The sequence below is a fragment of the Metopolophium dirhodum genome, chromosome 7, assembly GCF_019925205.1.
Source record: "Metopolophium dirhodum isolate CAU chromosome 7, ASM1992520v1, whole genome shotgun sequence".
Classification (NCBI taxonomy): Eukaryota; Metazoa; Arthropoda; class Insecta; order Hemiptera; family Aphididae; genus Metopolophium; species Metopolophium dirhodum.
This window is the reverse complement of record NC_083566.1, coordinates 35,429,895-35,501,983: the sequence shown is the minus strand read 5'-3', so window position 1 is coordinate 35,501,983 and position 72,089 is coordinate 35,429,895. Positions and strand designations below refer to the sequence as shown.

The window sequence follows — 72,089 nt, the reverse complement described above, 5'->3', positions numbered from 1 at the left end:
AAAAAATGTTTTTAAGGCATTATAGTATATTGTGTGGCAAGGGCGGAAAAGTGAGCCATTTCAGTCGCGGGCCGCATTTCGCCCAACACTGAAATTGCCTTCCCGCACGAGCCACACATACTATTTTTTTGTCACGCCATCACGGCAAAGATAATTCAGGCTAGGATCCATGCAACAACCAGACTGTTCTACGGAAACAATATTATTTCATGAAAGAAACGGTATGGTCTTATTTATTTTAAGCGTCATGCATGGAGGTTGTAATATGAATATAAGATGTAACCAACAGTTTATGTTTTGCAAGGACCGTGGTATAGATTTCAGTATAAATAATAATTATTACATTATACGCATGAAACAATTTCATGAAAGAAAAATGTTTACGCGTCATGCAAGGAGGTTATAATATGAATATAAGATGTAACCAAAAGTGTATGTCTTATGAGGACCGTAGTACAGATTTTAGTGTCTGTTTGTTCAGAGAATACCCGTGATATCTGAGCTCAGTACTCTTGGGGATTTCCATTTTACCGCCCGGTACTCTTGGGGATTTCCACTTTACCGCCCGCCGGACGGGAAAACATCGTTTTCCAACGCTTCAACCGTCATCGAAAACTAAACTTTCGGCGCAGGCGTGACAAAATAGTATATACACACAGGCAGGGGCGGGAAATGGCCTTCCCGCGCGAGCCACACATACTATTTTTTGTCACGCCCCTGCGTTCATGGAAAAGGTTATGCAGGGATCTATGCAACAATTATAGACCATTCTACAAAAACAATTTCATGGAAGACATTTTATTTTATTTCAAAATTACAATTTTCACTTTGTATATTTTATTATTGTAACTGATAAGATTATTATACAAATTGCGTGAAATAAACTTACTAACGCATCGTTCGACGCACTTATCTAGGAACAGTGCAAATTAAATATGTTTAAATGTTTATGCGTCATGCAAGGAGGTTATACTATACATTTAAGATGTAACCAAAAGTTTATGTTTTGTAAGAACCGTGGTAGGTACACATTTTAGTTTCTGGTTGTGCAGGGGATACGCGCCCGGCGGCCGGCACTTTTGGGGATTTCCTCTTTTCCGCACGGCACTTTGAGGATTTTCACTTTACCGCCCGCTGGACGGAAAAAGGACGCTTTCGAACGTTTCAACCGTGGTCGAAAACCAAACTTTCGGCGCAGGCGTGACAAAAAATATATTCACAGTGTCGGTAGAATAAGGCCACAACTCGAAATTTATGATTTTTGTGTTTATGGTGTCTATGAATTCGTAATATTTTTATTATTATAATAACAACTGTAATGACTTCTCGTGGTTGTGTGATGCAAAAATATCTATAGGAACCCCAAAAAGAGCTAATACATAAAGGAAAACCAAGTAAGTAATTGATAGTTTATTATGCATAGTAAAAGTCGTATTTTTCTAACAAAAGTATCGATATTAGGTATATGTATTATCGAATTTATATTGATGTATCATAATATTGTATTTATTATTGAACCACTTACCCGCACTCGGTGTCTCTAAACAGTATGGGTAGGTACCTAGATGTGACATTAATAATAATAATGTTTCATAAAGTGGTACATACGTTAATTTGAGTCCGAAACGTTCTCCGTCTTCGATGGTCACCGGTAATTGCGCACCTCTCGTTTCCGGCAACAGCAGACACAGGAGAGCGCCAATCAGTGGCACCGTGCCGAAAATCATCGGAGGTAAGTACACGTTGAATACACCCTAAAAAAAGACAACACCGCGAGTTTCGCGTTAGATCATTTCGCCGCGTGTGATCCATATTATATCATAATAATAATAGCCGTATAGTAATATAATTGCCGATCCGCCGGGGCTCGATGACACTTGTTCGTGCTGGCCACGTCGAATCCGATTTCCGTTTTTTCGACCAATATGATATAATAGTGTTTCGTTTGATTTATACGAAACGCAGAGGTCCGCACTTATACGGAGGCGGTGGTTACGTTGAACAGTTCGTTTATTTATCTTAACAGTTTCATTGATCGTTTACCAAAGTGTACCTACATATGCAGAGTACCTGCCTATAGCTTAGTCTGTAATTATTAATTTTGTTTCAGAACGTCTTACTATTCACGGACATACCCTACGAATATTCGAAGATGAAATACGTCATGTTTTAAAACAATTGGTAGGTAGGTGCTTGAAGTGACTTGAACTGATATGCAATGCATCGCGCGTGCATATTCGAATAGAAACTACGAATTTTAGCACAGATATTAATTATACGCTATTATTTTGAGAGAAAAATTAAATGTTAATATCTGTCAAATTTCGTGTACCTATTAGTTTGGATTTGTCTTAAGAAAACTATTTATTTTTTTTTGTTTGGGACGACGTTTATGTTATTTTGAAATGTCATCCGTGTTGTTCATTTTAGAAAATAAAGTTTTTTTATTGGTTTTTGGAACGTAGCAGTCGAGCACTGGTCATTAGATCTGCGCGCAGTTAAGTACAAGTACCAGAGACGAGACGAATGGAGCAATTATGGAACCAATCCTTGCACACATGGACGCCGACCCAACACCGACGTTGCGCACCACAGTCGGAAACAGTTCTCCACTAAACAGATATATGGTTGGAAAAGCTATCGACGATCCGACTATGCCCAACGACGCTAATATGAACTTGAAATGTTCCACTTCGGAATCTGCATAACACACGCGACAGTATTATTTGTTAGTTGTTATTAATTATTACACGGGCACATATTGTATAATTAGTACTGTTACTAATTATACTATCAAAAAGCAATTCATTGTTAATTATATATTACACATATTACATAATAGTATGTCATGACTGACTGAAGAGTAAAATAATGTCTATAAATAAATGAATTAGATAGAATACATTCGTTTTACATTTTTTCAACTGTTATTAATCTTATCACTATGTCACTTTTTTAGTTTTTTATCAATATATCGACATTAAATTCGATTTGGGCACCCCTAATTGAAGCGCATCTGCAGTTGACTATATATAGTGACCATCAAGTTCGACCTTGTGGTGAGTTGAGCTTTAATGCCGTCAGGAAATCAGAATAAGCTTATAGTTTATTTTATGTAACAGTTCTATACAACATTAGAACACGATAAATACAAACCTAATAGGTAATTTTTTACCACTAGATTTAAATTTAAATATAACACTGTAACAAAAAAAAAATTGCTTCAAAGTTCAAATGGTTTTCCAACGTGAAAAATGATTGCTTCTTTTGACCACCACCCTTTACCCGTTACCCGATTAAAGGAGGACGGAGCTAAGCTATTTACAGAATAATAGGTACTATAAGGATTATTAATGAATAATGGCAGATTTCACTACTGCATCAGCAGTTTCTCTTTCGCGTACTTATGTAATTATGTAGGTACTTTAGTACACTTATTTTAGTACTTGGACGTTAAAATTCCGCATAATATTTATTGATACATTTACCAATTGAACCTATACTACACAAGTGTTTTGGGGTATTCGAGCGAGGCTTATAACGGAAAATACGTGCGTATAATATATACGAATAATAGTATACGTAATTGCATGAAAATTCTACTGTGTAGAATAAACTGTCTAGAGTAAATCGTTTCGCCTAACCTCGCATAATCAAATCATAATATATTATAATCATCGACGCATTTACCTCGTGGACAAAATAGTTGGGTGTTTGGTTAATTAAAGCTGTATAACAGGAATGGCAAATAGGATTTGGTCAACGTGCCAATATATGACACAATTAAAAAAAAATTCAGCCATGCCACTAATTGATTTTGTTAACACGGAGAATTTTTACAAAATATAAATGAAAAATGAATGATAATAAGTTAGAAAAAATGATTAAAAAAATCAATTTTTATTGATTGTTGGAAACATTTTACTTCATATTGCTTCAAAGACTTTTTATATATGCCGTTGCTTGCAAGGTTTATAAATATGATATAAATTGAAAATTTCTCCCGTGACAACCATGGCACGCGTGCCACTTATTTGCCATCCCTCCTGTATAATTATTTCTATATATGCATCATGCTGCATACTCGTTTAAATACCTACATAACATAAAAATATATCGTACCTACCATACATCTACAAAGCATTATAGATATAATAAGTGCAACATTAATTTTAGCTCTATAATATTATCTCAAAACACTGTTTTTTCCACGTTTATATTATATGTTACTAATAAATAAAAATACATGTTTTGATGGTACCTATATATGATATAAAATAGTCCGGGCCCAGTCGTTACACTGTTTTTATTATAGGTATAGGTAAGTAAGTAAGTACGCAAAGTACACCTAATTGACACGTTTAAGTAATACCATCGTCGGAAAACTCACTCTGAGGTAGGAACGTAATCAGTATGCAGGCCATGGCCGTCACCAGGTTGGCCGACAGCAGAGTGTTCCTCCGGCCGAACTTCTCCAACAAGTATATGCACAGGAACGCGCCCGGCAACTCGATGAGCCCGGACGACGCGACGTTGACGAATATGTTGCCGCCGATCTCGCCCATGTACTGCGCCAGACCGTAGAAGCACAGCCCGCACACCATCCAGTTGAAGAACACGGCCAGCGTCTTCTTCCGCAGGTTGGGCGTCCGGAAGAGGTCGAACAGATTGCCCTTGTTCTCTTCGGCGCCCTTTCCAGGCTGGCTGTTCATCAGCGACTTTTCGAACTCGCCGTCCAGCTTCCGGTTGTTCCTCGAGGCGCCCGCAGTCAGTATTTTCCGCGCCTGCTTTTCCTTGCCCATTGCCAACAGCCACCGCGGGCTTTCCGGTATTATCCTTCACAATATAAATTACGTTCTGTAGGCGGTTCTAACTTAAAGGTACACCTCCCGAAAATATCGCACGCTCGCGGGCTTCCGGTGTTTTGCGAAAAAGAATATTACACGTATGGGTACTCACCACCAATACGTGAAGAAAAACAACGAGGGCAGGGTAATAGCCAATTGAAATTGCCTCCAATTTCTAATGAAATACGAAATGAGAGCCATGCTCATGTGGCCCAAATTGAAAGGGATATGATGCAACGTGCTAACCACGGTTCGCCATTTCCCGCCCACAACTTCCATGGCTGCAATTCATTAAGACAAATAAAAATGATTTACTATTACTTTTAATAATATTTATTGAAAATGATTAGAATTGATATGTTAGAGCAACATTTTTAAACATTTAAAACTTTATTTCAACTTAGATTTAAATAATTGATTAAATATAAATAACACATGGTCTACAGTTTGACACCAGTGCCCACCAATACAACTATGGGTCATTATGGAGGTTGACCTAGACAATTGATTGACAAGACAATATTATGACAAAATAGGCCAGGTTAGGTTAGAATTAGCTAGTATGTAGCTGGTCTGCTTACTGCTATATAAGTATATAACTGCGGATAATGGCACAAACCCAATTATTTTTAATATAGGTTATTATAGGGACCTATGCATAATAACTTTAATGCTTGGACAGATCTATAATATATTAACAAGACGTGTATGTTTACATCAATCAGTTACGCCATTCAATAAAATTATTAAATGTTTTAAACCAATCATCGTTATTTTAATGATTCATTATTCTACATTAAAATTTAAAACCTTCAAATAATTTATTAAAACATTTTGAGATTAATAATAAATGTATATTATGTCTATTGACGGTTTACAGCATTTATAACCCCACTACTAAGTAGTTACTAAAAAGTAAAAACGAAATATTCTAAACACTATAAGTTAGAAGATTACAGTTTTCCGGAAGCTAAAAACAAATTATTATACTATGTGGTTTACCACAGTCTATGCAATTATTTGTAATTTTTCCGTATTCATGGTCAATTACCCAAACTAATATTTTTATTTTTTTTTTTTGCTATTACAAGGTTGGTTACATTACGTTTTAATGGTACAAGAGACGAATGCACTATATCATTTTGTATTCAAATTATTTAAAAATGATTTTTATTTATTTTACTTAATATTTTTAAAAAAATAATATATGTCATTAATATAGTTAATACCGGAAAATTGAATTGCGGTATTGAAACGGAATATTAAATGCCTAAGCCAATTTTCAGAACACGCTATATTCTAATTCCTTTAAATAAATTATAAGCTCGATACTCACTTAAAACGAAGCTACTAATCATTAGACCTCCAATGGCTAACGCAGTCGCAAATCTAAGTGGCAGGAATAGCTCGTACCAAGGAGCTAACGACGTGCCGACCCCGGCAACGAGTAATAAGACAATAGCGAACATCATTGGTAATTTTCTACCATATCTAAGAACATCAAAGCATTTTTTATTACACGCGTGTTGAACATCATTTTTTTTCGTACAGATACTAAATAGGCATTACTAAAATAATTATATATATATTTTTTTTAGCTTATTCGAGGCCATAGACCCTTCGAATCTTTTACTATGTCTGACCTTTTCTCCATCCCTGATTCCTAGGAGTTTAAGATATTCTCTGACTAGGTCACACCACCGTCGTCATCTTTGTCTTATTCCATCTGTGACCATAGAACTATCCTGTCCTCCGCTCTCCACACATGCCCTGCCCAGCTAAGTCTCCGACATATTTTTAGAACACCTATATCGGGTTCATTGAATATCGATATGTTTCCCTTAGTTCTACGTAAGTACTTTGTTTGTATTCGTTACTTTCAGTGTTCCTTAACCTTTTATGACCGAATATCCTCCATATTTATTATACTTTAGGTATAGGTATATTAATACGCATTATATGCGGTACATTTCCGACGTCAAGCTTAATATCTATACATAATATGTAGTCTTATTAATGCATTTCAGTGTTTTTAGCCAAACAAAATTTACGAGTAAGTGCTCAAACTAAAAAATAAATTATAATTTTTTTCTCTGAGTATAATATAAATTTGCTTAATTTTTTGATCAATATGTAGAAAATATTTATACTCATAGTTATAACTTATAAGCAAAGTTTGACTGTTTGAGTCATGTATTATTTTCAATTGAAACTAATTCACAATGTCACAAATCACAAGCAATGTACCTAAATCGGATGTTTATAATAAATAACTCGTTCTAATTTCTAAATTAAGACTGCATATTATATATGCAGACAAGTCGTGTACAGTATATTATAAATAGTAAGTATACAATAAAAAAGATAAGTACGTTTTAATATAGTCTATACAAATACGCTACAAGTGACATTAGCCGCGATTTGTGTCAAAAAAATAATATTATTTTTATACTTAAATACAAGAATATAATATAATATACGTACTTGTCAGAGAACATACCGAACAACACGTTTCCGATGAGTACGCCCAACATGAACACCGACTGGGCGATGTTGGACAGTTGGAACCGGCCGCACACCAAGTCCCACTGCGGAACAATAACGAAATCCAAAAATAATACATAATATTATAATAAATTTAAAAAACCTACCCAAATGGTCCGAGTACGATAATTGTGGCGACGAAATTATATGTGAAATATTGTGATACCGAAAAAAGTAAAACCACAGAAGTATTGGCGCAGATAACGATGACTTTCAGAGATTTTTACCCGTGGACCTTTTTAACCCCTCTGGGCTCTGACCCTAAGACGTTTGTTACTCCTATCGGCTCCCACATGCAGTAATTGAGTAATACAAATTAAGAATATCAAAAAACCTAAAAATTTCTGTTTTATATTTGGGTACCGCTATATCTGTGCAACTTATAAGGACGATTTTTGTTAAAGCCCCAGAGTTTAAATTTGGCATACCCAAAACAACACCCCATGTAATTTGCTTTATAAATGTATTAATCCGCAATCGGTTGTCAAACGTTTATTATGTCCATAGATTACTTTCTTGCTTTCACGTTATTTTTATTTGGTTTGGAAAATAGTGCGATGTATTACAGTACAACCTTGATGACTCGACATTTCGAATTTGAAGGAGACTAAAATCGTTTGATTTCACACATATTCTTTAAAACTTGGAGAGTATTTATAGCTTCGTCATTCAACTCCTATATCGGTTGCTAATTGCTATAGGGTTGCTCATACATGGATTTCGTTTTGTCTAACGGAAATTGAATATTTTTTAGTCGCATTTTATTTTTCATACTATGAGTATAAGCACTCAACTTTCTATAGTAATCTAATAATTACTATAACATTATTAATATTTAGGTACTAATGTCCATTTATGTCCTAATGTAATTTACACTACCTGTATATTGTGCACATATAATACAATAATGCATGACACAACTTAAAGGTATACAAATTAAGCGCTATTTAATTTTCTTAGGAAGCCATCCACCACTTTTGCACCCCATCCCTTCGGTTCATTTTCCCTAATAGTCACCGGGTCACCCCTACAGCTGGTTAGCGGACTGAGGTAATTGCCGCAACAGGTATTTTCGGTGTTTTACACTGTACCTCGGTGATTATGGTCTCCTGGAACACGGACCTGTCGTAGACGAATTGATGGCATGATGCCACTTCGTGCGTGACCGGATCGAGAGAACTGCATCTGTCGGTCACGTTGAACAATGTTGTCGACCCGTTGCCGATGTCGCACTTAAACGGCGTTCTGGCGGCCAAAAATATAATCGCCAACTGGTGCCAGGCGATCGGAAACTTCAACAGGGACAGGGCGAACGTGATCCAAAACTGCCACCAACCGAAGTCACCCAGTGCCGTTTGCACGGGATCACTGCCTGACTTGGCGACGGTCGACGACTGCTTGTTGAGGTCGCGCTCCTTGTCGCCACAGCTGACGTTTGACTGTGGTTGTTTCGCATCATCCGTCACTGAAAAATTATAACAAAACGATATTATAGCAATAGCTGAAAAAAGTGTATCTAAATATTTAAAAATATTATAAACACATTCAACAACAACGAACAGAACTTTCTTACTTACCCAATTCTCTTATATTGCTACTCCCTTCAATCATCGTTTACCGGTCTATACTAGTATACTACTATAATACTGTATTTACCTGCTCAACCGACAACCAAACTTTCTACACTATATGTCATATATTTCGTTGCATTTAAAATATTAAAATAGGTACTACATACTTTTTTTATAACTATAATACAACACTATTAAATTTTGTCTACATTTGTGTTAATCAAATATATTCCCCATTATTAATCATTTATTATTTCACAAATCGCGAAAGCAATTTTTTCTTAAAATGTTCGATATTATAAATCGATATTGTTAATTGAAAACTTATATGGCTATATCTACTAACCTGGACCTACCAGCCATATAGGCATAATTGTATTGATTTTTACTACACGCTGTATATAGTATATACACAATATTTTACTTTTTCCCTACCTTATTGTAAATAAAATCGTATAATTTAAGTACAATGGCCACGTGTGTGTCCACTGTGCACTATTAAGTATAAAACACAATGACTATCAAAATCATGTACCTAGAACATAATAATAAAATTATTCTGAATACCTATATATACTTGATACTTTACGAGACACGAGGATAAATATTCAATGTTATTTTATACTTCACTTTAATAGCTTAATGTCAGAGTTCTAATATCGATTATGGAAATATTTGACACATTTATCGATTCCTTGTCGCGAGTCATCACGATATACATGTACAGATAGTGTGTAGAATCATTAATACCTACTACTTTTCTGTAAACGGTTAGGTCAATGTTATAGGTAAATTTAAATGGTATAAGCGTAACATTATATACTATCCATTATCAAACAAATTATTCATAATAATGTATATAAATTAATTACATTTTATGTATATGATTAAAACTAAACGTTTCAAATCATTGTTCCCTTCTTAAGGAAATACCCTTGACGTGGTTCTGAATAAAGCGTTCGTGTCAATGTACTGAATAAGCAATAACTAATTAGACGAAAGAACCGTCAATATTAAAGTTTATAATTAATTACACAAAGTATAATATACAATTATAACGATTAACAGTTTTTAATTTGTTATTTCATATTTAGAAGTTTAGTTTGTGATGCGTATAAACATAAAATTCATTATTCTTATTTATATATTTTATTTAATACCAAATCGATTGTAATAATATTAAAAACGTAATAATATATAATTTACATTTTATGTTTGTGGATAATATTATTATGATTAAATTAATCTTCTTCTTATTGTGTCCAGGCTGTAAAAGTGCTTCATATTCTATAATTTTGCTCTGTCTTTAGCTTGTCTGCGCTTACTATAACCAAGGCCAAAGTTGTGTTAAATTTATCAAGTTCTCGTGTGTATTACACCGTACTTGGTCCTGTGTTTTGGATGCATAACTAGAGTATTATGTTGTTCAATGTGTTTACTACCACAGTCACAGGTTTCAAATGGATAGATTATAATTTTATTAGTAATACTATTTGAATAAAAAATAAATTACTTTGGTAATTTATATTTATGATTTAAAAATGTCTTTAGAATAGAATACCTGTTTGATGTGCTATAATACTATTATTTAGGTGTATGTGCAATAAGCAAATTTATTCGAGCTGTAATTATTATAGTATTCACTAATAGCTAATAATAATAATAATAAAAAAAAAAATGTGTAAGCGAATTGATATGTTTATTGAACATTGTTATTTGTTATTCTAACTGTTAAGTGTATACTGTGACTAAATAATATTGTTGAGCGCTTACGGCGATGTTTTATCAAAAGAAAAAAGTAGCTACCTACATGCTATTTGCTTACGATCAGGAGGGTCAAATCTAGAGTGAAAAAATCAAGTTCCCCCCACCAAAATAATGTTTTGGCTATGGTACTACTATATATTATTATAATAAATTACCTTTCAAATATACAGAGTGTAACAGAAAGAACTGACAAAAAAAAAAATGATGCTACTTAAGCGTACAACAAAAATTATTAAAATTTTATGATTCGTAAATAGTTTAAGAAATATACCCATGGTAGCAAATTTCCAAAAATAATATTTTTAAAAAATGTATTGCGTACCAAATTAATTTAATCAAAAAAATATTGATATTTAAAAAAATTCTTAAAAATAAACTACTTGACTTAGATAAATGTTTTTACCATCCAAATCGTTGTGATAATCAGATTCACAAATTAGCTATTTTGAATTTATTCAAAATAGTTTAAATCAAATTTAAAACTTTTTATTTTCAGTAGGTATTAAAAATAAAAATATTTTTTTTTATTACACGTGTAGCGCAAGTGGGCATATAAATTATATAGGTATAAAAACAAATTTTTAAATATTGATTAGAACAAAAGTTATTCCAAAAGTCAGTTCTATCTGTTACACCCTGTATATAAAACAAAATTAGACTATATATAGTTAAAACTAAGTTAATATTATATTATTATGTTTATTAATATAGTCAAGGTTTTCTACAGTCAATATATTATCGTTATATCAATCCCTACGATATCATCTAATTAGGTAAGACGTAAACGAGTTGAAAAGATGGTTTTATTATATTCTTTTTTATAAGATCAACTTTGTATTATACTATTATTCATTATAACAATAATTAATGTTACTATAAAATATAATTTCTTACTGTTTACTCCCACATACATCCATCTATTTGAATTCCAACTCGATCAATTACATTTTACTTTCCGTATTATGTACAGTAAGTTATTGTATACATTTAGTAGCTTATGCAACTATTATGTGATATAACTTTTTCCTTCTTGCCTAAATTTCAATTTTACTAAGTACGTTGTCAAACGTGATTTTTTTGTCTATGTTCTTTAAATTACATCATCTTTTTTTTTTTATTTATTTCCAGTTAAGAAAAAAATTCATTCAAATATAAACGTATTTATTTAATATCAAATAAATTACATCGTATGCGAATCTCGAATGGCAATAGTGAAAGGAGCAAAATACCCATTAGTCATTTGGGTTTATGCAAACGTAAACAAACGTATATTTAGTTTAGAAAACAACAGTAACAACTAACCATATTTCCCAAGTCGATGGTATTATTTTGTATTTTATCCATCGAATTTAAATACCAACTATAAACTAAATAGGTAGGCACTAATGTAAATTGAATGTGAATTACCGGTCATCTATTTTAACAAAATACATTCATTATTTAAACAACTACTTATAAAAGTTTATGAAAATATTTTTTTTACATGATTTTAAGTTGTTTAAAACAATTTTATTCTAAAAAAGTATTTTTGATGACAACGTGCATTTAAAATTACTTTTTCCAAAGCAAAATATTTATTGTATAGTATGCTTTGAATTGTAAAAATCATATTTTGGACTAGTAGTTTATGAGTTACCTATAAGTATTTAAATTTCAGTTGAGCATAGAGCATGGAGTGGTACCTACAGAGAAGTACACTAAAAAATGTTGGTCCACTACTCTACTCATCTAAATTTTAAATACTTATGAAGTTGTTATAACTACCTAATAACTCGTCCGAAATTTGATTTTTATAGTATTATACTATTATAGATCGAAATACTCCAAATGATATTATATTTGGAAATATGAAATTACAAATCTATTTTTTCGTTTAAAAGAAAAAAAAACTTTTATAATTTTTTTCTGAAATAATTAGTATTTTATGTCAAAATTTATCATATTTAGATCATTATAACTGTATGTGGGTGTATATATAAGTAATATCAAATATATTAATAATGTGTAAATATTGTATTTAATATACACTATACACACTGTCAAAATGTCAACATTATTTACAGTAATATACCTAGGGCCTAGGCTGAACCATAAGTAAGTATCTATGTTATAGTTGAAGAAGTTATTCAAAACGACAAATCGACTGTAGCAAACAAAGTTTTGATTGTTTGTTATTTTTATATGCAAGTAAATTTTATATGTGATCAAATTTTCATAGTAGCGGTATCTACATTTTATCGTAATTACTTAAGCTAACAGAATGAGTATAACATTATGTCTATGAATTATAAAAGAATTAAATTTTGTTTACAATACATATTCGCAAATTTTGAAGTGTACCCTTAAGTCTTAATGTCTTATAATACTCTTTATGGATCTACGAGGTTTTAAATTTGATATCGCTTATTGTACTGATTGATATTAGACGATAGACTATATAATAATAAATAGTCTAAATATTAATATAATTTTAGATTCTGAGCGGAGCGAATAAGCTAGTGGTTTTACGATGGTGTTTTTTTTATATATATATATCCTGTATACAAAATTTCTACCAGATGGAGTTTTTCGATTTCAAATTATTGTACCTTATATTTTAGCCAATTGGATCAATATGGTACTTTAGAGCGGTCATCGGATTTTCTCAATAGTTATTTAATGCCACGGGAAAAACTACTGACAAATTACGAAAAAAACGCTTAAAACGGGATTTTAATTTCTAACGTTTTGTGTATCACCGTAGCAACGAATAAAAAATTATTAATTTAACTTAAAGGCTATAATAAATAATAAAAATTTAATAAAGCCAGACTGATAAACCGTCTCCGCTCAGAATCGTTTTTCTTATACAATGATATTATATCATTGTGTTCAAGTTTAATACAATCCATTATACATTGACTCACTTGTAACCTACTGTACAGCAGACCGACATCCACTTATCCGCTTTTTAGATATTAATACGTATTAGATTATAATATATAATAACAGATAAGTTAAACCTATATAACAATACACGATGTGATTTTTTTGTAGTTTTGCGTTTATGATTTTATATTATAATATATAAATTCTAATTTGTGTAAATAGGTATTATTTACCTACCTACCGGCTACCACACATCTATGAAATGTTCAACTAGTTGAACCAAGCAAATAGGTATATCGTAGTTAGTTACATACTTAGTTAGTCTAAATGATACATGTTCTTACAAGAAAAATAACAATCGGTTTTACAAGGATGACATTTCTTTAGTCTAAGACGTATTTATAATTTAGAGTAATACGACAAAGGCAAACCAACTAGACTGAATCGACCTGCAACAGCTCTGTATACAACACACGATCACACGATGTTTCAAATAGTTGATTGCAAAATGTAATTTATCGATTATTTTTTTTTTTAAATCGCATTTCAATAATCATCACGTTGATTCAATATCGCCTAACCGATGGCTTCAAGTGATGTTGTATTCCATTGTATCGTGAAAGTAAGAGTACATAATATCACAATAAAACAATGCATTCAAAAACATTTCGAACACATCCTCATATACTAATACGCGGTATATATCTACCAACTGTACATATTGTTATTATATACATTATGCATTTATACACTGTACACCCATACATAATATATAAATATATACATTTGTATTATTCCCGTGGAATTCTCTTGCGTAAAGTCTCTACGTTGAATATACCCGTCCGTCATTCAAATAGAAAATACGTGAACTGCGTCGAATTCGAACCGTGCATTATTACAACTATTATAACTTAGATATCCGATATCGGTAAACGCAGCTTACAATATATTATATATACGCACAGCTCGATCGGTTATGGGTGCCTCCTGTATAATATATATTTTTAACATCGCGCGAAATTCTCGAGTTGATTCGATACAAACGAATAGATACAATAATATAATATGGTATGCGTCCGAAATCGCGTAAGAAAAATATGAAAATACAGCCCATAATATTATATACTATTATGGCCGCACTTTGTTATGTTTACGGGCTTAAAAAATTATATCGTCAGTACGTTATCGTGATCGTAAAACACACGTTTCCCACAAAATGATCCGTCAAATCGTAAAAACCAAGAAATGTTTAATAAATATTAAAACTATAACAACAATGTATTTGACTTGGAATGGAGATTGAACACATTATACTTTAAAAATAATTTACGAAATTCGTGTAAAATGTTATAATATTCGTATTTAACGGTTTCGACCATTTTACACGCACAAAAATATTAGCGTAATAATAGTCGATTATGATTTGTATGATATTGTATAAAATGTAGTTTAGTACGTGTGTGTCGTTATTTATTATAATTTTAATAAGCGATTCCAGTTACTGGCTATTGGAACACGATAATTGATCAAGTTGGTAAGTATATAGGTACCTATTTAATAAGTACCTATACGACTATTATATCTATTTACTTACATGAAAATCATTCGAGTGTGGCTCTACACATGAACAACGGAATAATAACCGATATTTACAGTGTATAATTCCATTTCGTGGGGATAAATGACAAATTATTTAAATTTAACTGTACCTAAATATAGGTACTGGTCTCTTAGCCCCAACAAAAATAATTGTTATCAATGATATCTATAGACGGAAATACGAAAATTAATTATTTCTACGCACAGTAAACGTAATTCCGTAGGAACCTACGTATTGCCGACGACGGTAAAACGAATGAATAAAATAACCAAATTATACATACTATTAGATTGAAACCTGGTTTTTCTAGCGTGCAACTCGAACTACTACACAAATCCGTCTATAATATTATATTTGACGTGCACTAAGTAAGTGAGCTCACCACAAGACACTGCGCGCGTAACGTAAGAAAAAAGAACCTAAATAGAGTGTTATTATTACTTCTATCAGTTTTCTTTTGAAACGCCAAATTAATTTGCCAAATAGAGGATTTTCAAGGTTTTGCGAAATACGTTCAATAAAAAAAAAAAAAACAAAAACAAGCAACACAACTATATAATAATAATAATAATAATAATAATATATAATAATACATTATCAGCTGTATTGTGGACAACAAACGAAGATAAAATTGTATAAACCGGCACGCGGTGTGTGTACATATTATAATAAACGAAAACCGCATAAAAGATCGCGTCCAAGCACAATATGTATAATGATAATAATATGGACTATGTTTCATACCTATAATATAATATTAAATATAATATGGTATTAAATATAATATAATGTGTATACGTATTTAAGGGATACGCCGCAATAGGTATATAGACCATGTGTTTATATATAATATAATATATACATAATATACCTACGTGACAAAAAGACGCGCAAGTACAACAAAAATAATAGAATTGTACAAGTTATAACCTACGACGGACCTTGTTATGTACACACACACACACGCACATTTCCTCGGGACCACATTGAAATTTTCATCAGCGTGTTCGTGGAACATTTATTATATTATAATGTAATACGCACACACATGTACATGTCGTACAATGCAGGAGCATTATTAATTTTTTCCGACCTTGGGCACATTATTTTCATAGATATTTTATTAATCAGTGTTATAGAAATGAATAAAACGTAAAATTCAATTGTTTTACGCTGTACACATAATAACAATAATAATAATAATAATAATAATACTATGATACTATATAGGTCATTTGCACACCTTTAGACGGCGGGACTGGACAGTTTACACCAGAAATATTATTATTTTAGATAATGATTATATATAACAATTTAATATAATATGTAACATGTGTGTGCAATTTTGAACGCAAGACAATGTGCACATTTCATTGCATTTAATAATATTTCGACAAAAATATAATGATATCAATTATATGTATAGTTAAAAATCAGAAAATAATCCATGTATTAGCACAACAATCATATTTTGCTTATGTTTTTTTTCAATTTTTTCCCTAATAACTATTTAACAATATTAATTATTAACTATTCAAAAATACATTCGATTTAACTTCCTTACTATACAGTATACCTAATAACCTACTGCTATAGAATATATATATATAAAAAACTGTCGTAGTTTGTGTGATTCACGTACCACTATATCAAAATGCCCCTAACTGAAATTAAGATATAAAAATGTCCTGGTAGCATGCAAGAGATAGGTACCATTGGTTTACTTATTATTATTTTATTGTTTTATAAAAACAAAGACAGTATAATTAATGGGACAAATGTATCAACAAATGTATTTAGATAATATTTAAAATTGATTTTATTTTTTAAATGGGGTATATAGCTTTCCACACAAAATGGAATGTATCCGTTATGGAATAATCTTATAACTTAGGTCCTAGATTGTATTCCTTATTATTGTATTTTCATGTTTAGGAAAAGTGGGTCACTGTAATGGATTGTGTTAAATTTAAATTCAATGTTATAATGTCTTTGTATAAGAAAAACGATTCTGAGCGAAGACGATCAGTCTATGATATTACCAAGTATATTTGATAATATTATTTTGAATAAAGTAATTTATATTTAACCTATTTACGTGGAACTTTGTTTTAAGTTTTTAATCCCTACCTATAAAAGTTGAACATTTTATACATTTTTAACTACTAAATAATTTGTACATTTTCAATTTGATAAATTTTATCAAAATTCGAAATTTAAATGCTTAAAAAAAATGTGTGTATGTATTTTTAATAAATATTTAACTAATATTTTAATATTATATCAGGTGCCTGGTATTAATAAGCTTTGTACTTTATTGACAACTATAGAAAAAAAAACACAAAAATAGTCAAAATATTTTCAAAATGTTATGGTGTATAGAAAATGAAAATATAAACATTAAGTAAAATTTTCATGTATCTGTAGTTATTCGTTTTTGAATTACAACAAAATAAGGAAATCGGTACATGAGAAATAGAGTGAATATCCTATGTTGTAAAAATACGAACTTAAAACGCTCGTATAAATGTAATTAGACTTTCTTGTAGAAATTTTTTCTGATAAAGGTAGGAAATTTATGAGGAATCTTGTATTAAATTTTCAAATCTTCGATTTAAATAGAAAAATTTAAGAATTTCCAACTCAAAATAATTTGCTCATTTTGGTGAATTTTACGTATTTTGTCAATATTTAAACTTAAAATGATTGTACAAAAATTGAGACTATGGATTTTTAAGATTTTTCAAAGGTCATTGTAACAGTAGGTATAGTAGGAGCCTTGTATTAAATTTTCAAGCCGTTTTACCCAACAAATAAAATTTTAATGACATTCATAGCAAAAAATTAAAAACTTTGAAACTGAAAATGTCCGTAAACAAATTAAAATTTTATCGTGTATAGAAAATGCGAATATAAACAACCGGTGAACATTTCATGTATGTACGGTCATTTTCTTAGAGTTACACCAAAAACCAAAATCGATTTTTCTCGAAAACCAATTTTCTGTAAAAATTACCGTTTTTCACAGGTCTACTATGCCCATGGTACAAGATATAAATTGTATCTATGGTACATTGATACTTTTCAATAGTCCTCAATCTTCGTCCCAGTGGGTAGCTAATATCCGTCCTCCAATATTTATCATTATAAATCACGGTCACGCGCTGGATATAAATGACGGGCAACGAAGCTGACTCTCCGCACGCCCGGACAATGTTCAGTTATGTATCTGGCACGCTGCTTACTATGTGTGCAATACGTCGAGTAAAAGTCTTTCAAAAAAAAAAATCGCATTCGATTAAACCGTTTTTAGTCGGTGCAAGAAATATAGCATAAATGCATAGGTACACTCCGTTTATACGCATATTATGTGAGAAGTATCTACACGGATAATATTTATCGATAAGCGGCGAATAATAATAAACGGTCATAAAATAGTATAATAGATTATTGGTTAGTATATAGTCAATATAGGATCACCTATTACCTATAAATATATATTATAAAATTTAATTTGAGTTTTTTTACTTTTCGGTATATTTTATGACAATATGTGTTATTAACTTATTATAATGAATACCATATTTAACATAACATAATATTATCCATGTATTATATATTTATATACGTATAACCGTACGCAGTATAAAGTGAAACTCATCTCGTATAATGAAAACCCCGAGAAAGAGCCGGCAAATAGCTATGATTATGACGTGTTGTCGACAGAATTTGTTTGTTGCAAGAGAAATATTTTCAGAGCCACCCGCGGCACCGCGTATATAGTGTACACTTTTGGTCATGTATATATTTCGTTAATAAATTTGACGGGCGGAAGTCCTTTGAATATAATATTATGATTTAAATACACTGAACAGAATTTGCAAAGATAGATAAACACGACGTTACAATACTTATAGTTATACATAGTCTACATGTACAAAGTAAAAATCACTTAAATTAAGAATATTTATAAGATTTTATATTTATGGATTTATATATACCTATGCCTACATAATATATGATGTTGTTCCAAGTTCATAATAAGGTAGGCACTTTCAGTTTTATTTTTACCATTTCTGGTTTGAATGTAAAATTTTGAACGTTCCCTTTTTTTAGTTTTATTTTTATAAATTGGATATTTTTTCTACCAAACCTAAATGATATTTTTGATTTTATCTATGACTACATAAATTCCAAAACCGTTGTGGCAAATCATACATATTGGACTTTTTTTAGTTAATGGAGTAGCTCTGTTGAGGACCTAATTTTTTCTTATAATACATATTCTAATATAAATAAATAGGCACATCTGGTGCACCAGGTGCACCAATTTTATTATTCTATGATAAGCAGTGACGGGGGAAGAGTGCACTCATGCCCGCAACCAAATCATGCATAGCCCACCATTATCGCAAATAATGGGGACATGGGACTTGAGGGACTAAATCCCCAAAGGCCCAATCCTACCAAATCAAGTCTACGTCAAAGAAATACCTACTATGTTAATACATATTTTATTTTTACATTTATAAATTGAACCCAATAAAAAATTATTGAAAAAAACAAAAAAATTTTGTATTTATGGATAGTGATACAGTATTCGATAATAAAAGGTCAGACGTTAAGAATTCTTGTTCTTGGAAATGTGGTATGAGGAATGAGGATAATATATGATCAGATCATGTAATATCTCAGGTAGATACTATTATGTGTTTGACATTAATCGTCAGCAACTTTATATTTACTTAACATTTTTTATTTATATTAAATAATATATTGTGTATATAAAATAGATAATATATTGAATGTGAGTTATGCAATTAATGTGAATAATATTTTGTACTGGTATGACGTATGCTAATAAGCTATGGTTAGGATTTATATGAAATACAAAACGATAAAATATTTTTTTTTTTTTTTAAATTTTATTAGAGAATATACAATCTATACCCATAGGCATAATGAGAATATGTGCTACATTATATTAAAAAAAACATGAATAGGGTGAGGGAAGAAACCATCCAGTGATAGCACTTCCTAATACGATAAAATATGAATTATTATGTAAATTAATAATTTAAATTATTAATTAAATACTGAAAAATATGCAAAAAAATTTGTCTTGGTTCTATGAAATATTACCTAAATAGATTTTAATATTTTATATAAAAAATTGATCGCAAATAATATAATAAAGTATCTTAGCATCAGTTTTTAAAATTCTTCAACAATAATTATTGTTACATTGAACACTTTCAATTTGAACATGAGGCATTCTTCAAAATTATTTGTGTAAATATTACACTAAATGTCACGCACAAAATATAAAATTTTGTATCTACACGGAAACACGTCCACAAGTCAATTAAGATAACATTTTATACTTTATTCGTAGTAACCAACCATGTCAGTTTATAAATAGTATATGTTTAAAACGAATAAAACAATAATAATTATTGATTTTCATTAAATAAATACAATTTTTTATATAAGTTTTTTCAAATAAACATTAAAAACTCTAAATATGTAATACATGCATTTTGAATAAGATATGATAAAAATATGCAAAATAAAAACAGTTACATTCTAACTCAATTTAATTTGAATAGTTCTATTCAATTAAGTATATAATCCGAATCGGGGACATAACTAACAACTAATGTATTTGGATTAAAGGGAAAAAATGCTAATGTATAGAAATCTTAGCCCTAATAATAAGTAACAACTTAATGTAGTTGGGGACGTGTGTTTTGTAACCAAAATTATTACGAGGGACTCAAGGTCCCCACTCGCCAACAAAATTGGGCAAATGGTCAAAAAATCTATGCTGACCACCGATTGAATTATTACTCTAGTACCAGTACAACGGCTATAATTCAGATTAAACCTAGCCATTCATAATATTATGTTTAATATATTATTACCATATGATATTATTTATAAATTTTATAATAATTTGAATTTTTTTTTTATATCTAACCACCGACGAGTTGAATACCTACTTTTCTTGACTATACCTCGGTTTCCACTATAAATACGTCATCTATAAAATATGTCCATTGAAAAACATGCATTTGAAATCGTTCGAAACTATACTCGGTCTTACAAGGTATTTAGAGGTACTTGGCCACCGAAGTACAAAAAAAATTTGTCATGTTATATAATATATTGTGTAATAATAAAAATTACACACAAAGCGTATTATCACTATAGGTACGTCCTGCATGATGATTATTATTGATAATTATTATTTTAACGTGATGCTCACTGGTGATCGGCAGAATCGCAATATAATATTATGATGTGTGCGTGTGATGTTATATCGGCTCAGCTGCACATGTCTCTCGGAAGTCGGCGGAGGTCTCTCGGAAGTCGGCGGCGGCAGCGGTCCGTCGTCAAACGGAGGCGCGAGCACAATAAACAGTAAACACGCGACCGCCAGAGAAATTTTATTGACGGGATCCGTGCAGAAGAACGCGCGCACGACCGCGAGTGACGTGCGGGTGACCTAGCCGGGCAATTTGTTTTCAAGACGTCTTTACCTGAGTGCGCTGCTAACCTAACCCGGTGGGAGCAGGAACGCGCGATTGTTGTCACATGCCGCGGCTGCCGGCACTTTCCTCGGCGACATTATAGTATTGTTGTTACTTGTATTATTATTATTATTATTATATTATTATTATTAATATGTGTCGTGCCCCGCAGACGGTCTCTATTACACTTATTACGCGTCATCGCTACGACACTCGCGGATAATTCCGTTCAATTTGGTCCAATCAGTTTATGGCCGCGCAGAAACACACTCGAATTCAAGGTCGTTTTATGTTCGCACATCGTTTGTATAATATTATCAAATTTATAATAATTTACAGTACAGCAATAATATTATATTAAACTATAAATATCATTATGCCTAATGTAATATTCATACCCTATATGTGGTTGTTTTAATGTCCGTCCATGTACCTACGTACAATATTAAAATATTTTGCGTTTTGTGTATTAATAATATAGTGTGCACTTTATCCGGACACCGCATAGACTTGACATTCTCTCGTATCGCTGTATACCTACAACCTACGACAGTTACAATACAGTTATAGACTGCGCGAGATGCTCAAAATTTTGAACATCGGAAGATACTTTCTGTAGAATTAAAAACAACTTTTGAAATATACATTTTTGAAAATAAAAAATTGAATAAAAATATGGTCCGGTAAAATGTATTTATTCCAATAAATACAAAAATAATGATAAAAATATATGTTCTTTTTTTAATTAGCAAAATTTTTTGAAATTTAAGTTTAAGTCGGGATGGATGGGCTTAGAGTTTACTCGGAAAGTATATCGTTTATACGCCTGCTTGTTAGATGAGTTTGTTTGTCGTTTGAGCATCATCAATCCCACGGGTAAAAATCTTGTCAAATTAAAATACTTAAATACCTAATTAAATAATTGCATTTTAATAATGTAATAATATAATTATAAATTGGTATTAGATTTCGTAAATGTAAATAAATAAAACTATTAAATCTAGTTAAACTAGGATAATTACATAATATTATTTTTTATAGTTTTTCAATTTGTTTTTATAACAACAGCGAATAGCGATGATCAAATGGTTTATATAAAAAAAGGTCATTCGTAACAATAGTTGTATGCGCAATAACTTCCTACGTACTAGTAACTAGTTAGATAGTACATATTAATACATATCATCTATGGGTATGGGTATTTATATAATCTATTAAACTACATGTAACAGGTGCCGATTGAAATCAATATCTTCTTGTGCAACTATTGATTTTTTTTTAAAGCCCAGTTAACTCTATATTATATATATAGAATAGATATTATTACTGGTTTAACAGTTTTTTTTTTGAAAAAAATGCAATTAGTATATTTTTTATCACTCTTCTAATAAGTAATAACTGTATAACATTAAGTTAACTAAGGGGCCAATAACCATGGAAATTGCAAGCCAAAACGTTAAAGGCGCAAGCTAAATTATCTGCATAATTCAAAATTATAAATGCATAAACGATACTACAGTACCTACTGGGTAAATGCACTTCTACACTTCTACAGTAGTTCTTTATAAAGTAATCATCGAGAGGTAGTCATAATATTAGAAACAAATTATTATAATTTGGTCTTTATAAATACTGTCCAATGGAGCAACTTACAAATTGATACCATTTAGTACAACGAAGTATATGTATGACATATTAATTTTTTCACATAGTATAATAACTATAATAATATATTATATTGTATATAAATATTATTTTTAAACACATTTTGTCTTGAAAAAACCTAATTATTTTACAAATATTACATATTTATCTATTTTAGTTGAAAGAGCTTAAAATTTTGAGTTCAAAACATAAACCCAATTGTATATTATATCAAGTATGTAATATACGATTATATTTTACGATTGAATGTATTTGTAAAGAAAAGTTGAAATGAAAACAGAATACAGTCATACAGATCTAAAAAATAATTGTATTTTTTATTATTTTAGTTATTAATTAAACAGCATATGATGTGTTCTTTCATAGTATACATATCATACATAATTCAGAGTTAATACTGAAATTTAATGAATAAATGAAGTAGGTATCATTTTAAAAACGGTAACATATACCTATCACGAAATATTCAAATACATAAATCACTTGGACAATTTTACTAAATGCCATTCTAAAGTCATTTTATAAGACTACTTGTATCTACTTTAATATTTTCTCGTTATAATATTTCATTATATTAATAAGTAATAATTAATAAGAGTTAATCTCAATATCAATATGTTATGAAAATTGTTAAACACTATATAATTGTATTTATTTTGCATTTATTCACATAATCTGTACATACTGTGTTGTAGTTCTAATAGGTTTTAATTATATCGATGTAATGATAATAGCAATTGCAGACAATAAGATTTTTTTTTTTTAATAGTTAGTTCCTTTTAAAATATACATTCAAAAACCAGAAATTAATTTTTGGCACACATTTTTTAAATTGTATTATGTACTTATAGCATAATATTATAACATATTATTTGGCATTAGATGTTTTTAATGGTATATGGTTGATTTTATTTTTTTCACTTTTTTGACACATTAGATACCTACATGTTAAATGTAAGACGTATCTCGGTTTGCAATTCAAATTTTAATATTCTTTCATTATTTTTTTTTGATTTAATAAAATGTATTATAATAACTATTATTTATTCTTTATATGAATTGGACGCATCATTAGTATTATACAATAATTATTCAGATGGTGAAATGATGGAATAGTGAGGTAGGTAATAAGCAATCATAGATCAATAGGTACGGATGAACGATGGTAATAAAACATTAATACTTACCTAATTTATAGGGAAAAATGTGAATCAAATCTTTGTATTAAAATATATAAATGGATGTTGGTCTGCAGTCTGTCTGTAACTAATATAGACTCAAACCCGTTTTCGATAAAAATTAAATCAATAGATTCCTTGAGACTTGGAGGGTATTTATAGCTTATTTTTTCAATCCCGGTTTCTGGTAGCAAATCGTATTTAGTTAATACTTAGGGGGGGGGGGGGGGGGGGGGGTGGTAAATGTTAAAAGTAGAAAATTCCCATGACTTTTTTAAAATAACTGTGAAAAACTAATAAAAAAACACTAGTTTTTGTTAAGATCAAATTTATTTTTGTTGTTATTAAAAAAAAGAAATTCGTAAGGATTTTAAAAATTTTACCTAACATTTATAATAGCATTTTACACGAACTTATACACATCATTCTACCTACGGTACCTACGACCGTATTGACTAATAATTTGGGTGTACATTATTAGTCAATAATTAATAATATGATACAATATGCAATGATTTGGTCAAAAATTAGTTCAAGTTCAACTTATCGTATTACTTATAGAAAAATAAACTGCTTTTATACGTTATAGCAATTTAAATCTTCATAAAATATTCTTAGAAATACAGGCTGACACACACAGTCTCCGCACTAAATCATTTGTTGTACCCACATTGAATATAGGTAGAATAATTTATCATTGAACTCAAATTTAACACAGTGACCTACTCAATGACGAGGTACATTGAACTCCATAGACTTTGTACTCATAGTTCAGCCCTGTAAATTAAAATCAGTCCATGATAAAAGGCGCTGGTGATACAATAAGCTTATATTATAAAATATATTTGTATGTATAATAGTCCTCTATTCCGGCTCACGACGCATGATGTTATTATATGTTAGCATAATATAGGTAGAGCCAATCTATGAGTATAATAATATTTATTCTTATCCACTATACAGCAAAACGAGTTTGTTGGTTTTTGAAATTTAAACCTTACCTTTGGGTACAGTTTTTCAAGCTATTGTAGGTAATTCGAAAGGATAAAGCATCATGTCCTTAATGATCGCTTAAATATAAAATGATTGACATAATATTGAAATACGTGATAATAGTCTTCTACTAATAGTAGTCAACAGCTGGTCATCAAGACCTGATTGAGATGGAAACGTTGCCAGAATCAAACTATGCTTCCAATTGGTCTCAATAAAACAAAATCCCTAACGAAAAATGTCCTTATACAATAATTTATAGCTTTATACCCTTTGACAATGGGATGGAATCGAGATGAGTGTATTCTTTCCGACTTCTTGTAGTAAGTAGTAACAAAGATAAGGTTTTTAAGTTATTTACATTACACTAATTGTTAAATAAATATCGATGTGTTTGTCCAAAATTGAATTTATTTACTGCGTATTATTTGTTATTTATTTGGAAGTTTGAGGTACACTGATTAGGTATACCTACCGCTTGGCGTTTTCTTCTATTCGGTACTTTCTATTTTATTATTTATAATTAACGATCTACTGGCATGTTAGACGTAGATCAAAAGATAGGTATAAGATTTATTTTTGCAACGTAAAACATATATGTAGTACAATATATTCCAATGATTATAATATGGGATATTATGTTTAAGATAATATCTATATGACTATATATTATATAGTAGAATAACTTTGTAGAATAAAAAACAAAATCGTATTGTTATAATACATAGTAATACATTAATATATACATATTAATTATTGTACATAGTAAATAATAAATACTAAATATTATAACAGAAAATTAAATATTTATAATTTTATATAAGACCGCGTGTGTCTATATCATATCATATATTATATTATACTATACTATAATATTAACTATATAAGTACTATACAAAAGAAAACCAACATATACTACTTTCTACTTCGCATGTGAAATAGAATAAAAGATGAAATGATACATGGGTGCAGGAAGTTGAAAATGTTCAAAAGTATGTATTTACTATTTACTTCATGTATAGGTTAGAGTGACTTGAAAAATTGAAAAGTGAAAAGTGGAAATTATCAATCATTATTCATTACAGAATAAATAGTATATTTTGAAGTATCAGCTTAACAAAAATTATATAAATTATTATGTATGACCTATAACTTCAGTATGTTTTTTTAAATATGAAGATGCTGTTATACCGACCTGTTTAAGCCTCTCCACTCTTCAGCTGCAGCGGGAATACGGAATACACAACTTGCTTCGTATTTCCGAGTATGAGTTAGATATAACTATAATATAAGTACGTACCTAACAACATAAGTATACGTTAAACCAGCCACGTCCATCGGGTAATTCCCACTCGTTTTTTCCCTATATTTAGCACGTTACGATACATTAACAACATGTCTAAAACGTATATTAGCTACATTTGTAAGATTTTGGTTTACCATAGTATTCAAACTTAAATAACTTGTTAGTGAAAATATCGTATCCGTAAGGGTAAGAACTAGGAATCAAGGGGCAATTTAAAACATCTTTCGAAAACTCTATTGAATTTTCAAATAATGACAATAAGGACTAGCGTTAATAAATATAAATCGATCTTAAAAATCTTAGAACTGAAATTCTTCAAGTCTATGCGCAAAATGCTCCTTGACGTGTCTTCAGCTATATTTCAAAACTAAACAAAATAACTATTAAATAACTTTACCTCGTCGCCATTATCTATTGAATAGGTGATGTTGAGAAAGTGAGAAGTAAGAAGTGCACCCGAGAATAAGTATAACTAGGAACTGAGAAGTGTACCTCGTCATTGAGTAGGTCACTGTGTACGCTGTACCTACCTATTTGAATTTAATGATATTTCATTGTATACGAAAAACAATTCTGAGTTGTAAATGACAGTGTGTCAGCTTCTATTTCTAAGAATATTTTATATTATATTATAATATAAGACTTCAAGTAATTTAGCTAAGTATATAATTAATTATTTTTTTAGATATTGAGCGGAGCATTGATTTTACAATGTGTTTATGTCATTGACTGTCATCACTATTTGGAGCAGTAAAAATGATTGGATTTTCAACTTTGATGGTTGGCAAATTATTGATCTAGTATTGGTACTTTGGAATGTCAAAAAAATAATTCCATGAATATAATGTACCTGAAAATGCATGTTTTATGGAATATATCAACAAATGAAGTGTATAAAATGCCAGATGCCACGATGCCACGTCAAAAAATTAAGGTAGTAAGCTATTACGGTATAGTGTGCTATTTGATATTATCTCCACTGCACAGAAAAACATTGAATCATAGATAGGTAACATATTATGTAAAGTATATAAAATAAAGATATAGTATATTGTGCGGCAAGGGCGAGAAGTGAGCTATTTCGGTCTTGGGCCGCATTTCGCCCAAGACTAAAATTGCCTTGCCGCACGAGCCACACATACTTTTTTCTTGCCACGCCTCTGCGGTCATCGATCGCGGCAAAGGTAAAGCGGGGATCTATGCAACAACCAGACTATATAGTACGTGTGCGAGCCGGGAGCGTACAATAATAATACGCACGCCCAGACACCGACTTAGGGTCTTTACACCACTAACACCTAAGTCCTAAAAATATGGAGGACAGCTGGGTGTGTAATGGTGTAATGGGCATAGCTGTTTTCGACCAAAAACGTACCCTTCCCTTTTCGGCCGATTCACTTTTCGACCAAATTTAAAAAAGGTCCATTCCCTTTTCGACCAAAATTGTACCCTTCCCTTTTCGGCCGATTCACTTTTCGACCAAAACAAAAAGTTTTGTAATATGATATGTAAAATAAATAAAATAATTGGTATATAATTTTTGTAAAATTGTGGCAATTATAATTTTAAAAATTATTTAAAGTATAAGTTACATAAAATGTTGTAAAATAAAATATTGTAAAATAAAATATAAAAAAAATTTAAATATAAGAATACCTATGTATTATTAACATTAGTTTTGTGTTAATATGTCACTCTGTGCATAATATTTTATAAAAAGAATAACATAATAATATACAATTTTTGTCAATAATTATTAAGTCTAATAGTAATGTGTATAATATAATATTAAGAAAGATAGTGACTCTCTACAATACGTATAACGATCAGTCTTGCAGGTACATACTACATATTATACTGATATAACTATATATATTATGGTAGTAACAATCACAGTCGACGATCACTGATCGTATATAATAAATCGTAATAATCGTAATAAAAAAAAAATGTTAATATATGGGTATTCTATTTTACAAAAATTATATATCAATTATTTATTCTACATATCATATTACAAAACTTTTTGTTTTGGTCGAAAAGTGAATCGGCCGAAAAGGGAAGGGTATGATTTTGGTCGAAAAGGGAATCGACGTTTTTTAAATTTGGTCGAAAAGTGAATCGGCCGAAAAGGGAAGGGTACGTTTTTGGTCGAAAATAGCTCGAACAGTAGGGGTCGGGATCGCCTAGCAATATTAGCTGTCGGCTATGTAATGCGTGTTGTGTACTTATGTTTATTTGTGTATGCATATGTGTATGCGTATATAAAAAAATAATAAAAAAAATGGTAACACGGTTTCTGGTAGGCAAGTTGTTGCTGTGTAATACACAAATTTAAATAATAGCAGTACAATATATTTAATGAAAATCACCGTAACACAAATGTATAAAAATATAATTACAATAATAAATCACAGCCCTTATATGGCTAACTGGGATAAATTATAATATTGAATTCTAGCCCAACCGAAATAATGATAGTAAATAATATAAAAAGCTATTTGAGCCACTATGAAAATAATGTGACCCTTCTGATCCAACAGTGTATAGTAATAAAGTTAATAATAATAGGGATAATAAATAAAATGTATTATATAAATGTCCGGCCCTTATAGTCGAACTGAATAAAATATATATTGGCAGAGCTGTTTAAACTGTTAGCTCGTATATAAAATATAAAGATGCTAATAATGTACGGCCCTTTTTGCACAACAAGATAGTAATTATAAAATATATATAGCCCTTTTGGCCCAACAATTGAATATGTATATGATAATAATAATCAAAATATTTCGAAAATCTTACTATATACGGTTAAATGCTAATATAAATATTTGGTGAATATAAGTGCTTACGGTTATTAGTTCTTGAGTAACAACAAAAAAATAAAATCTTCAAAAACTTTCAAATATTGGTTTTGCTTAGAAATTCCCATTTTTTTAATTTTTTTTTAGTTTCTCCTCCCTCCCTTTCCCGTTGGCCCCATAAATACCTATCTAAACATCTAATATATATATATATTAATATATTCTGTGGTGGGGCCCCACCCCCGCTTAAATGTGTTTGAAAAAAAGGCTGGTACTCCTCCATAAAAAAATCCTAAATACGCCACTGAACATAGCGCTACTCGGACGATGGACACCAGATGGGAGGCCAGGACAAAAGCACCAAAAACCATAGAGAGCATCGGAAACTCGCCACAGCACCGGTCAAAGGTTTTTTGACATTCCTTGCTGTCTACACCGTGATCGCACACTGACTAGCCGTCGATTTTGCTTGCCCGTCATGGCCGTCATCACGCGCACGAGCAAACGCCACCCGCGGGGCCCTCGTCCGCCGGGACCGGCTGCGAGAACGTTTTAACCAGTGGCCCGCAATGCTTATCAAGTATTCAAGTCAACCACTGCACCCATTATGCCATCGCGTACTCTCTCCCTCCCACACTTATGTAGCTATATGTGGTTGTCTGATGTTTTTATTATTATTTACTAAATTGTTTTATTATTTACAAGCATTGTGATTGAATTTTGACCATCGACTCTAACAATAATAATATATAGGTTGTTACCTAATATAGATACCTACTACGTATTTTTTTTTGTTATTGTTTATTCGTAATATGTCAAGTGTTGCCTGCCAAACAAACAATGACTGAATGACCCCATGTACTGCAGTTATTAATAACTTGAGACAGGATTCAGTGTTTCAGTGGGTTCACTGACAAACAAAAAGATATGCTTTGGAAGGTTTGGCCGAGGTCGATTCCAAAAATATTTACAAGGATATACCTGCAGGAACGACGTTTTAAATTAATCATTTTTATTTGCTTATTCGTTATATTTTATTTATGTGTTCGATTTTATCTTAGGTGATAGAAATACTAAATCATATAATATTGAGTTTAATTTTTTTTTTTTAAATCGTTATTATAATTTTGACAGTGCTAATTTTAAGATAAAGTGGGACTCCAAGGATGGCAGCAATTATTTGGATCGATGTGAATATAAATTATAATCACTTAATCTATATTTTTTAAATTAATTAATATTTTAACATATCTTCTAAATTACTAAAAAACTGATAAAATACCAAATGTATTTTACACTGAAAAATCAAATTTAATATAAAATAAGACATAACAAATCCATACTGAGCGAAAGTTGTAAGTGTATTAGCCGTGATGTACTTACCGATTGGCCGACAAGTAAATTCGCCGACACACCATTTGACGTCATATATCTGACAGGCAGACATATTATTATGTTTAGTTCAAAATTAATTATACTTATAGCTAAAAGTATAATTTATTTTTGTATTGTTTTAAATTTATTTAAATAATTTAAACAATCATAGTTAATTATGAACATTTTTCATGTCAACTATGTGTCTATATAATATACTATTTTTTTTTTTTGTTTTAAAACATACAAGAAAGAGCCTCTTCCCTTGCCCCCGTTCGATAACCTTCATGTGGACTCCTGCCCAAAAAAACATACCAGGAAATGAAAAAGCTGATGTAGCAGCTAAAGAAGCCTCGACCAACATCAATATCCCCAAAATAGACCTCTCGACTTATCAGGACACTGCCCGATACGCCTTAAAAAATAGCAAAATGCAAAAAGATTCACCAACGACTCTGGGACCAGGAACTTAACAACAAACTATATCAGATAAAACCTTTTCTGTCACCTAACCCGAACCCTCCCTCAAGTACGAGAAGACAACAAGTGATATGGACACGGATGAAAATTGGACACACAAACATCACACACGTCCACTTAATGAGAAGAGAGCCGAGACCAAACTGCGAGTTCTGCAACAACACCCCGATTTCCACAACACACATACTCCTTGAATGCCCTAATTTAACAGAACAAAGAAAAATTTTTCCTCGCCTAACATTAAGAGATATTTTAAGTATAGACAATTTTAACTATTTAATAACATTCCTTAAAATAACCAATCTATTTAATAGAATCTAAATAGTTATATATTATTGTTACCTATACCATTATCACCACATACTTGTACTATACTGTATTTCCTTTATTTAAATATTAAGATAATTGTAAATAACTTGTAAACATGTTTTTGTCCCCGGCTAATGACTTTAATGTTGAAGCCGTATCAATAAAAAAAATAAAAAAAAATATATTATTATATTTATAAAAATACCTAAGAACCTATATATAAAGGTTAGGTTAGGTTAGGTTACTTTTATAGTTAACTTAATTATGTGCTTCGGATTTAGAAATGAAAAGGGAACATTATTACGTCCAAGTATTACATACTACAAATCGTACCAAATTTGTAGCCTAAAATTATAATTTGAAACGTTCTTAAAGAAAAAAAATGTGTTATTATAATTTATAATAATATTATATTCACTATGTAATTCATCTTTCTTTTTCAAATGATAACGCCCTTCTTCTAAATTTTTATATACAGTCAATTATTTACCGGGTAAAAAAATTAAGGGTAAAATTTATCAGGTAAATTTACTGAGCTCCCATCTCTAATACATTGCTCACATTGTATCCTAAGCCAGCCTAGCCTACTAAAGACCCTTCCTTATATCACCATAAAACTGGCGATCTGATGAACATCGGAGTGGACAACAAAGTGGTTTCTAACAAAACCTTTCTAACAAAACACATCAGCGCCCTTATTTCTATCATTAATCAATCGGTAATAAAAAAACAGCAAAATTATATTCTACCCTATCCTAATCTCTGAAATATCACCACATACGTGAACTATATTATTGTACCTACCTACAGGCTACAGTGTCAAATGAGCTAAACTAAACTACACACATTAACATCATGCTGAAAAATATCTCTTCGACTGGTCGTCCTTTACCCAACTACAGTAATAAATTGTAATATTAAACCATTACAAAATAAAACGATTAGTCGTAGGCCGTATATGCGCCCATTCGCGGTTATTATTGTTAGGTACGAAAAAATGACACATTAATGCAATGCAATGGGAACCGTATGTTTGGATTTAATTTGTTTTATATATTTATAGTTATTACTTATAAGTTAAAACTAATATATTACTTACATACCATATTACTCTTATATTTACTTGTACATTGATTTATAAATACTTCAAATTTTTGTAAAATTAACGCCAGGCGTTGGAATTGTAAAATAAAATAAATTAAAATATAGGTACATGTACCTACATTATATATCAGCGTTCCTATAGTGAAATTTTTTTTGCGAATATTAAACGTGACATTCCCATAAATATTTATTTCCCTGATATAACTGGTCGAGCAGTAGCCAGTCCTTACAATCATAATATGTTCGTGGTCTATCGTCTATGTTTATATTATATAATTATTGTAAATCATTTATGATAAGGCCTCTGCCAGAACGAGAGGCAATGATAAAAAACAGTCCATCTCTCTTACTTATTCCGGCACACTTCCCCATATTTTATTAATGTAGCCATATTGGCCCATCCCATCCATTCTTTAATATCTATGGTTGGTGGGTACAGATAATATTGATAAGTAGAAAACAGTATTTTCTTATCAAATTTCAAATTTAAACTTACCACAAATCACAATATTCCCGAACTAAGAATATTATGATATTAGTAATATTACTCTACCTATTTATCATTGGAAATTAATTTGTCTGTTTGTTTTTATTGAATATTACATTAGTTCTTGACTTAATAATAGAAAAATAGTGTTACATTGTCAATATTAATTGTCATGTTTGTGTCACAATTGAATTGTTAAATACTAAAATGTTGAAACTTCAACACATAATAGTTAGTAATATTTTATCGTTTATATAATTCTACTATTACTAAATAGTAAATAAAAAATAACATCTTAGTTAGTGGTTAGTATTGTACAATGTTACTATTATAAAATAATATTAATGCTGGTGATAAATAATGGTATATAGTCTATATAATATTATTATAATATATTAGATATGTAATGATTTATAGAATTCTTTTTTTGAACATGACAGTTTTCAGTACTTAATATTATTTTTGGCTATTTGTATGGCATTAATTTTACAAAAGTACCTACCTACCATCTTATTCAATTTGCTAAATGCTTACCTAACTGAACTGCAATTTTTATTCTGTATACTAATCTTATTTTTTATTTTTTTTTTAAGATTTATTATTTAACTACAAGTATTGCCTATTCTTCAAATAGGTAAATAATATTGAATTAAACTCAAAAATATAAATCATTTTCTATCAATTAAGTTTTAATATACGAGTACTTGATTCGTTCTTTCACTATGAGTCAATTGTTAAATATACCAGAATCATATAAAGACATCACAACTGCTGCTATAAAAGGAATAGAAGGTGAGATAATATTTATATATAATTAAATTTTGTTTGTTACTTAAACTCTTAAGTACCTAGTTAATTATTATTTTAAATATATATTTTCAGGATGTGATAATGATACGGTGATCTGTACAACGGACAAAAAGCTTATGACTTTTTTCAAAGGATGTCTGATGAAAAATTGTAATGTGGACATTGAAGTTAAACATTTAGAACCATTTCTTCTATATAATGAGCCTAAAATTGAAGTTTATTATATTTTACATGGAGATAATAAAGTTGTAATAGTCAAAGAAGAAACAAGTCTTAAGGTACCTATAACTATACTAACTATACTTACCTCAACTATGTAACTATTCATATAAAAAAGATTTATAATTTAAATGGAGTGGATTATAGTTAATTAACCAGAGACAAATATAGTCTAATATACTTACTTATATTTGTATAACCTATATTATTTAAACTATATTACTAAAATTATATTTTTTATCTTTAGATTATTACAACATATTCCAATGTGTATGAAATGGTTGTCCATGATCATAATAATTCGGGAATACCTCAACTTTATATAAGAACTGACAAAGGTTTTGAATTGATTGATATTTTTGAAAATAAGGAACAAATTAGTAGTGTACCTCAAGAAACTTCTGTTGTATATTCATTTTGTATGAACAAATTACAAGTAATGTGTTTTATTGCAAACTGTATAACTGTTATATTATATTGGGTATTGATGTTCAATTAAAAGAAACTCATCAAAATGTACATAGTTTTGTTGGTTAAAAACAAAAATTATTCAGAACTTCACAATTTCTGTAACTTTATATTGATTAACACGTTTACGGCCACGTGCCACGTAAATGTGACATGGTGAATATTGTTTTTATATAGGATTTTTTTTCACTGGTTTATTATAACAAATATCAAGTTTCCGTGGTCTATTCTATCGGTTTTTACAGCTGGTTCAAATTTCTAACCGGATAGTTATTATTTGTATTTTTCAAATCTGGTTTATTTTAAGAGTCTTTTTGTAAGTAGATTTTTCATAAAGCACTCAGATTTACTTTCGGCTGTGAACTTGTTAAATGAAAAATCATACTTAACTTATTATTAATTAAGTATATCAGAAAGCACCTACATCACATTTAGTTTTTACTCACCTGTAAAATGTTCAAGTAATGACTGAGTAACTAAATTAAAATATTAAATACCCATCAGTTAATAATTAATCTTGATTATTTGTAATAATAGACATTTTAAGCTTAAGAGGATATCAGCGCTCCATTTGTTTTTTCTTTCTTTCTGCTCAACTTTTTTGAGTTATCTTGGAGTAAAATCACCCGTTATCAAAATGTAATGAATAATATTTTTGAGGGTGTGACATATTAATTTGTCTAAATATTGTCTCAACACAATTAAATATCTTTTTAAATTTTCAAATTATTTGTATTTTTTAAGTCAGATGTAATGTTAAGGAAACCCTGCAAACCCTATTAATTTTTCATCAAAACGACTTTAGCGACTGACAAAAATTAAAGTACTTCTAGTGGTTCAATTTAAAAAAATGTAAAGATGTTTTAATTGGTCAACAAATCTACTTTGCATCGGTCAGAGCATATTTTTATATTTTAGATATTTTTGAATATATTCAATACTAAAAATTTTTAAAATATTTATTCTCGTCAAGAATTTGCTAAAGTTGAAAAAGTGCTCCGACCGATGCAAAGTACTTGTTAACTTGTTAACCAACACAATCTTTACATTTTTTAAATCGAACCACTAGAAGTACCTTAATTTTTGTCAGTGCGACGGCTATTTCACGTCCATAAATTGGTTTTAAATATTTTGATCTGGACATTGATTGACTGTGCATGTGCGTGCGACCATAAACCAGATAAGAAATAACAATTTATTGTAAATTGATGCGGGTTGCGGGTGATGGTAGGGGAGTATACACACACTAATGATAATTTACTACGCACACAAAGACGATCAGTAATCGCAGGAACAAAATAATTGCCTAAACACAACTCCTTAAAAATGACCCATTTGCAGGGGCCTTAAATAATAATAAAATATAATACTGATATTATGTTAAATCCTAGAAAAAATAATCCTCTATAATTTTTGTAATAGGTGATTTTACTCTACTATCATTCAAAAATCATAAAAACAACAATTTTACATTAATGCATTTTAACTTTGTTGCACATGGACCTGAGAGAGAAAACATATATTTCACTGACATCCTCTTATTGAATTAAGTTATAAAAATAAGCAATATAAAACACCAAATAGAATCCATTTAAATATACCAGTATACTGGTAATAAGACTTATTTATCATGAAATTATTGTTTGTTATAATTTATTGGTTTTCTATTTTACAGCATTTAAAAACATTATATGACACAGAAAGAAATAAAATATCACAAAAAACTACATCTTTTATCAGTGCTGTAATGCAAGTATCTAATGATGGTACTTCTGATGTTAAATTGTTATCGAATGTTATAACAAAAAGTTCTTGGCTAAAATTATCTAATGAAAATCTTGTGTATGGATTTACTCTTCAAAACACTTCAAAATTGTAAAGTATAATTTTAATTCATTAATTGTACATATTAAAAAAATTTAAATTGTTTATGATTATACTTAGACCTGTATCAAATTTTAATCTAATACTATTAGAAGACAATACACAAATTTGGTCAAAATTTCGTTATGAATGTTGGGCAGTTGAAAAGAATAAAAGTGGTTTTAACTTTTATAGTGATAATAAAAATACTTGTATTGAAAAAAGTCCCATGCGTTTAAATTCTGAAAGTTCAATCATAATTACAAGTAAATAATTATATTGTTTGAATATTATAATTACCTAACAAGTATTGTTTGATTCTAGTTTAATATTTTTTCAAATGTCTTTATAGTTGTCATTGATAATTGGAACACTAAATCACTTCCATATTTTGTTAATAGCATGGTGTACATAAATAACAAAATTGATGATAGTAAGTTGTAAGTTAGGGTACTTAAAATCATAAATAAACAAAGATACTATAATATAGGTACTTATTCTTTTTTATTTATATTCTAGGGATACAATACATTAATTCTGATAAAATTATGGTTACTGCAAACTTATTCTTGGATAAAGAATTTGATACATTTGTTAAAAATGGTATTTTTGGTAAGTATATTAGCATTTAAATTACTTAAAGACAACTTCAGGTACTTAAGTCAATTTTACTTAATATATTAATTTTCTCTGATTAAAAGTAATAATGTCAGTATAGGTAACTAAAGTACACTTTTACTTATTGTAATATTGTTTTCACATGCATAATAATATGAAGCATTTTTTAAATATTTTATTAAACAAGTAAGAGACTATGATATTTGGGTCACAAAAAATTATTCAATTTGTTGTGTAAAATATTAATGATCATTAATTATATTATGTTTTGTTATCATCACATAGGTATTACATTGTTTGTATCTTATTAACTATTAATAATTGAATCATTTACTCACAAGACTAAAAACTAATGTTCCTGTAATACATAAAAAAAAGTATATTTTATATAATATATTTGGTACCATAAGTAACAATGTTTTGTTAGTAAAATAGTAAAATGTACATTTATTATTCTAATATTGTTATTCTTGAAGTTATATCTAATATTTAATTGCAGCTTTTTATAGTTATTAGTTTTAAGTAATAATTTTAAAGACATCTAAATTATGTAATTTTTTATTATTAATCTAAGTTCTATGGACTTTTTTAAAAATATATTTAATACTTTTTCAACTAACATTATTGTCTATATTTTGTTGTAGTTGAAGATTTAGTGACAGTACGTTGCACTAAATTAGTCTCATGTTATCGAATTAAGAGTACCATGTGTCATGAAGATCTAAAAAATATGATGATGAACAATTTTAAGTTTGATGTAAAACATGAATGGCTTGTTCACAGTTCATTATCGTGGTTAAGAACAATTATATGCTATTTGGATCCATTATCGCCTTTAGAATATATTCTTAAGGTTTATTCTGAGTATGTTTTCTATTTCATTATTTACTAATGCATACAAAATAAATAAATTTAATCTTAATTAAACTAATTTTGCAGCTCATTGGGGTATACAAAAACATTTATTCAAGTACTAAGTACGATGTTATCCGAGCACACTATAATTAATTGTCTAGATACTAAAGTACCAACATATTATAATATTGATACTGTTATGCTAGATTTAAAGGAACTTCGAAATATATTTAAAAGATATTTGAATAAACAAATAATAATACCAAGAGAACAATGGAATATAACTCGTTGTAGATTGGTAAGTACTTTATTAAAGATAACTTTAACGTAATTGCACTAAAAAGTAATATTGATTGATTGTTGCATTACAAATGTATTTAATATTTGTCACTGTATTCTATACCTATAATATTATATATTTCTTAACATAACCATGGACAGAACAAGGCGGTCAACCTTGTCAAGAAGTTTCAACAAATGTTTTTCTGGTTATTGTGATATAATTTCTTTTGTCACTCAAAATCTGCAAGTAATAAAATATTTCAATCATATACCAACAATATATAATGTATAGGAGAAAGATCAACTCAATTTATTCACAATATCAATAATTAAACACAACATAAACATGATAATATCTAACAATAAAACTTAACAATAAAAATATTTATTCACTAACTTTATAATTATTTACATTATACTAAATAATTCATAATTAATATTCAATTGAACTCAACTAAATCTATTTACTTGAACTAATTGTTTTTTGATAGGTATATAGTAATAAAATATTACTACAATAAGTACAATAATTAAATGTCATCACTTTATATTGTTTCTTATGTAGGTATATATAGTACATTTAAACTAATTTTTCCAGGAAATTATAATTGTATTCGTGTATTAAAAGAAATATAAGATGAAATACCTATAAGATTTGAAATCAATAATTTCATTAGGTTGCTTGATTTTATAAATAGATATGTAAAAGTTTAAACTCACATGTAAATTCTGCAATTAAAATTATAATTAAAACAAATCATATCATAAAAGTTTTAATATTAAATTTTCATTCATTTTTACATTATATTCGTAGATAAAAGTAAAAAGGTATCTCTGGATTAAAAATAAATAATTTACAAACAGAACCTACAATTATAAGTCAGTCGTTTTACTTAATATTTACTCTAATAATATTTTAATTAAGACTAAAAGATACCAACAAAGTTACCTACCAATAATTATTATATTTTATACTTTTTTTTTAAACCTAAAGCTTTAAAATGATTGCATGATTCAAGTATAACAAAATAAGAAATAATAAAAAATTTAAGAAATTGGATATTTTTTTGTTTATATTATTAACAAAAAAAACAATAGTAAGAAGTTAATTTTTTTTTAAGTGGCTTTAAATTTAAGCAAACAACAGTATTTTATATATAAAGCTATCATTATTATGTGACAAAGTAATAAAAGATATATCAGCCCATTCAATATAAAAATTATTCTAATACCATCAGTAGTCAGTATCATATTATTCTCATTTTAGATGTTACGCTATGCCCTATGTGAATGCGGCGAGTGTGGGCAAATTCTATTCTGACCATGCTGTTCCAAAAGCGGAAAAATACAAGCTGTTTTGTTTTTTGTCGCATTCACATAGGACAAAGCGTTCGCACATTTTTGATTTAAAAACTTGTTTTAGTAAGTTTCTAAATAAATAATGAAAAAAATATACAAGTAGGTAGATCTGCGTATTTATTATAATTAAGTGTGGCATACCTTTTAAATTAATGAAAAATATAATGCAAATCGTAAATACATTTCATAAAAATATAGCTACATTAAGAAATGTATCATTTTTATTGTTTTATTTTTTGAAATTTATGGAATGACAATAATTTAAAGTTTTAACAAGCTTGTTACCTTGATCTATATTTAAATATACAACCATGTAAATCATGTAATGATAATAAAACGCTTTAATATGATGTCAGGGCACTATTTCTTTTCTTTGTCTGACACATACAAAATAGTAAATTTGCATTCAGCAGAACCAATAAGTTGTTAGCTTTAATATTAAAGTTAATTAATCTTTGATTTATTGTTTTTTTTATTTAATGAATGACCTATGATCAAACTTAATATTAAGAACATTATACCATACACCTATATGTTTTTAAGATATTTCAATCTTGTAAGTAATATAATATTACTATAGTAATTAGTAATATAATATTACTTTTTTAAAAATGATCTTATAGCATAAATAATATTCTTGAGTTAAGTTAGATAAAAGGCTAAATCACTCTTAATATTAAAGCTAATAGCACAAGATTGGATCTACTAAGCATTAAGTTGGTATGTGGCAAAGAGAGAAAACAATTGGTGCACTGAAATCATGTTAAATAAAATTGATATTGATTTGTATGTAAAGCTTAAAATAATATATCTAAATAATTAAACCTTAATAATAGGCGTTAAAATAATCTATAATTGCACTCAATCCAGCCTCATATGAAAATATATTTTCACATTTTTTATTTACAGTTTTTAGGTACATAATATATTATAATATAACAATAATGTATATAATATATTTGTTTTATTATGAACACATATTTTTATTTTTAAAATTAAAAAAATAAGGTTGTACAAATTTAAAGTCATGTGGTTTCTTTGTTCAAATATATTGCTACTTACTTGATTAAGAGACAATAATATTTATTATTTTTATCATTTTTGGTAAATTTTTAATTTGGTTGATGTATTATTAAAGATATTTTCAATGTTTAGTTTTGTTTAAAAATCAATGATAATATTAGTTAAAAAGTATTTTAAAATTATCGAGAGAAAGTATTTCATCATATGATAACTTTATAAAATTTTTCTTAATATATCAATATTAATAGTTGGTATGTTGATGTTAAAAAAAAATGTCTCCATCATATTGTATATTTTCAAAAAGTTATTCTTAGAAAATTAATGAAGATACACCTAATTTATTTAAATGATATTGATTTTTGATCAATTATAACCTTAGTATAAAGAAATTTTTTTAAATGTAGTTCTATGAATATTTACAAATTTCATATTTTACAAATAAATCTAATTTTTGGTACTTATATTAACTATTAAAAAATAAATAGATAAAAACTATATCTTTGGATAAATAATTATTACCAATCACAGTAATTACGGTCTGTACGAGATTTATAAAATTTGAAATCTGTGTCTATGCTTTCTGCCCCAGATTCATCTGTATCTAGACTAGTAGCCACCACTTTGTTAAGAGATTCGTTAGATTCAGTACTGAGATACCCGGAGTCTTCATATCTGTTATGATCAATTGGCGAACTTTTGACTGCTTGTTTGTCAGAAGCACCAGCCATGATATTATGGGTTCGCTGGTTAAATTGTGAGCTGACGCAATCGGATTGCATGACTCCGGGTTTGCTAGTGCTTCTGACACAGGCGTTTTTTGGAGGCTTTTGTACAGACAAAGGTGATGGACACCTTTGCCTTCGACAGTGTTTTGGATCTGGTTTTAAGTATTTAGCCTCGAGTTGGCTCATATCTCTTCTCTTTTGCACATCAGCCATGACATTCTTTGCTTCGTATATCTCTAATAAACTACCATATCCATTATTATTTATGCTTTTAGGACTATTGAATTGCTCCAATGAGTCTGAAGAGTATACTGCTTTCAAATTTGGTTTTATTTTGGTACAGTTTCTATCTAATGTATCTGGTTCAAAACTGTCCGAATCCTCTGCTGGATGATTGTCAGGACAGTCTTCAACTTCAATAGTTATTTGACCTGGACTCTTCTTTTTAATCTTTTTATCCAGTGAATTATTAGGCGACATACTAGTGTTAAAGTTATCATTTACATATACTTCGCTAACCAAACTATAACGTTCGGATGACCTATTAAGTATATCGGGTAAGATCTCCTTTTTGGGTTTTTCTCGTATACAGTCTGGACCAGATATATGTTCATAATAGCTTTCTCTTTTTGTGATAGTATCATAAGTATATGTGGTTCTAATGGTAAGTTCTTCATCCATCGGTAAAGCAGAATTACTTAAAACTGGACTCAGGTCTGGTCTAACAAATCCGTACTCTGACGGTGTATGATATCCACATTTCTGCCTGTAATTCATTGATCTTTCCAAACTATCGCATTCGATGTTAGTACCCTGTTCTTCGTCATCGTCATCATCATCATCATCATCATCATCTTCTTCTTCTTTTTCTTCTATTATTTTTTCTTCTTCTTTTGCTTCTTCTACTTCATCAGTTTGTGATTTTAATTCGTTTTCTTTGAGCTGCAAGTAATTTCCATCATTTATGTCATCTTTTGCTTTTAACTCAACAGGAACACAAGGAGCTTGATTTTTCTTGGGTTTGGTAACTTCTATAGGTACATTCATCAACCATTTTTGTATTGTAGCTGATTTAATTTTAAATTGAGTCTTGCATTTATTGCAAGAACTTAATGGTTCATTTGTGTCTTCGTTTGCATCTTCTTGGATCACAATAAGATTTGGTGTGAATTTTTTCATTGTTATTTTTCTTTTTGCTTCGTGTATCACTTCACGAATTTTTTCCAAAAATTCTAACGCTGCTGGTGGAGGAGCCTAAAAATAATTAATTATTTTTGAAATTATTGAAATATTTATATTTTATTTTACTTATTTAATTAAAAAAATAAATTATTTTTTTACCATTAATAATTCAAGTTCAAAATAGTCTGGATTGAAGTAAAGTTTTTTTCTTGGGTTAGCACACACTATTGATCTGATATTATCTGGTCGATCTTCTTTGTTATCCAATGTTTCCACTATTGAAATATCCTCTTCTGGATGTTTTTCTATAGAATTTGAATCTGAATAATACATTGAATGGCCAACACATGAGTTAAATGACTGAATAGGGTGTACAATAGCTGTTGTTAAATTTCTCTGTAATAAATACATAAATTAGGTAGTACTAATTATTTTAATATTAACTTAGTAGGGTTATATTTTATTCCCATTGCTTTAGGTACTTACATTAATATTATTATTTTCCATCATATCCATAGAAGGTTCTCCTTGTGTACTTATACTATAATTTCTGTCTTCGTCTGACTCAAAGGCCTCATTATCATTGTAACTGTGTTGTAACAGAGGGTTGTTTTTTACTATACCCTCTTCAGTAATACCGTTTGACATTAATGGGTTTTTAAAAGCTTCTATATCTCCATTTTGTCCCTTAGGTCTCCCTTTACGGACATGCAAGTACAACAAAATAGATGCTACATACATTAGTCCTAATAGAATAGAACAAATCGCCACAGCTATTAGTTCACTTATAGTTAATCCTGAACTAGAAGCATTATCTGATGATCGAATGTCAGTTGAAAATAAAACTTCTTTTACACCTGTTGCAAATCATATTTATTAAAAAAAAAACCATTTTTATATACTTTTTATTATTTTTTAAATTACTTGGAGTTCCTGCTATTCTAAATGAAAGACAAGGTGTTATGGCTTGCTGAAAACTGCTGTCATAATCTTGTGATAATGTTTCTTTACAAATCATTTCGATCAATACTAGCCTTCCTTCGATGTTGGTCCTCGATTGTAAATCGCCTAACCACTAAAAAATATATTCAATACATAAATAATTACAATAGGCTTTTCACGGATTTTGAAATAATAAGTACCTTTAGCCGTATAGGTACTAACTATCAATTTCTGATTATTATTTAAATTTTATTTTACTCAATAAACTTCCATTTTACGTTAAAACGGTGAACAAATTTAGAACACATTTAAATGTTTTTACTCCATTTTTGAAATTTTATATAATTTACAAAATAATATTATAGCTGTTTTAAACTTTTGAAGTAATGTATATCACTCAGTATTCTCGGTATATTATTTTATTTATACGGCATTAATTGTAGATGAAGGTACAAAAATAAGAAGAATATATAACAGTTCAATAATAATATTGTTTATAAAAATATTTGAATAATTTTATCATTAACACCACGGGATACAGTTGAGGTAATTTGTTTGTAAAATGTAATTTAATAAATATTATAGTTACGACTTACGAGTAGGTTACCTATGTTATTCAAATAATTCTTAATGTGGAAACTTCAACAATTTTAATTTTAAAAGATCTAATAATAAATTATAAAATATAATACAATATTTTTTTTTTTTAAACGAGAAATTATTTTCTATTTTTGAATCTTGAATTATTAAGCAAGTTAAAAACCATTGATCAAATGTTTGTACACATAATTTATTATTTATTTATTTATTATTCTTTATTTATTGTTGCTCTCCTACCAATTAATAAAAGAAGAATATCCGGTATATATGTTATAACTAGCTATAGGAACTAGATTTTATCTATTTACTTAATAATAATCGTGTATCATTATGCGACATTCTAAAATATCTGTGTTAACGTAATTTAAAATAAATATTTATTTTAAACATCTTGTTCAAAGTTTTGATATGTTTAAATAAAGCAGTTTATCTTACCCTAATGATTATTTCGTATGTGTATAGGTAATATATTTTTTTATATATAACATTGTAATATAGTTTAATTTATTAAAATAGGTATCGACTAATAAAAAAAAAATGCTATTTATTTTTATTTATATATGTTAAACTTATAAATACATAAAAATAGAGTTTGTCGATAACAGAAAAAAATATTACTGAACTTACTAATAACATGATGTGTCCATTTTCGCGGTGTATTTGGAAAGGGATTTCGAAGTCTGATTGGTTTTTAAAATTTATCCAACCGCCTCGAGTTAAATATTTTGCTTTTGAAATAGCACAAATAGGATACTGCATACCTGTAAAACAGTATGATATAATTACGTCTTGATTAAATTAATTATTGATTTGTCTAATAATATTCTACTGTTTACTACTAATTATCTCTTATAGTTGTATTAATTTAATAATTTTTATGTTAAAATAATGGTTTAGAATGAAACAGTTGACGGCTTAATTATACGTATTGTAGGTACATACATTGTAACCTAATTTAATGTTTGACTTAAATGCAAATTGATTTTATTGTCTAATTAATCTTCAAAAAAAAATGTTTAAGAATGGTTTAATAATAATTAATAGAATATATTATTAGTATATTATATATTGTGTAATGACCCGAGGAATAAAAATGGCATAAACGCGGTTATAATGATAAAAATATGATGATTTATGACTTATAAGTAAGATGAACAAAGTAATGGCACCTGTGACCTGTTATACGAACACACTTGCAATTTGATTAGTGAATAATTGTTGCCCCCAGCAAAATACATTAATATTTTAATTTTTAAGTTGTTTTGTTTTCAACGGTGGTAAAAACTAGCACGGGTCGTGAGCTACAAATTACAATTTGTTTTAATATGTAATAATCTATTTAAAACTAAACTAATACACAATATACATCTTTGGCTTTGTATGCATAATGAACACTAAATAACCATCGACAGTTATATATTTAAGTATGGTAAAAGTATTAAGTTAAATAGATGCCACGAGGCTTTGTAAATTAACGAGTATAGTTACCACGCGCAGAAATCAACTCGGTAATTTGAATCTGGCTAAATAAGTTCAGTTGTAATACTTTTAAAGTAAATATTTATAGGTAGGTATACCTATATTATTATACCCTCAGGATTGACACGTGCATTCCATACGCATAAAAACTGTACATTTTACCATCAACATAAAAAACTTCTAAATTGTCATGATTATGTTTTTGACTCTATTAATATATTATATTTATATATATTAGCTATTTGCATTCCTATTACGTAGCTACGTCCTACCTACATATTCTAAAATCTCAAAACACTATAGACTATCAAGTAATAAAGTATATTATTTGCTTAAGAGGACATTTTACCAAACATTTGTTGTCTCCGTCTTACAAGTGCTTATATCTATATATATAGAGTCACTATTAACAATCTACGTTTAGCAATTCACGTTTTGCTTCGTTAATTTTAATGTTAGTGTGAATTGGCCTAATATTAAATCTAATAATCCAACAAAATTGTATGTAATTTGTTGAAAACATTTTTTCAATATTTTAATTTTGAAGCAAGTTTTAAGTGCAGTGTGATATTAAAATTTAAAAATTCTCATGAGTCGTTTAAAAATAAAAATATCAAAAAATTCACATCTAACACAGTCCGACAAATATATTGTGTTACTTTAAAGTTTAATAATAGATAGACCAATTCGCTTTAATAACAAAACTAACGATGCTAAACGTGAACTGCTAAGCGAAAAAATTTATTGTTACGCACTTAAGACGCACTTACGCCCTTAGACGTCCTCCTAAAGTTAAATGTTTATCTATGACTATCGTGTTTAGTGTTTACTATAATTAACAATACTGCACATTCAAATATGAACTATAACGGCACAACAAAAAAATGTTTATCATCTCTGACCAAAAATAAATCAGCCGAAATAGTATTATGCAATTTTTTTATACTGCGTATATATTTGAAAATGTATTTAATTTATATACCATTAATTCTATATTCCTAGTATAAATGTGGTAGGTTTAGATAGTTTGATTTGTATTAATATATTTGTAGGCAATTCGTTGTACAACGTAACAAGTATAACTAGTATATTTGTATGCTTTTCTGCGTCTATTTTGAAACGACAACTAATATAATATTTATCCAAAATAAAATACGTACCAGCAATTTTAATTTCAGCACTAGGATACACGATTTGTCCTTGTAGTGGTAGAAATACGTAAGGTATCTTTTGTACCGTTGTGCCAGACACGAATGAAGCTAACGAACATTCTGTGAACAGTTAAATATTAAACATTACATTTAAAACAAAGATCTAAGTCATTTTTAGTGTGTTAATAATAAACTCAGTTGTTATATTTTTCGAACCCTATAGTTTCGTATACGAACTGCCAACTATAGAATTTGCTTTAATATAAGAATATAAGATACATATAATTTATTGTTTAATCGTCTGGTAATGACGGAATACAAGTTGTGTGTATAATAATTTAATTATATTATTTATGTTTATTCGAATGATAACGAGTAATTTTTTTCAACTATTATTGCCCATTGGTAATTTAATTGCAATTTTGATTTTTAAGACGCAGAAAATTTGTATTTTAATGGAATCTTGAAGAGTTATGATATGTTTCTGTAGTTTCCTATATATAGTTTAGGTTGAAGTAAAAATTCTGATTAACGGGTCATCAGCCTCCGTATAGGATCCTATATAGTAATAAACAAGCCAATAAAATAGGCAGGATTACAGGCAATGCATAAATGTGTTTTTACGACCCAAATTAAATGTATATTCTACAGTTAGTCGCTCACAATCGGTGGCTTTATATAGACGTACGTACCTATATTATAATATATATTACGTCGTTTATAAACATTTTTCTCTAAATTATGCGTTGAAGTCGTAAGAAACCAAAAATTAATAGCTTTATTATCAAATAAGACGTTATGTATAGTATGTTTTCCAAAGTATATCTGTCGCGCCGGTCGTTCGAATGTGACATCTTTTAAACATTTAACGTTATCGAAAACACTTAATGTTATTAATAATTGTTGGCTTAATCAGTGATGTCTAAATGTACAATGTGGGAATGTGGTGAAGAATCGATGGCCTGAAAGTGTATCTATTTTTTTCCGTCTGTTGTTAAATAAACTGCTCTAAATCATTCTTTTTGTGTTGATAATTCGCTTTGAAGTGTATGACCGACATAATGCTTGCCGACCAACTTTAATATATTGTGCTATACCAGGTGATTCTTTTATAATAAACCACTCATTATTTCAAAAAAATTTGAAAAACATTTTTAGATGGTTTTTAGTCACAATTAACATTTTAAATAATACCTATATATTTTAATATTTTTATCCTTATATCATTTTTTAAGTTGTTTACTTTTTTGAATGACAACATACAGTTTTAATTTCATACTCCAAAGCAGAATATTTGTTTAATTATGTTGATACCTAAAAATTGAATTTAGGACGAGTAGTTGATAAGTTATCAGTATTTAAAGCTTAAATTAGTGAAGCCGTATACATCAACATTTTGCGATGGGTAATCGCGCATCATAATAACTTTTAAGTATATACTTATAAGTTATAACCTTTAAACTTACTCGTCCTAAATTCGATTTTTATGTATTGAAATACTCGGAAAAATAAAAACTTTCGAAAATGAAATTAAAACTGAATGTTGTCATTAAAAAACTTAAAAAATTATAAGAGTAAAAAATATTTGAAAATATATATTTTTTTTGAAAAACGTTGTTTTGTTACAACTTGAAACCATGTAAGAAATTATTTTCAAAAACATTAAGTAATATTTTTTGAAATAGTGTTGCGTTAAATGAATGACCCGGCACAGGTACTTATATATATTATGAAACAAAGTCCCTTTTTCTCTTTTCTCTCTTCTCATTCTCTCTTTAAAACTACGCAACGGTTTTTGATGCGGTTATTTTTAATTGATAGAGTGATTCAAGAGGAAGGTTTATATGTACATAACATGCATACATTGTACGGTTTTCACTAATAAATCGGTCGAGTCACGGGGACTGGGGAGGTTTTAATGTATAATAATTTTCTTTGTCGAAATTAATTAGGTAGCCAAAAATAATAACAATCTATGTCTATAAATATAATAATAAGGGTAGCTCACACATGATTTTTTTTAGCATATGAAAAAATAAATTTTCTTTTGTCAATCTAAATGGTTGCAATTCGTTACATATTATGTAAGTATGGGTATATACATTTTGTACAAATATATTTATTAAAAATAGAAATCTTTGGCCTGGACAACGTCGGGCGGGTCAGCTAGTTTATATATTATAATATATAGATTATAGACATATATTGTATATAGCTGGAAGTATATAATATTATATGACGTGTTCATTATACGCATTTAACCAGTTGTTATTTATATCATCGTTAAAATGTTTATCGGGATCAATTTTTGAAAGATATGAAGATTTGAAACTATTGTGAATTTTTTTTCTATAATCGCTTTAAGAGGATACCACACGGGCATTTGTTGTCTCCATCTTCTTACAAAGTTACAAACGTAAAACATGGAAAATTTGGTACAGTGGTTCTGTAGTTTTTGGATTAAAAAACAATAAATAATAATATAAATATGTTTTACTAAAATAGTAAAACGGATACATTATTATCTAATAAACTGAACACGTGGTCCCCTATTCGTTTTTAAAAATTATTGAATAACGTGAGCGAAGAATAATCTAATTAAATAAAAACAATTTCTAGCTATACCTATAATAATAGGTTATCATTCATGATAACAAAAATGTATTCATGTGTCCAACATGACAAGCAAACAATTGAAACTATAATTTAAAAAAAACCAACAAAATAAATCCAAACGAAATATTGCTCTGACTATTTACTGGGAAAATATTCAAATAAATTCTAGAAAATTTACAAATGAGGACTTGTTGTTTGGAATGCGTGACGGAGTTTATTATATACACCATATAATAAATTGTTAATATGCATTTGAATTATGGGTCAATATATAGCGTCAACTGATTTGGTTACGGTTTCGGTTTTTATTTGTTAAATATGTACCTAGGTATATCACGAATTTAGGTTTTAATTCGAATACAATTTTTTGGTTTTAATAAATACAATGTAGGAACATACTACTAAATATAAATTATAAATACTTATACCTATTTATAAATTACAGTTAAAATTATTTTTAAAAACTATGATATTTTTGTTTGCTGTTAAATTTTAGGCAGACAAAATAATATTCGGCTTTAAAAAGAAAACAAGAGTCAAGCTACTACCAATGTCAAACATTTAATGAAATATCTGTTAAAATAATATCACAAGTCAACGATTATCTTAATATTAAATATTTGCATTGTGTAAATGCAATCATATAATGATATAAGTTGTATATGTTCTTCTATTTAAAGCTTGAAACATATAAACGGACGTCAAAAATGTTCAAATTATGATATTCTCTCACTATAATTAGTCATCGTTTGTATGGTTCAGTTATTTTTTTTAAAGTGAAAATTTTTCAAAATCATTCTGGTAATTATCAAACAATTAATCGTTCTGTTAAACACAAAGATTTTTTTCTTAAATAACAAAAATGCGATTACTAATTAATTATTAATGATCCACGTTAGATTCATCGAATCCGTGTTACTAGGTTAGCGTTGTTATATTTTAAAATATTTACGTCTTCCTTATACATATTGTTTCTTGTCGGATACTCGGATTTCTCTCTACGCATGTTGATATTTAACACGGCCGATTGAATTTTTCACGGTTTATTTGACCACTACCAGATAAAATATTATTTTATTTTTTTGTTATTATATTTCGTACGAAACTGTCGAAACTTGAAACTAGTACTCGGCGGCAATATTCAATAAGGTCCATCCATCGTCGCCCGTCACTATATATACAATAATATTGTATTATTGTACGCGCGTGAAAGAAAATGTCGCACGTTTAGTATAGTTAGTATATATAATATACTACTGTACATAATTAATAATTATCTATATACATTAATATGGCTATGTAATTCTGATAAAATTAGGTATTCGTTTACAATTGTGTAGACTGTAGAGTAGATTGGGATCGAAGAACTAGGGATTTTATAAAAAAATAAATAATTTGATAATTGTTGTGGTTAAGTAAAAATCCGTATATGTTCAAGATACATTTCCATTATTACGCATTGGTATTGGAAATGTGATAATGTAAACCAATAAAGAATTATCATTAACATAGAGTTGGTTCTTTTACACAATTAAAGCTAAAAAATCATAATATATTGAACAGTGAAAATGTTATTGATGATGCGGTGCATAGATGGGTCTTATAATATATATATATATGCTTGCTAAAATACGAAATGTGACCCGGTAGGACTAACCTTGCAGATCGTCGACACATATCCGCAAATCGTCCCTGAAAACGGGCACGGGTTGTATGCACTGACACCTGCAGTTGCCGTTGTGCAACGGTTCCATGGACGTTCCGGTCGATTGTTTGTAGCCTCTGCTACCGACCGATGACGGGTAATCGCGTTCTGCCGCTACGATGCCGTCGACCAGCGATGCCGTACCGCTGCTCACTCCGACACAAGTTTCCATCGAACATTTCACGTCTGTGGAAAACAATCTATTTAAAAACTTCGCTTCTTCGAAATCGTTAATTTTTTGTTATTCAAGCGGTGGCCAAGACATGGGAGTATTTCTGTGCCGAGATTATAATAATATGATGTACGCGGGTGCATGCGTAGGTATAGAAAAACGTTTTGAAACTCATTCGATAAAAATATAGACGAAAAATAATTTGTTAAATAAAATTAGGAACGGCTGTGGCGTGGATTTTTATATAGGTAACATACAGGTAATAATAATCATATATTATCATGATGACCGCCCAAAAAATGTCCTCGAAACCAATATATGCTTAGTTGACACGTAGATCACCGTAAAATTAGAATCATTTATAAATGCTAAAACAAATATAAATAATTTTTTAAAAAATCTCAAAACATAAATTACGATCTAAAAACCAAAACATATCTATATTTATTTCGTATTGAATGTAATAGTCAACAAAGATTATTTAAAACTCGATCTTGAACCAATTTGCTACATCATTTGAAAGTAAGAAATCCTTACAGATTATAAATTCAAAAATTCCCTTTTATGAATTAATATAAATAAATATACTTATCATTTTAGTTATTATTATTTTTCAGTTATGATATTTTTGCTATGGAATAATATTTTCAGCGGATTCTTCACTTCAAAATTATGTAGATAACTACTTAAGTTTACCGCATGATCAAATTATTTCCCCAAATTACACCTGCAATGACGGCATGGCTCTTTTGTAAATTATTCCCTTTCATGTATTTTTTCGCACTGCACTAAGACCTGTGCATACGGGCACTAGAATCGCTACTTTTTTTTCAATGTGACATCGTCAAACGAGGGCTGAACTGTTTGCGCATTGCTTGGTCCCAGAACCGCAATTGTGTTACCGTGTTACGTATAGATGGACACGAATTTGGCGCGAACACGAATATCGAATTGCTCGAATAACAGGCATATTGAGGTCTAGAAGAATGGAAATTCAAATGTTTCATTACAAACCCGTCAAATTATGCTAAGGCTTTAAATCCCAGCAATTTTTTTATTAAGTTAATTTATGATTGCTGATAGAATATACCCGTTTTCTGTGTAATTAACACTTATATACTTATACACAATCAATAATAATAGTGGTAATCGACTATCGTTTAACAAATGTTAATTAATTATAATGTCCGTATGATGTAAATTAAATGTATTCTGTGGTATGACCTTATACCAATTATAATTTTATAGCTAGCGCAGTGTAAAATTAGAATCTACTTTAGATTCCGGGTAGCGCGAGAACAGTTTTACATAACTGATGACTGATGTGATATTTTGATATTCAGTCAAGTCAGGCGAATTGTTTTTCGTCCATATAAATATGTTTATAGTCTCAGAAAACATAACAGTTTAGTCGATTGGAAATTGGATGAAGTTAAGAAGTGGGTATTTTTGGGGGTTTCTCAAAATTGTAAATGTTTGAAATGTCGGGAAAAACACTACCTATACCTATACTTTGCGCTCCGCAATATTAATATAGTTATTGCTTCCCGGTTTATAAATATGATAACACACATCGAACACACCTGTACAGATGTCTTCCCAATACTGTTGGTTGTAAGATATAATTATTTTTTTTTTTTTATACAACCCATTTGCGAAGAATGCCCGCTTTTTATTCTAGTTTTTTTTCTATAATAAACATAAAATTATTTATACTCTGTTATTAAAACTTAAAGAATCTTTCTAAGCTTATTATTTTAATTAAACTGGTATGAAGTTAAAAATAATACTGAAATTTGTCTTAGCTCTGAATCTATAAAATGCAAATTGAAAACTTATTTATTCCCAATATTAATATTGTCAGTTTTTATACCATTATGGCATTATATACCTATGCCATAATTTTCACTCGACTATAATAACTATTAAAATATACTACTCGATCACAATGATGTTTGGCGTGAGTCTATTATTGATCGTGAATTACTGTCATTCCTCATTGAGATTAATCTGTTTTAATAATTTACCGATACCGTCGCGTGCCATTCGATATAATAGTATTATATGTTAATAACAATAATTATTAACATCAGTTTTAGCCTTCAGGTATGTTGTAAAACTTGATGTTATTACTAATATGGGCCTGGATAATTTATTATGCTATGAGTAGAAAAAATTCAACATGACGGCAAATCAAAGAAAACAATTTGTCAAATAATCAATTTGAAAAAAAATATCAATTTAAATAGTTGATAGCATCATTGCCTATTATTGGTAATAGTTAATATTAATATCCTATAATTTTTATTGATTTAATATTTTCTATATTTTCATTATTATTTATATGTTTTGTGTTATTAAATATAGTCCTGATTTGGCTTTTTTAAAAGCTTTTACTGTATGGGTTTCTTTTTGGTAATTGGTTCATATTTGTATAATACACAACATAATGTTTTCGGTCGAATCATTGAAGCAATATAGGTAGTGCTTACGCAAGTCGCGTAGAATCACTCAGGAAAAATATATCGTAATATTATTGAAAAACTCCTATGTAAAATAAATTAAAACGAATAATGTGATTTCAAGCCAAGTTCAGTAAATATGATGATATTTTAAAATTGAATCGTTGAGACTGTTTTCATTAAAAACTACAATAATTACAAGCATTATTATGGTTATAGTTACAAGTTTTTCTAGTGTTTATTATTAATTATTATCATATACATATATACCTATATATTAGGAATAATTAACTAATGATAATATTATAGTAATAATAAATCATCTATAAATATATTAATAATATGTTAATATATACATTGAACACGCATACACTAATTCAATATCATCCGAACAAATTGTCACTATCATGATTTATTGCGGGCTACCGCTGTGAGGCTGCAGATATGTTACCCATCTGTATATATTTAAATAATTTCGCAAAGACGTACAATCATATTAACGTGTTAACATTACAGGTACGTACAATGCATTTACACACACATTCCCAATGCACGAAGAGGTCACCACTTTGACGTACACCATAATAATATCATACCTACATTAAGTTTTTTTTTTTTAATCGATTTGTCGGCACGTCGTTGTCGCCTGTGCACAACGGGCTGTGGAGTTTTCAACCTATTATTATTGTGTCAAGTCCATGTGCCATGCGATCGCAACACGCCTCGATATTATTTTACGACCGTAATTTTATAATATATGTTTTATAAGCTGTTCTAAAACCGTTGGCGTTTGTATGCACACATTCATTTTACACATTTTTGAATTACGATTTACGACCCATTCCTCCGTTATATTATTATTATTATTATTATGCTTCAATTCCGCGGACAAGGTGGTAATATATACGTATACAAGTGGGCAGAGAGCCGATCCGCCGTGCAGTCCCGAGTCCGTCGCGGTCGACTACGTCATGATGCAAATGGTTGACAGACCAAATTATACTATCCATTAGTAAGCAATTAATATAAAACCACGATGTACCTATCTATTTGTTATTTTTATATCTAAACTATTTTTCGCTCTGCAGGGTTTCGGACAAAGCTTAATTTAATTTCCTAAAACAGAAAGAAAACGAGCTGAAAAAAGTTTTTAAATATTTGCATAAATTATCCTTTTAAATCGGCTACCGACATTGTCATTTGTTTTGGATTTGAGTTAACACTTACAATTTTAATGAATATGTTGCTTATTTATTATTGTAACATTTTACATCCTGGATAGGTTATGAAATAGAATACCCATAATTTTTCACTTATAAATACTTTGCATTGCTTACCGATATTTTCTCGATAACTCTCCATTTAATTAGGTCCTGATTACCTCACATACCAGCAATTGCCATACCCTGACACTCATAATTTAATAATATTAATATAGTTTAACATACACCCCACTTCAAAGACCTACATTATAATATTTTATTACATCAATTCATATAAGCCATATCAAAGGAAATGGCTTGACCATAATAAAGTTATCAGCCAACATTGACCCTCAATGTAAAGAGTAACACTAAAGAATTAAAAAAAATATGAGGATTATTTGTGATCTAACGGATTTATTTTTATTATTTCAACTTTATATATAATAGACGTGTGTCATATAATATAGCAATCAAATGTTTTATCACTTATACATTTTATTGCCCATAAAAAACTATACAGGTATTATCTGATTCTGATATACTTATTAGTATAATGTATATAGAATACAGTACTTCTTATATTAGTATGCGTGTCTCGGCACCGTTTCGTAGCTGCATGTATGTATATTTTTTATATCTACTTATAATCTATAATGGTTAAAAATTATACTTGAACAGTGAACACCCCTCAAGATATTGACTTGACTATATTAACAACAAAAACTTTCTTATAAGATTTTATATTATTATCTTGCCACGTCGATGTTGTAAGAACGCGTTTACACTCATCGGTCTTTATAGATATTACGGAAGTGAGATTTTCTATTTAAAACCTAATTGTATGAAAATTGAAAATAACAACTATTTCTGTACGACACTCCGTGGCAATATCTTATTGCTCCAAATGCTAATATTCAGTTAAAAACCAAGACAGTTTTTATTATTTAGTTCTAACATTATGTTTCGTTTAGGTAATAATTAAATTATATATGTGTATGTGCGAACGATAACGTGATATTCGAGATGCGACTACGTTATACATATTATAATATATTGCAAATTATAATACAATATGTCAATATACCACTATGATACGCCAGTAATGTAAGTGTGCAACCAAAAATTGCCTCAGATAATCTGTACCTACAGTGTATAATGTAAATTGAATATTATGATAATATAATTACAATATTTCCAATAAAATATATCATTTGCTACGAACACTCAAATATGACTCAATTGGAACTAACCACTGGGACCACTCCTTAACCAGTCGATCTTCAGTTGAATAAAGGTCAATCGCAATACGATTTTATCATACCATTATCGCAGTCGGTCGCATTCATAATCGTTTAATCTAAAAATGTATAACTAATTGTTAGTTTACCTATTATTATAGGTATCATCTATATTCTATAAGTATAAAACAATATCGATGTAATTTAAATAAACGGTAAATTTGTATTAGAGCCGCCACTGAGACATTTTGCAGTTGTCGGCAGTTAAAATTTGACTGTCAATTATTGTCATATAGTTATAATACGTATTATTTACGAGTTTATAAAATACTATAAAACATATTTATAAATATGTAGGTATATTGAAAATTGCAAGGTTGTAAAAATTTTCGAAAAATACACAGTTAAATATTAAAAGTGGTCGATCGCTAGAAACTTAAAATTTTACTATACTAGTTGTTAAATAAAACGTAGGGGACATATTCTGTTCTAGACCCGGATACCCTCCTCCCCCCTACAGGTTGCGCCATCAATAAATATTTTATTCTCAGTTTCTATAACGTTATTCGCGTCCGTCGATATTTTTATCAACCCGGGCACGTAACCAGCCGCCCTATTGCGCCCACTGTATGCCTAAATCGATTTTATAGAAATACGACAGCGCCAACGCCGTAACCATTATGATAAGTAATTAATAATATTAATCGGTGATAATGATTTGTTTGTTTCCTACGCAGTCGTTTACCTGACACGTCGAACACGTCTCCTCGATGATGCCGGGTGATGGAAACGGTGGCGAAAACGGTGTCCAATAGGAGCAGGAGCAAGGCCGTCGTTAGCGCCGGCGAAGACTGGGAACGAGACGTCATAATATCAGACCTCGTGTCGTTGACGTCCGCGCACGCCCGCCACCTGTGGCACGAGACGGCGGCGGCGACGACAACTTTCGCCGTCCGCTCTTCTTCAGCCGGCACCGCCGTCGCACTCGTCCTCCATCCGATCACCGACGTCCGCCGCTAAACTATCTGTACATCGTCGTGAAACAAACACCAAAACAAAAAACAATCAATACATTTTATATCCTTTGTACGCCGTTTAATATTATCGAATTTTGTAATAACATTCACGTGTCGACATGGCGCGTCTTATCTTTTTAATAAAACATAGTATTTTGAGCATTATAATCGAAACAATAATTTGAGTTTTATCACATAATAATATGATATCGTTAATATCTACGTACAATACAATATAATAGCTGATATGCATAGGTTTCTCGAATGATTTGAGTACGTATTCTATCCCCTCAAATTTGACTCAATGAAGTATGAACTGTTTACCTATGTCTATATATAATAATATTATAGTATATTATATACTGTATGGTATTATAGTTTTTACACGTATTCATACATTCGGTGCTTGAATCGGGTTGGTGTGTCGTGGGAGGGTGGGGGGGTACTTTTTATTTTTAAAAATGTACCTATTATAACGTACTCTTTCTAAATATATCATTAAGCTATTTAAATCTCCAGGTACGCACATTTTTTAACACGCCTTTCTATTTATTAATTACTTCTCATTTCAAGCACTGATTAGTGATTATATTATATTATGCGAACAGGATTTCTGAGCAGTCTGTTCTCGAGTACATCCCCGCTGGCCTATTTATACGTCATATTATATATATACTCAACATATTATATAGGTATTTTCATCATGGCTTTACATTTTAAAACATTACCGGCCGTTTAAAAAATAGGTAGGTTACTAAAAGGGACGTCGCACCCGCATGTGTTGTCTTACACACGTGAGACATAGACAAAACGCGTTTATACGCAGTCTGAGTAGAACTCGCTCAATTTTGGTCTTCGAATGAAAATTCCTATTATGAAATTGAAATATAAGAATATTTCGGGGTGCGTTTTTTAAAAATGTAATATTATTTAAAAAGTTATAGGTCGTTTAAAGATGTGGAAACGGTCATTATTTCTAAACAATATATTGAGTGTTATATTCGGAATAATGAAAAGAACCGCCTTGCTCTTCGAAATATTGTCATATTTTCATTTTAATTCGGGTATTTTTAATCAAGATCCAAAATTGAGCGAGTCTTACTCAGACTGCGTAAACGCGTTTTGTCAAACATATTCGGTTGCGACGTCCTCTTAACAAAAATTACTAGCTAATCATCCTCTACTAAAAATTACTAATAATATTAGCAATTATTCAATTTTTTTTTTCTTATCCTGTCATAATGATCCTCAAATATTTTTTAAGTAGGTTATAGATATCTACATACCAATTAAAAACACGAGCATTAAATGAAACTTTTTGATTAATATTTTAATACCACGGTTGGTCGTATTATTCATAATAATTACTCCTTTAAATATAAGAATTAAAAATATGTCCATTTAAAAAAAAAAGAGTCTTAAATCATAGTTGCATACTCGCTAATCGCTATAGTCAGTAGTCGCTACCTAGGTGCTAATTATTTATATTGATTATTAAAAAATAATTATTGGAATAATTTATTAGAAAATGGTTTCTTTACAAAACCAACAATTTTCGTGTAAAATACTATTTACTCTAAGGTTTCATTTAGAAGAATTTATCAACTTTATAGTAGCGGTTGCTATCGAAGTTTTATAGTCCTTGTTTCCATCACAGCTACCTATGCAATTTGTGGTTCAATTAAATTTTTTTACCCGGCACGCGCAAAACATTAAACGATTTAATCTATAATGAACACAATTTAATACAATTAACGGGATATTAAAAACAACATTGCTTCGTATACGCAATCAATTTAACGGTAAAAATAAACTTCCGAGTAAATTGTGTTTTTAATTGAAAAATTCTTTATTTACTTATAAAAAAACGCGTCATATATAGTTCTGAATCTTACATAAGAAATATAAATCTGTGCTATTATTATATCGAAGATGTTATTAATTGGTTATTATTATTTTTTATTAATTGATCTTGACAAATTCATGGTATGAGCCTATAATATAATAATATTATATCTTATACATTTTATACGTCTGTTTTATTAAATTTGTCAAACGTTCTAATGTACAAAAATATTGTTCAATGGATATAAAACTCTTAAAACTTGCAAGTCCATTATTCGACCGGGTGGGGTAAACCCTAAACAATAAAACACTCTCGCATTAGTTCGATTAAACATCATACTGAAATATTACGAATTATGATCGGACGCTCAGTTGTAGGTAGGTGCACACAATAATACTTTTAATAGATATTTTAAATATAACGATACAAATATTATGCTGTTGATTGCGGTTGGCCCCAAGACGAATACGTTTCGTTTCGAGTGCTGTAAGACTACGTTTATCGATTAATTAATGACAAACGGGAATAAAAATCGTTTCTATTTTCGTAATTCCACGGTAAAATAATCGTTGACGGGCTGATAAACATCGGTCGTGGTTATAAACAAAATACGTGATTATTCTGAATAAATTATAATTGTTCGGAAATAGGTGTGCGCACTGTCGAGGCATATTAGGCATTGTGATCTCAATCGAGACGTCTGCAGCCCGCGGTGCTCGTGCATTCGTAATAATGATATGAAATACCGTCTGTGCTATAATATATTATAATATTATATTATATACACACACGTAGTGATGTGCCATTAGGAATGTTCCCGGGAACAGCGAATGTTCCCCAACCTCGGGAAATTTCTTTAAAAAAAAAAAATTTATTATTTTTATGTTATTCAGTGTTTCAATTACAGTGTGTTTATTTTTATTTTTTCAACATACATAAATGAGAGTTGGATCGTTTATTTTGTGATCATTGTACAGATTTTAATTAAAAAATTCAATTGTAATTACTATTAATAACTTTTTTTTTAAAGAATAAATATCTAAACCGATATAATATCAATAAAATGAGCTGTCATTTGGATTATTTACGAATTTACAATCGTAAGTTTAATTTAAAACTGAAACCTACATGATCGATATTTAAAAACTTAATATATTCCCGGGAAACCTAACCTAATCTAACCTAACCGGGAATTCGCCCATCATCACTGCCTACACGTTTTGTCGGCGTGTAGGTACTGTACATAGGTACTATTACTACAGCCGCGTACGAGTACGAAAAGCGTATAAAATATTTAAACGTTATGTGATTTTAACCGTGTCGTAATTTGAAAAAAAATATAATAACAACAATATATTTAACTATTGTGTCTGCAGGAGCATTAAGTAGTTGATGTATAATAATAATATTATAATTATTATAATATCAGGCGCACGTCCCCAAAATAAAGTGCGATCGGTCACACACATGATGCCCGCACGGTTTCTTTCTATACATTTAATCATTACAACTCACCATTACTATAGTCTGTACACAAATACATAATATTATTATTTTCAGTTTCACGGCCACGCGAGTTTTTCGATTTGTATACTATTTAAGTCTGCATCCAGTCTGTAGTACATCATAATATTATAAGCACATGCAGTCTGTCACAAGTGCACGATGGCTTATCACAACGGCATACAGCACGTCCTGCTTTTAGGAGAACGGTATTATAATGAATACATTCGCCTCTTCCCCCCCTTTCCCCCCCGTGGACACCGTACAATATATTATTTTTAATCGTATTTAAATCGTATGTAGCCGCGTTTTGTAGGATTGTGATGTCGACAAAAAATTTTGTTTATAATTTTTTTTTTTTGTCTAGCATCATTAATAATTTAATGCAGGTGTATTGCACTATATAATTTATCGAATTAATCAGTTTTTAAAACCGTACTATTCACTTTTGAAAGTAACTAAATGCTACCATATATTATTATTGCTTCGGGGCATTTCGATTTTTCATTTTAACATACATATATATATTATATAATATTATAATCTGTGATTTGTTCATTTGCGTGTACCTATCATATTAAAATGCAAATAATTTGCACTATTTTTTTTTTTTTTAAAACACACACCCATATAATACTGCATTTTAGTGAATTAATTTACGATATATTCGATTTTATTTTTTTGCTTGTACTACAATATTATGCTGTCGATTCAAAACGTGGTCGAGCTCGATAAATGGGCTTGTATGTGGATTGGCAGCGGTATTGCATATATTAATAACGAATTATAGATAATATACCTGCAGTGTAGTGAGAGGGTCAGTGCGAGTGATACCATCGGTATCGCAACAGTTAAAAAGCGAAGAATAGATTTTGCCCGTCGTATACACGCGTTCATTGTATTGTTTCGTGGTTGGAATATTGTAGAAACGATTACGGGACGAACAAATATTTACCCGCTCCCATAAAAAAAAAAAATACAGTATGTACGCCACTGCGCGGAAAGGTATACCGTACATGACGTTCCTACCTATATATATATACTTAACGTGACCATGATTTTTTTTCTTCAAAGCGGGACACCTATACATTTTAATAAGAAAACCATAACATGTTGCGTAAAATAACAATTTTTTTTTATCGGAAAAATATGAGAGAACACTCTTTCAACTGGAGCGCTTACTGCCTGGCAGACACAAAATGCATTCTAGAATTCTTATAGAAAAATTCACGTGTGCGAGATCATTAGCATTGAAGAGCGTAAACACTTCCACCCAACGATTTTCAGTAGCTACATAATCCCGGTGTTCCAGTAACATATTTTTTGAGCTGTTATATACTTAGAAATTAGTGAAAACTCGTGAAAAACTCCCGTGTCTTGACTGCTACTAATAAATTTCTATTCGACGGGTAAGTCCATCACTTTTTGTACTTCCTCCCACGAGCGAACCTTTCTCGGATTTGCCCATTCGAATATTTTTACTTCCTCGTTGAACTGACGCCACTAGCTGCTCCAAATATCTATATTCTTTGTTTGTTTTATAAAAAAACAGCCGCTGCAGCTCTTACGTTTTCTCCATTGACCGCACCGGTTTCTCGTAATTTTACCATTATATTACGGGTGGCGTGGGGAAGATAGCATGCATTTTGTTTTTGATTTAAATTATTTTGGCGTTGATTAATTTCATTTGCGGCATCTATTGCAGACACGTTTTGGCCGTCGATCTCTTCAACACTGCAGCTTGACGAAAAGTAGCTGATTGATTGCGTGCGCATAAAATACAACCATAATTCAGAGCTGGGATTTTCAAGAAATTCTTTCAACGTATTCGGGGGCATTTACCGATGTCCAGAAAATATTTTTTTAACGGCTGAAACATTTTCCAGACTCTTTCCAGTGCCAGGCATCAACGCAAGCCCATAGTCTAGTTTTACTATTGCCCAGAAGTTTTTTTTTTATATTCTGTGTTAGCTGCATTACAGTATGAATTTATGGTAGTTTGCGATCAATAAATACCTCACACAAGTCGACTTTTCTTAGAGCGGGACATTTTTGGGTCCTTCGGGGACAGCGGGACACTCGGCTCGAAAGCGGTACGTAGGTACATACAATACGGTCACGTTATATATACCGCATCCACGGTAATTGGATGAGTTATTCGTTTATCCAAAAAACACGTCATAACTCATCGTTCGCGTACACCGCGGCAGACGACCGTATCGTAGTGCACGGTGTGCATCGTACCTACCCGTCGTATATATAATATTATTATATACGTACCCACTTAAATGTTATGAAGTCGGACGGAACATGCCACGCTGCAGCAATTATAATTCACGACCGACCCGTGACGATTTCTATTATTAACCAGTTTCGATTTTCGTTGTTTAGTTGTCCGGTGCAGCGTTGGTGATCGATTGAAAACGGCGCACAATAATCGTATATTATTATAATATGTGCTAAGGCACACGCTCTGTACCGGCTCCGTTTAACGCATTTACCTACGTCCATATTGTATATTATATTATATTGGTGTACGAGTCGTACAACGTTATGATATAGAGCGCGCGTGAATAACACAAATCGTCCGAGACGCTTATGGCCAGCAGCCGCAGCTGTTTGCTTACTAATTATACGCTCGTACACGAAACATTATGTACTTAACGGGACAATAGTAATCGTGTTTGCCTGCGCATATATTTATATGATGCTGCGACGCCTCCCAAACAGCTCGTCCGAAGAGGTATACACGTAGGTACTGTACAGTAGACGTATACTGCAGGTGGCCATTGTATAAATGAGTTGCATATACATTGTTATAACTAGGGCTGTGAATGCATAGGAAAGTGCATTTTTTTTTTTGGTGATTGTAAAACATAGCTTTGTGAGTGCATAATTTGAATTGTGTAATAACGAATCCGTCTATGAAACTTTTGTTTTGCATATTTTTCCATTTTTTGACGTTTTTAATTTTGTTAGGTCATATTTTCGCATTTTTAGTTCATTTTCTAGTATTTTTAATCAAATTCCGTCAATTGACTTGTTTGAAAACAACTTTTTTTTATTTTACACGGGCTGTATAATATTATATTATATCAAATTTATATTTTATTAAATAATATTTTACACAAGTCACACGCTATATACGGGTTAGGTAAAGATAACGATTCGATAAAATGAGGCAATTGCTAGACAACTAGATAACTTAGATAAGTTATTGTGGCATATCGTATATCAGTCACGAATTTCCATATTAAGTTATTAGTAGGCATTTCAGTATAATATCGTTTAGTACCTATTCGGCGTTCGCGAGTGTACAGTGAAGTGTGTTAACAGTAAAATGCCAAAATGAAAACCGCTTTTCTCGTCAACATTACGAAAGTACGTCAATGAATTTGGCGGTGATTTTTTTTTTTGTACGGATGGTACAATATTATACTATAATTTTTGGCATTTTATATTCTTTTTTTTTTGCATTTTAAGTGCATATTTTATTGCATATTTTTGACATTTTTAATGCATTTTTTAAGGTTTTTTTAGTGCATTAAATTCACAGCCCTAGTTATAACATTATATTATATGGAATATTATACGCAAATTTAAACTATAGATCTCGCGGTATTGCCGACGGGATGCGCATCTCGCTGGGTACGGACGGGGTTGGGAATATCATAGTTACATATTATTATGTAAATTGTAGCTACACGGAAAAAAAATTACTACAATATTATAGTTAAACAAATTATAGTAAATATAACTATTTAATGGGTAAAATAACTAAAATGGTTTACTTATTATTACTACATAAATATAGTTATTAGTTATGGTTAGGTTTACTATATTTTATAGTTAATGCAGTTTTTAATGTTCGAATTAACTAAAAAAATATAGTTAAAATAGCATATTTCAGTTCGAATAACTATGATAACTAATGTCTACTTTATCAAAAAAAAAAAATGTCTAGAGGTATTAGGGAATTAAAATTTTACGAGCGTTTGAAGTTAGACTTTCATTATTTTCCCGTAAATTAACAAATTCCTATACAACGGTTTTCTTATTTTGTTGTTATTCAATAACCAATAACCGTATAGATACTCGAAATTTACACCATACATATGTGGCTATGTTTATTTTATATTTTTTTATGCTTGATAACATTTTACTAAAAATATTTTGACTCTTTTTGAGTATACATTTTTTTGTTTTTTTTTTTTTTATAAATGTAAATTAAATTTTATTCGCTTGTCAAAATGCTTGAAAATGTAATACAAGGCTGAAGGCTCCTCACACATTGCTACGATTCCATTTTAAAAATATTAAAAATACGTGGTCAAGATTTTTTTTTATATTCGTTCATTTTAGTTTCTACAATTAATCTGGCCACTGGATATTCAGTGGTTGTACGATTATAGTTGGTACATCTTTTTTTCCTAACATAACGACCATAACGTGATTTCACCTGGCCCCTGACCGGTCAATAATTCTTTATACATTTACCAATGTCACTTTTAACTTAAAATGTAACTTACTTACACATAACTTGTACCCATTTAGCTACTCAACAGAAAATTACCTATCTATAGGTGTACATAGTTTTTAAGTAACTTGTGACCAGTTACATAAGACTGAGTAACTCGCCAAAGTCCAACCCCGAGTGTAGGTTATACCTATAATGTACACGTGGCACGTGCGCTTGCGCATGTATATATATAATATGTAAATATAATAACTGTGGCCACTGCATATAGGTGCCTAATGTCATCACAGACATTTGCCCATGTATATTCATTAAGTTTTATAATATATCGACATCCGCAAAAAGAAAACTATACCATAGTTTTGTACGATATTATGAGTATACGCAAAAACGTATAACATATTATTGATTTATGCACGAGCTCGAGAGGAAAACATCGTTTATACCTATAATATATTATGTACAGGTAATATGCGTGTAATCATATTATAATATTGGCGAGTGGCGTGCTAGTTTATTCTAGCGCACCGATATAATAATATTATGATACGTGTACCTGCCGCGTAATATAACTATACATAGATGACGAGACTGTCTGGTATTTAAATTTTTTTTTTTTTTAAAACGGCGGTCTCGAAATATTAACCGACTTATTGACGATCTATAGACCGGACGGACGTGCACGAGGGCTATTTCGTTAATAACGAGCAAACCGCGACGATTCATTATTCGTACGGGTATAATATAATACGCGAGTGTACAATATTATATTATTATATGCCTACTGCGTATTTTACGACCATGTGTATACAGCGAGACGCGAGTGGCGAATGTGTCTGGAGGGCGAACATAATAATATTTCCACTGGACGAAAATATCAAATTCCGCGATACGACTGTTGCATAATGCCGGAACCACGCCGATACGGGTGTATAATATTATGCCTATTGTGATTTGTCCAAACCAAACAAGAGTCAATAGAGTTAAACCCCTAGAATATCATACTTAAATATCATATTTATCTGTATATATTATATAAAAATAAGTGTACATTTTGAATAAATTTTATTATTCAAGAACCACCGAACCGATTTCGATAAAAATTTCAGCGCATATTAAGATTGATATGTAGATGGTTTCTGTGAAGTTTGTACGCTGAGTAAAAAGTGGTTCTGGAGTTACGGCCTCTTAAGTGCACACTTGGCGACATGATCAAAAACAACAACAACGTCTATACAGTTATTTTTATCTATAACCCATAGCAACTATTAAAAAACAAAAGTTTCCATCGTAAATCTCAAAATTCCTGTTTGAGCACCTACCGGGGGTGATCACTTCCCTTTTTAAATTAGTCTATGACACTCACAAAGAATGTGGCTTTGTATTGGGGAAAGAATTTTCGAAATCGGTTCAGTAGTTTCGGAGTTTATCCCGAACATACAAACAAACGCTATCATTTTATACATTAGTTTAGATAAAAATGAATGTTTGTGTGCAGATTAGACCTCTGCGAAGAAGATAGGCTAAATTAAAAAGTGTTAAATTTGTTTTTTTTTATTCATCGGATTTTAGTACGGTTTCGTTAGGCTTTTGTAATAATTGATTATATAAATCCTCCGTAGGTGGAATTAAGTGAAAACGACAAACTTGGTACAATTTTGATACTTTAGAGTTAAATCATACACTTGCGTACAAACAGCACGGGGTCCGCGATCTTCCGCAGGTTAGGCTGCGAATCAGAATTTTTATTCCGGGCAACAGAAAAGTTAAGATACATTTTGAACACCATGCACCGTACACCGAATATTAAACAACGAATTGAACAAAGTTTGAGTCATATATTATAATTGGTACATCTAACGGGCATCTAAAGTGCCAGCGGGATCAGCTAGTATATGTATAAGATTAAGTATATACGCATAATATATTATATATGGGCTATAGACGCGTTTCATAAAACTCGTAGGTCGCTCGTATGAGCGGTATATTATGTTATGCACCTCTTATTACGTCGGTAGAACATCATCTTCCATATCGCACGTATATATTCATAATAATAACGTACAGTATAGTCCGTAATGAATATAATTATATGCACACTAAACATTTACCTATTATACCTATATAACCGTCGTTATATATTGACATATTATATTGTTTGTGTGTGTGTGTGTGTGTGTGTGTGTGCTTATATATATATATACCTACGTGTACGTATTATGGTGCAAGTCTCGGCGCGGAAAATAATAATTGTCGTAATGCAGTTATTAAAAAAAAATCTATCTCGGTGCATCAGTTTTCTGTATATGGTATCGTACCGACAGACGAGGCAATTATATATCAATGAAAAGTTACACGAACGATATACAAAATGCTAGGTATATACACTGCCTATATATTCGCCGCTATACGTTATGGACATGCGCGTTGTGAAAATTATACAATTTTTCGAACCGTAAGGCTGGATAACACACCGTAGGTAGAATTTATATATTATACGTTCAGATCGTGTGCAATTTACACGATTGTGTGCCCGCAATGCGCAACGCGTTCAATTTGTATACGAGAATAAGTTATACATTATAGATGCAGCATTGTACACTTTGATCGATTAATTTTTATACATGTATAGGTACACGTAATATTATATTCGCGATCAGGTATTCAATGCGCACGTACCTTGGTCTGGTATGGGCCATTTAGAAATGATTAAAACGTTGCATAAAACTAAAAACCTCTGGTCACTATAAAAAATAATTCAAAAGCAATAACATTTATACCTACAATATACTTTTATATATTATTTATTTATTTATTCATTCACAGTATACATATGGTATAATAAGCCCAATGTAAAAAATGCACATTTTTACATTCGATATTGATTACTGATTAGAATTCAGCATATTAACACGTTCACTGCGGATCATATTTTTGCATACTTGTCGTGACGCTGAAAAAGTTCTAGTTTTAAAAAAAAAAATGTCCTAAAAATTGAAAAATTAAAATACCAGTGTACGGTTTGCACTTGATTATGAAACAATGCTTATAGAAGACGCTGACAAAAAAAAAAAACCAAGAGTTTAATCGTAACGCTGACCAAATTATAATCCGTTAAATAATAAGATACATGACGTGAATTGGCGTCATTCGCCATATTATGCGAATTATGTAAAATGACGCCTTTTGACGTCATCAGCGGTGAACGTGTTAATATCACAGATTAGGTCGGAGAAGTGATGATTACTTTTTAGGGAAAGAGAGGTCCTCATTTTCTATTTTCGTTATTTGGAGAAGACGTGATTCATTTGACAAGTATAATATAGTTGATTGAGCTGTAAGAAATATAAAATTGAGTGGGTCGTTCTCTATACAAACTTTGAATAGTTGAATAGAGTCGTAAAGGTGAATCAATTTTTGATTGATTCCATAGTACACGCATGTTAATATTTTATTACGATTGTGCGGATGTCGATCCGTCGTGGTTAAATTCGGATGTAACGCGCAACAAGATGGTTCGCACACTAGAGAAATATATAATAATATTATGATGTATAATTTTATAGCAGCATTGCGTTTGAAAACCTAAATATACGTATACAACGTATCAAACACCTATATAGTGCATGGTACATCATAAAATATTTTATTCAAAAAAATGTGCGAGCCGTTATAATTAACTGGGCACCGCCACCGCCCACAGGCGTAGGTATATAGGTACGCAGTAATAATTATAACAAAATATGTCGAAAATGTGCGAACTGTCCGGTTTGCAGTCGGCGCTCTACCTATATATATATATATATATATATATATACTATAGCGAGATATTAAATATACCATTTGTATATATGTATATATACATAGTTTAGGTATATTATATTGTAATTTGTGTGAGTGTTGATGAGAACACGCGTAACAGCACGAGCTAACTATAGTCCGCACGTATTATACGAATGCAGAGAAGATCAGCAGCCAGTGCGTGGTTTAATCGGTTGGTCGGTCCTAAGTCTCCTAACTGTATATATATATATATCTGTATACACCTACAGTTGTGTATGTAATATTTTTATACGTTCCAGCTGTGTATTTGTGTGTGTGTGTGTGTGTAACCGAATTGTTTTCGACGTGCTCACACGCAGGTAATTCCGAAATCGTATTGTCGGCATGACTGCTTAATTTTCCATGATATTTCGTTTTGTTTTAATGCCCATCATATTATTATATATATATAATATATTATTATTAAAGTAGATAAAAAAAAAAAAAAGAAATAACAGAAAAAATAGTACCAACGCGGAACGTAGTAGGAACCTAACCGCGTGAGCAAATTATAATTTATAATATTGTTAAAATAAAAAAAAAAAAAACATGATATTAACTAAACTACGACGACGTAAGCTCGCGCGGTATCTCACATGTTTAACCGACAATGGTAACCAATTACTGAGCACTACCCGTATTATAGGCATAATAATATTATAACGTGATATAAATATTATGCACGCGCGTTGTTCTACGACCGTTTCTCGGGCTCTCGCGTCGTCGAATCGCTGGTGTTTTTATATTTCATTTATTTTACAGAAGATCTTAACATATTAATCAATATTAAATACGAGCGCATAATATACGGGTAATAATAATAATAATACATTATGCGAACGGCAGCCGACGCGTTTAACCGATCAAATATATTATTATATTATATTATGTCTGTACACATTGTTATATATAAATAAATATATATATATATTATCTGGCGGCGAGCACTGAATGTTATACAAAGATAAAACCTACATCGAACGACATGCCGACAGAGTGTGGGTTTTATGGCGTGTAACAAATAATATATTGTACGGCCGGTAATAGTACGTAATAATAATAATATATTTATCGTTTATAATAATATTATAACAAACACACGGCAGAACTATGTTATACATATTTTTACCGGTACAGAATCGCTGGTCGCCGGTAATGTAGGTGAACATAATAATATAACAACAATAATAAATAATAATAATAATAATGATGTGATATTGGATTTTTATGTTCCGGAGAAGTGCCCATTATGAAATATGTAAAACTGTTACTCTAATAAGTATATTATTCCACAAAAATGTATACAAGCATAGTAAATAATACGAAGCAAAACGTATATAACGGTTACGGTCCGTTTGCTGTGCACACAAAATACCACGTTTGGTTTTCGATGGACTGTTTTTGACGCGTGGTAAATGAAAAACGAGTGTGAAGACACGCAGTGCGTAAGTCATGCAGAAGTTTAATGTTCTACACGTGTTATTTACAATTTACGCGATTTTTAAAGAAATATTAAAATAATTAAAAATATTTTCAAAAAACAAGTTTTCATATACGTATTAAATATCGGCGGTAATCGCATGGTCATAATAATATAGTGCACGTGACCGGCGAGCATAGAAGAAACGCCAATTTACACGAAGCTCTACGTTTATGTTAATTATTTTTAAATTTTTTTAAATGCAACGAGATTTTCTAGCTATGCTCGGTCTCGCGTGCACTACAATTTTATCGCGATTTCTATATGCCGGACTCACCGTGAAATCGTCAAGACATCAATTTTCTTTAGGCGTGTAAGAAAATGTCTGTAGACCGACCGAAACATGTTTTACAAAACACCGATAATGTTGCCCGTCCGTCCAAGAAACTATTATAATATGCCGGTAGCCGATAGGGACGCGTAAACGTGTTATATTTTTATCTCAGCTAAACGAAAACCAACGTATATTTGCATAATATCGTATTATTTATTATTATAATTACCGTGTGCTAGCGACATGGCGGCGCGTACGATAAAAAGTTTGTACATAAACGTATTTGATTTTAAAATGTCTTTTTTTTTTTTTTAGTGAACTCAAGCCCAGCGACTATGGCCATTAGCTGTTGTAGGGGTTATGAACTGTGGCAGGGGTAAGGTTGGTACGGTAGGTTGATTTTACGATTGTTTTAACGGTTGTTACGGTAGGTAGCAAACACGTGTATGTGTGGCTAGATTTTTAACTACTATATGAACCCGGGTGGTCACCCATCCGGGAGCTAGTAGCTGTGGCCGTTACTTACTCCCAGTCGCATTCCGCCGCGACCGGTAGCAGCCAACGCGCCACGCCAAGCCACTAAAATGTTTTATTTTCACCTAAATAGTTGCACTTGCACTGTACACTAATAATAATATTATATTATACACTATTACACGACGAGAGGTGTAATAAGAGTTGTGGTAACGAGGTGTTGTGTATAATAATAAATAATAATAACAATATGTTTGCGGCCGTCTAGACGAATAACCCCGCGTCATGTTACAACTGTTTGTATATTAAAATTATATTAATAAATAATAATATACTACGGTGTCATAACGGGTTTATGGTTCGTTTGTACGGATTAAATATCTATTATTTTTGTAACGTTCCCTGCGGCAAAGACCAATAGTTCAAACGTTTTAATACTAAAAAGCCATAGGTATATTATATATTTTGTGCAAACCTATGTAGATTAGGTTTAAATTTTTGATATTATCGAATAATGTTTATGATTTGGTGTATTAATTTAAATGCATTATATTTTTTGTTACTTAATCGAGAATATAATTTATAACGCTTGTAAAGGTTAGACTAATATTTGGAAGTCAGTTTTGAGTTAGAAGTTGAATATTATATTTTATCTTATTAGTATGTGTCTGAGAGAATATTAAATAACTATTAAGAAAACCGGTATTAGAGTAGAAGTTAAACTCTTAGCGTTTAACTTAAATCCTCCTGTATCTGTGTCCAACATAATATCTGCACGTATCAACTATTG

At 30.1% G+C, this 72,089-nt stretch overlaps 3 protein-coding genes across 6 annotated transcripts in view; 1 reads left to right on the top strand and 2 right to left on the bottom strand.

The window, feature by feature from the left end:
* Positions 1-21,707, bottom strand: part of LOC132948939 (organic cation transporter protein-like) — a 22,705-nt gene extending 998 nt beyond the window's left edge. Inside the window, exons 1-8 of one of the 2 annotated variants that reach the window (XM_061019637.1) lie at positions 21,466-21,707; positions 8,483-8,856; positions 7,332-7,435; positions 6,184-6,338; positions 4,960-5,128; positions 4,391-4,836; positions 2,513-2,700; positions 1,609-1,754 (exon numbers count right to left, since the gene is read on the bottom strand). In XM_061019637.1, coding sequence (XP_060875620.1) covers positions 1,609-1,754; positions 2,513-2,700; positions 4,391-4,836; positions 4,960-5,128; positions 6,184-6,338; positions 7,332-7,435; positions 8,483-8,856; position 21,466 — 1,583 coding nt within the window. In that variant the 5' untranslated portion in view covers positions 21,467-21,707. Of the gene's footprint in view, positions 1-1,608; positions 1,755-2,512; positions 2,701-4,390; positions 4,837-4,959; positions 5,129-6,183; positions 6,339-7,331; positions 7,436-8,482; positions 8,857-15,480; positions 15,607-21,465 lie in introns of those variants that run through there. The other variant, XM_061019639.1, reaches the window with a different exon arrangement.
* An 11,785-nt stretch (positions 21,708-33,492) lies between these two features.
* On the top strand, positions 33,493-57,591 carry LOC132948820 (uncharacterized). 2 transcript variants are annotated; one of them, XM_061019474.1, is made up of 11 exons: positions 33,493-33,664; positions 34,027-34,225; positions 34,316-34,521; positions 34,710-34,898; positions 36,606-36,805; positions 36,875-37,059; positions 37,146-37,226; positions 37,313-37,405; positions 38,056-38,275; positions 38,351-38,564; positions 57,145-57,591. In XM_061019474.1, exons 2-11 carry the CDS (start codon positions 34,156-34,158, stop codon positions 57,154-57,156), a joined length of 1,470 nt encoding a protein of 489 aa, XP_060875457.1. In that variant the 5' UTR covers positions 33,493-33,664; positions 34,027-34,155; the 3' UTR covers positions 57,157-57,591. The 2 variants fall into 2 exon arrangements, with proteins under 2 accessions (XP_060875457.1, XP_060875456.1); XM_061019473.1 differs by having other exon boundaries at positions 33,493-33,738.
* On the bottom strand, positions 38,569-57,287 carry LOC132948819 (uncharacterized). 2 transcript variants are annotated; one of them, XM_061019472.1, is made up of 9 exons: positions 57,153-57,287; positions 51,283-51,516; positions 47,019-47,129; positions 45,007-45,140; positions 43,762-43,912; positions 43,324-43,694; positions 42,997-43,233; positions 41,450-42,909; positions 38,569-38,789 (listed from the first exon to the last, which is right to left on the bottom strand). In XM_061019472.1, coding segments are annotated over exons 1-9 (2,823 nt in total). In that variant the 5' UTR covers positions 57,277-57,287; the 3' UTR covers positions 38,569-38,788. The 2 variants fall into 2 exon arrangements, with proteins under 2 accessions (XP_060875455.1, XP_060875454.1); XM_061019471.1 differs by lacking the exon at positions 38,569-38,789 and having other exon boundaries at positions 38,808-42,909.
* Positions 57,592-72,089: the final 14,498 nt, after the last annotated feature.

What these genes read in the sequence shown, in the direction of transcription:
- LOC132948819 (XM_061019471.1), bottom strand. Translation starts at nt 57,276, where the DNA reads ATGACGTCTCGTTCCCAGTCTTCGCCGGCGCTAACGACGGCCTTGCTC. An exon ending in ATGTGTCGACGATCTGCAAG is followed by an intron (nt 47,130 to 51,282) that starts GTTAGTCCTACC and finishes AACTGTTCACAG; the next exon opens with AATGTTCGTTAGCTTCATTC. An exon ending in ATGGACACATCATGTTATTA is followed by an intron (nt 43,913 to 45,006) that starts GTAAGTTCAGTA and finishes TATATTTTTTAG; the next exon opens with TGGTTAGGCGATTTACAATC.
- LOC132948820 (XM_061019474.1), top strand. Translation starts at nt 34,156, where the DNA reads ATGAGTCAATTGTTAAATATACCAGAATCATATAAAGACATCACAACT. An exon ending in AAATAACAAAATTGATGATA is followed by an intron (nt 37,227 to 37,312) that starts GTAAGTTGTAAG and finishes TTTATATTCTAG; the next exon opens with GGATACAATACATTAATTCT. An exon ending in ATTCTTAAGGTTTATTCTGA is followed by an intron (nt 38,276 to 38,350) that starts GTATGTTTTCTA and finishes CTAATTTTGCAG; the next exon opens with CTCATTGGGGTATACAAAAA.